This window comes from Sebastes umbrosus, chromosome 14 (genome assembly GCF_015220745.1).
Source record: "Sebastes umbrosus isolate fSebUmb1 chromosome 14, fSebUmb1.pri, whole genome shotgun sequence".
NCBI classification, from domain to species: domain Eukaryota; kingdom Metazoa; phylum Chordata; class Actinopteri; order Perciformes; family Sebastidae; genus Sebastes; species Sebastes umbrosus.
The window spans coordinates 29,365,113-29,436,696 of record NC_051282.1 but is presented as its reverse complement, the minus strand read 5'-3'; the positions used below and the strand labels follow the sequence as shown (position 1 = coordinate 29,436,696).

The following is a 71,584-nucleotide window of genomic DNA, read 5'->3' as shown; positions in this document are numbered from 1 at the left end:
GCACTTTTTTTTCTTTTTTGCAATCTAACCTGAAAAGGATGAAATGAATGTAATGTGATTTCCTTTTTTGGAAATGTTGGATATGTCTCATTCTTGCCTTTGTGACAAAATCTAAGAGTACAAATGGCACAAGAGCTGAGCCCCCGTCGACAATCAAAACTAAATGAAACTTGGCAGCTGATGAAGCAGCTCAGGGATTCATTGCATGACACCTTAACCCTCATCCTACCAACCTATTCAACACACAAGGACGACCGACTGGGATTCCTGGGGACACAACACTAAACTCCTGTGAGATACAACCAGAATGTTAACTAATAATGTTAAGTAATTAATGTCATCTGAAGAAAAAAATAACATTATTATTTTAGGAAAGTTACAGCTAATTTGCATATTGTGTAAAACGCAATGCAATTGAGTGCTTTTGACTGGGGTCCCACAGGATATTGGTCTACATTGGTGTTTTTATGAAGCACTAATTAAAACTGAAACAGAAAACAATGATATGAAGTCATCAGGAACAAATTGATTGACAAAGTCATGAAAAATTTCAATGATAAAATAAAGCACTATCTAGTCACTCGCTCACTAGACCCAGACTGTCGCTATTCTTGACCCAGTCGGTCGCTATACTCGACCCAGTCGGTCGCTCGCTTTATCCAGTTGGTCTCTTACTCCACCCAGTCAGTCGCGGTACTCGACCCAGTTGGACGCAATTCTTGTCCCAGTCGGTCGCTATACTCGACCCAGTTGGACGCTATTCTTGTCCCAGTCGGTCGCTGTACTCGACCCAGTTGGACGCTATTCTTGTCCCAGTTGGTCGCTATACTCGACCCAGTTGGTCGCTATACTCGAACCAGTCGGTCGCTATACTCTAACCAGTCGGTTGCCATTCTCGACTCAGTCGGTCACTATACTCGACCCAGTTGGACGCTATTCTTGTCCCAGTTGGTCGCTATACTCGAACCAGTCGGTCGCTATACTCTAACCAGTCGGTTGCCATTCTCGACTCAGTCGGTTGCCCGCAATCCGGTCAGTCGGGTTAAGTTCCGATTTCTGTCTTTCTTTGTACAGGTGGACTTAATTCCCACATACTAATTCTGGCTTATTCGCATGAGTTTCGTCATGGAAATACTCATACTCACTTTTTTCTCTTCCAGCATCATCTACTGAAACAGAAGTTAGAAAACTGGAGTGAAGTAAACAGTAAACTCCAAATTCAAAACCAAAATGAGACAGGACAGTCTTTGTTTTTCTCTGATGATGTAATTCATTTTAAACCCCGTGTTTGCTCAGTCACAACTTGTATCAGCAAACTAACATCAGGCTCCTGTTATTGTCAACTTTTTTTTAACTGATATTGCTTCAGAAGAAAGTAAATGACAACAGGTACAACAACAAAATTAAAGACAAAGAGACAAAGAAATGACTGTCACACTATTGCTGTTTGCTCCCAACAAACACTTTTCCGAAATAGCTTGTCGTCTCCGTGATTACCCGTTGCCGGCTTTGTCAGTGTGAGTACTATTCATTTCTTCTCTTCCTGTCTCCGCTCTTCTCTTACATAATGGAAAAACATGCGGCGGGGCTCAAATCTATTATTCCACGAGGGCCGGGCTGAATAACGCCTCCATGCTCATCATTCTTAACAATTGTTTCCTGTGCGTGTGTGTGTCTCTGTGTGTTTTGGGCAATTATTGCCTGACCTTTTCTTCCACCTCCCTATTGATTGTGAAAACAGACTTGGATTAATAATTCACAAAAAAAACACAGTGGGAGTTTTGACTACTCTTGTTGCCCATGGCAGCAGGACCAGAGCGTGTGTGTGTGTGTGTGTGTGTGTGTGTGTGTGCATATCCATCTGCTTGTGTGTGTTGTGGTGAGGGTTAGTGTGTACCTGTACACCTTCTTGTGTTTGAAATGGAAATTTGACACCAACTCAGACCCTCTGAACTCTAATAAGGCGACTGACATCACCACTTCCATCGCTGTTTGTGATGCTGTGAGAGGAGCGGTGTAATGTGGGTCAGTGTGAGTGTCGTCATCCCCACCTGTTGCCTAGATCTGTAGATCCTCTCTCCGTAATTATGTGCCATTAAAAGAATAGTTGGACATTTTGGGCTGCAGTATAACTCATAAAGCCTGCCTCCTCCATGTTAGTGGATGGAACTAAAAAGTCAAAGTACACGTCAAATACATTTTTCCCAAAGATGGTTTCTGTCATTTTAGGTAGTTCTTATCACGCCGATGTATGTTCAAGTGTTCATTTTTCTTATAAGTTTGGTTTTAATTAGTTATTTGATGCTATAAAAAGGTGGTGAGACGTCATGATTGACAGCTGCTCTGAGTGAAGTAGTCGCCAACCCGTTCTCATTCCCAGGATGTTAAATACCGAGGCTTTGTCACGGCTGTCGGCGTGTGTTACTGCCGCACAAGGCACCCTTTAGCACCCGTATTTAACGCATCGGGCGTTCCGTTAACTACAATATAAACCCATCCGCAGCAACAGTAAATGCCCCGAGAAAGTGCGCCAGGAGCGTGGTGAAGGGAGGTGGAATGGTCCAACAAACACAAGGCTTTCATCCAGGAGACCGCTGTTCGTGTCCCGTGCATCACGTTGCAATCAGCTGTTCGTTTGTGTCCCGTGTTCACAACGTTCAGTGACAGTTTCACTGTACAAACGTAGTAGTTTTAAACCCAACCACGTTGTTCTTTCCTAAACCTAACTATAGTGGTTTTGTTGCCTAAACCTAAAGTGACGCTAAGGGGTGTGACAAAGTGGCGGTATATAACAAGAACAAGAACGTGTTGTAAGGGAGTAACATTATCTTTCCATAACCGTCACGAGTCCGTGTAATAGAACAGAGATTAGAACATGTAGTTATAGAGATATAATGGTTAGTTGTTGTGTCTTTCTCGCCAAACAGCTAACATATCAGCTATAGGTGGTACACGCTAGTAAGCTGCGGCCGTGCTCGGCTCGTGATTGACTCGGGCCAAATGCGTGGGCGGGACCTCGATACCGCGGCTCCAGCCTCCTGATCACTACTGCGCAGATAGTTTGACTTCACTTTGGTGCAGTGGGAGGAAGTGGAGACGCGTCGTCCATCTATTTATATTCAGTTTATAATTCCCAGTAGGGTTCAGTTGATTTTAAATCTGACACACTTGCGTAATCCACCCTAAACCAGACTGGAGAAGTTCATTAATGAAATGTGTTGCTGCAAGATTTGGATAGAATTAAAACCTGCACATGGACCTTAAATCCATATAGCTGGAGACTACGGTCCAAGCTCACTAACATATTTTATATCCAATGAAACACTTCTTTATCTCCTTATGTTCCCCTCTTCAGAGTATTCATTTGTTGAAATACAATCCCCCCATTCCTTGCTAATATCATACCACTCGTCCTCCGCTTTTCTTCCCAGTAAACGGGTGTGATTTAGTCAAGCTCTCTCAACCCAGAAGACATTTCATCTCCATGCTCCGTCAGCTCCTCTGCCTCCGGGCCGAGGAGTGCAGTAGGCAGCGTACAGTATGTACAGATGAAGCGTTGGTAGCGCGTTGCACTTCGGCGCTGGGTTGGATTGCCTTATTACAGGTCTATCTCCTCTCAACAGTCACTACCAATCCAAGTCATTAGACAGCAGAGTGGCTGCTTGAGAGAGCACTGGAGCAGAAAGATAGAGAGGAGGGGAGGGAGGGAGGAGAAATGGAAAGGGGTGAGAAAAAGCTGATAAAAAAGAAGGTGGAGAAGAAATCACTGTCACTGCCTGCAGAGGAAAGCGTCAAAGAAGGGGAATAGAAACAGAGGAAAATGAGAGGAGGAGAAAAGAGGAGGTGATAGAAGCAGACTCAACAAAGAAACAGGGTGAATAATGAAGGAAAGAAGGAGGAGAAAAAGGGGGGAGCATCATCTGCTGCCAGGCAATAAAGAGATAAAAGATGAAGAACGTCGATAAAAAAGATCAGAAAACAAAAGATGTGACTAAGAAAGAAAAGGGCAGAAATGTGGTTGAAGAGAAAGAACTGGGGATGCAAAGTGAAGAGTGAAGAGTGTGGGCAGCAGAGAGAGAGATACAGGAACAGACTGAGTGACATGATGACGAGGAAACTGGCAGAGTATCAGCGGGAAAGAGAGGCAGGTATGACTGAAGGAGAGAGAAATACAGACGCAGAGAGGAGAAACAAGTACTTCAGGTTAACTTAAAGCTGAAGGAGAGAAAACTAGACTTCTGCTCCTCCTCCTCATGGCTCTGTTTTCAGGCTTTAAAAAAACAACCCTGTGACGGGAGACTTTGACCAATCACAGGTCATTTCAGAGAGAGAGAGCGTTCCTATTGGCTGTGCTCCGGCTGGTGGGCGGTGCTTGGTATTTCCTCAACTGATCTCAACATGGCTGCCGGGTCACAATTGTTCTGATTGAATAAAAAAGTAAACTCTTTTTATTCAGATTTTCTGCAATATGGTTCTTCAGTTCTTCTAGAATTAGATTTAAAAAAATTGCAGCATCGCCTTGCTTACAGTATCGTGACCTCTGTGTCATGATACCATGGATGTATTAAGAGAACTGGATACAGCGCTGGAGGCGGGGCCCCGTTCATTCTTATGAAAGTTGCTCAGTGGCGCATGAAGCCTAAATGAAGGCTCGACTTCCGCCTGGAAAAGTACCCGGATCTTGGGCCCATGGAACATGCGCAGTAGTGTCCTCTCTGTCACATGACTCGGTCACGGGGTCCCAACGTCAACACCGTCGTCACGGCTTGGCGCTCCAGCCTCGGTCTGAGTCTCATTCACATGAACGGAGGAAGGGAAATAACTCTGGATTCAGCTATTAGTGCGTTTTACAACTTTAAAAACTTAATGATTTAAATAAGGACTATTAGAGTGTTCGTACTGGGAAGTTGATTCACCTCAAAAGAAATTATCCGCTGAGTTACAGACGTCTCTTTCCCAATGTAAGTCTATGGGAAAAAGTCACGGCATCACGTGACGGACACGGAAGTTGCAGTACCGCCGTTTGGCCACTACGAAAGTTGGGATCAAAGACCGGCGCTCTTCCTGGGGGCTTGCATGATACGTATCGCCACAATTCTTGCCAATACACAGCTCTACTTGCAAGTACTGCAAATGTGGGTATTGGGATGGACCCATAAAGGAAACAGACGCATTCAGAGCAATCTTAGCTTTAATTTTGTGAAGTTTGAGCCTTAATTCATTAAAATATTGAGCACTTTGTCTGAAAGTGTTGTTTAGTGTCTCAGTACTTTCCTGTTCATTGTTTCCATCACCACGAGAGTTGAGTCCATCTGTGTGTCTCTCTGCTGCTGTCAACACACCAGGCCCTTCATTTCACTTTAATTTCATGTTCTTTTTCCTCTCCGTCCGCCAGACTCGCGAGAAATTAAACCCAGTGATTTGAAACCTCTTTGCGCCAGCTCGTGCACTCTGTGAGGGACGCGGCTGAATGGAGAATGTGTGTCCTGCTGTGTGTAGAGAATAGTAACAGCTTTGACAGCTCTCAGTCAGAGGTCAGGAACAGGGACTGACGGCTTTCATTGCAGCATAGTGACTCAAAGGACTGGACGACTGTAAGTCAGCTTCAACTTCTTCTTCTTCTTCTTCTTCTGCTATGTATTACAGACTGTTGCTATGTGTATAACAGACCGTTGCTATGTATAGTAGACCGTTGCTATCTACAACAGATTGTTGCTATGTATAACAGACTGTTGCTATGTATAACAGACTATTGCTATGTATAAGACTGTTGCTATGTATAGCAGACTGTTGCTATGTATAACAGACCGTTGCTATGTATGACAGACCGTTGCTATATATAACAGACCGTGGCTATGTATGACAGACTGTTGCTATGTATGACAGACTGTTGCTATGTATAACAGACCGTGGCTATGTATGACAGACCGTTGCTATGTATATAGGACCGTTGCTATGTATGTAGGACCGTTGCTATATATAACAGACCGTGGCTATGTATGACAGACCGTTGCTATGTATGATAGACCGTTGCTATGTATGTAGGACCGTTGCTATATATAACAGACCGTGGCTATGTATGACAGACCGTTGCTATGTATGATAGACCGTTGCTATGTATGACAGACTGTTGCTATGTATAGCAGACCGTTGCTATCTATAACAGACTGTTGCTATGTATAACAGACCGTTGCTATGTATAGCAGACCGTTCCTATGTATAACAAACCGTTGCTATGGACGCAGCTCTGATGTCGGACTCTGGAGGACCGTTTTTGTGTCAAATTATTGATTTCTTCAGTAAGTAGCCGTGTTATAAGCAGGATAATGTACAGCTAGTGGGTCATTGTCGTGAAATAAAACCATTCAGGGCGATGCGGCCCCCTGGTGCAGAGCGGGTTTATGGGTTTATTTCACAACAATGACCGGCTAAATTGAACCGTAACCTCTGCATCGTGATATGTATCATTACACCAGATCATTGCCAACACACAGCCCTAATGCTTAGACTAGCTAATGAAAATAAGGGACATTATTATTCTACACAAAGCCAACTCATTATACTCACATAGTCTATTTCCCTGCAGAGATCATTACGTGATGTGTAATGCAATCTATTGTTATCTAATATGATATATTATACATCACACATATTTCATTCAGTTTTATTATTTTGTTGTGTGAATAAGAAATGAGTGTGAGGGTGTAACACACATGGCTGCAGGGTTGTGTTTTCTCCATAATCTCTCACCAATTCCATATTTTCCTTCACCTTTTTCCACAAGAAAAACAATTACAGATCTAACAGCATTAAGTCTGATTTACGGATTCACAAAGATTAAATCTGGGCTCTCCGGGTTAAGCGTGTTTACAGTCAACCGTCACTCAAAATCACCTGCAAGCTTCCAGCTTTAATAAATGCATCCACTGCAAGACTTCATATATTCTACCAACTAATTTGTGCTACAGCCTTCGACTATGCACGCGTTATTAACAAATGTGTGATCCATAAGCACAACATTTTTGTGTGCTATTTTAATTGGCATAATATTTCTTTTCTCACATGTATGGAAACAGGGATTGTGTCGGAGCAAAAGCTATAAAACAAAACCACGAGGGAGTTCCAGGGATCAAAACCGATGTAGGCGGCAGACAGTAAATAGTGTGTGTACGCTCTGCCCCCCCGCTGCTCTCATTACTCTATAAGGTAAAAGGTCTCATGAATCATTTAGGGAGCATCGTGCATCAATTACAGATCCTGAAAAGAACCTGACCTGCAGTGTTTAAGGTCTCTGGAGCATTTCCAATGTCTCTCAGTTCAACCACATTTTCTGGTTGAGAGGTTCCTCCTAGACCAGGGGTCAGCTACCTGCGGCTCTTCAGCTCCGCTCCAGTGGCTCCCTGTGGAGTTTTAAAAATGGAAATGAATAACCGTTTTTTGCTTACATTTTCATTTTTATTTTTCATTGTTGTAGATCTATGGTACGACGGTACGATGAGGTATCAGGGCCACATTGAGGAAAAAAAATAAATCTGAGATTTCAAGAATAAAGTCATAATATTATAAAGTAGTAATTTTACGTATTGTTTTCTTTTTTTCTTGTAAAGTTATGACTTTATTCTCGTAATACTACGACTTTTTTTCTCGTAATATTCTGACTTTATTCTGGAAATCTCAGATGTTTTTTCCCTCAATGTGGCCCTAATACTCTGTAGTACATTGTCTCTTTGACCCTCACTGCATTAGACTTATATACTATATACTTAGACTATAAACTGTGTTACCTTCATCACAATGATCAAATGTTTTGCGGCTCAAGACAGATTTTTTTTTTGCCTAAAATGGCTCTTTTGATAGTAAAGGTTGCTGACCCCTGCTCTAGATGAAGAAGTGACTCTGTGAGGGCAACGACACAAGGATGGTTGAATCTCAGTAAAGAAAAACACATTTTTATTTCCTGAATAAATGTACATCCATTGATTCTCTATTTATAGGTACACATATAAAAAAACATAAGGAGGAAAGAATGCTTTATTCTATATATGTTAAAAAAGGAGAGGAACTAACATGATTATGCATCAATACACATCAAACAGCATTATTGACCTTTTTTATATTAGTTCATTAGAAGAAGAAAAAAAAGACAATCGTGGACATATCAGAACATTTATATTTTATAATAAATACAAATCAAGTGTATTGTTTGCAAGAAAAACTCCGACAGATTTGTTTTATATACTATACATCTGTCAACAGCTGCTTCCTGTTCGGGCTGCAACTAATGATTAGTTTCTGTATCTGTTGATTATTTTCTCGATTAATTGATGAGTTTTTCGGTCTATAAATTGTCAGAAAATTGTGAAAAATTACGTCCTCAAATGTCTTGTTTTGTCCACAACTCAAAGATATTCAGTTTACTGTCACAGAGGAGTAAAGAAACCAGAAAATATTCACATTTCTTAAAAAATTACTCAAACGGATTAATTTAATAGTTGACAATTAATCGATTGATTAATCGTTGCAGCTCTACACGTCCAGCTGAATGTGATGATTCATGTGATTTATGTGTAGAATATATAAAATAGTCAATAAAATGAAAAAAAAAACATAGATATATTTAGTTTTCTAAAAAAACAAACCTGCACAACGACCTCTAACGTTTGTGATTGCAGTAAGAAAAATGGAAATGTTCCTCATAGAAGGACCTCAGGGCTAAATGTAATCATTCCTTCTTGTGTTCCCCTGGTTGTGAAACAGCGTCGTTCAGGGAACTTTAATTTCACTGCACCTGCTCCGGCTGAATGACTTCGGGGGAGCGTAGGTGGCTGTTTTGCTAACAATGTGCGACCCTTTTCCAGCAGGAAATAGAGCCAAATAAAAATGACTGCTGTCAGGTGAAAATCTGATTTGTTTGTTTTTGTTGATTGTAGAATCACAAAAAGGTCATCTGTGATTTTGAACATATCAAAACGCTGTGCATCTGACAGCAATAAGAAAAATCTTCAAGCTTTAAGGTACCATTTTACAATCATAGGCTTAAATGGAAAAGCCATCTGTGTCACACTTATCCTAAATATTGTAGGCATATATTGCCCCCCCCTAACCCCAACAAAAAAAAAAACAATAATGTAATACCAATAGTAATATATATAATAAATATAAGTGCCACAAACATCTATATTCTCTAAGGATGTTTATGATATATTTTTATGTAGTCTATATGCTTCACAACCCACAGTTATGGCTAACCACTAAAAGTGGCACAGTTTCAATTGACGATGTGCTAAGCCACGCCCCCCTTAGTTACTGTTGCTATGCCTGTCAAGCTGTCCATACGGATGTTTACAATTAAAAGAATCTTATTGGATTTACATCAAAATTCTGAGTAATTTTTGCAACAATGGTTGATTTCAGACAAAAGCCAATTGATGCTGATTTTAACATCTTGTATTTGGCTATTTAATTAAACTAACGTTAGCGTCGTCAGCTGACTTAAAGGGACCAGTGTTTTAGTGACATCTGGCGGTGAGGATGCAGATTGCACTATTTGCGTCACTTTTAAAGGGACTGTTTGTACCTTTACTTTTTAAGCGTATAAATGTACCGGTGTCTCCCCTGTTCACTCCGGCTGCGGGCGGAGACGACAACGTTACTCGCTGCGGAGCCCCGCTGCCTCAGCCTGCGCTGAAGCAGGAAAAGCCAACACTAGGATCAGCAGTGATTCATGGAGAGACCTTCGTCTGGTCAGCTAACATTACTGCCAAGCAGCTGAAATATAGAGTGATATTGTGGTTTTAGCTGACGTCTGTCGCCTCACTGTTTTGAGCGATGCTCGTTCATGTCTATTTAAAGCGAGCAAGCGCAAGCCTGACGCTGACTTTAGTTGACTTAACGGCCACAGGTGTTGCTGTTAACGAGCATTTCTGAAAGTTAAAAATAGTCCCTTTAATGTTTCAAGTTAAAAGGCTGTTAGGAAGAGAACTAGCCAATGTGTGTTTGGAGGACATAACGCTATTTCTCGGCTGGGATTGCTGGAGTGTAAACTTTCCCAAACGCAAACATGCACAGAGACACTTTCACTTTGATAGTAAGCACAATGGATGTGCTAGAGGTGAACGGGGCTTTTAAAAAAATAAAATAAACCTGTAACGCCATAAAATCATGACATGGCTGGCTTTGTTAGTAACACTGGGTTAGGTTAGTGTTACTGTATTTAACTGGACACATGCGCTATATTAGAGCGGATAAATACACTGTTAAATAAATTTCTCTTAGCCTACTTTTGTGCTTGTATTGGTTTTGGAGAGGAGACACCACTTGCAAGTTATGATTGGACAAAGGCTGTTCAGGGTAAGGGTTCAGCGAGCGGTCAATTATTACACTACACTAAAAGCAGAGTACATTTATCAAGCACAACTCCGACGTTCAGCAAATAAGGACTAATAATATGGATTGGAGGTCGTGGACTTAAGTCACCAGGGGTCTTGGACATTGACCTGAAATAAATGACTGATGTCAACAAGGGAGTATCAGGCATACGGCTTCTCTCTAGACAATCAATGTCATGGATTGACTGTAGAAAGTCCTCGGAGAAAAGAAGAGGCTGCTGCAGTGACAGTAGCCCATTATAACAGCTCACTACTTCACTTTAAACAAAGCCTTGCAGTGCAATGGGTCACCATTTTTATCTGGTTTAGTGGTACATTTTTAGTCCAGCTTTTTTTCTTTTATCTTGCCATCTAATGTGATTTATTTAGTCTCAAGGTTTGATCATGTCTGGTGCTTGTCTAGTCCAGTATAAAACAGCATCTGAAAATGACTTTCATTAGAGTGGCAGACATAGAAGGATTACCTGCAGATGTTGTCAGATTAGACACTGATGACCATAAACAATCTGACATTATATTTTTGAACATGATTGTCGAACACTATGGCATTCTTTGTATCGTAAAATGTGTCAAAACCCTTAAATGTGGCACTTTATAGTCAAATACCCTGATGAAGGTCTAAAGGTACGTGTTCACAGGGGCGTTTTTTATCGCGAGGGAACGCGACGCTTCCCAGCATTGGCACTTGGTGTGCTGTCCCTAGAAAGAAGGCACACGCCTCCTGATTGGATGAACGCTTTCCCCGCCGTTGGCTGCTGCTCCCAGCTTTCAAACCGGAACCAGTATGGAGGCTCGTTTGGAAACTTTCTTCTCTTATTTCACGTAAATAGTTCACTGAAATGTGTTTCTGAAAACATTTGAGGCAAGAAATAATCCATGCAGTTGCTGAATCTGTCTTTATTTTGGATCGACAACGTTTATTTTAAAAGATCCTCGGGAGTTTCGAGACGCGGCGAGTCGCGTCAGACGCCCATGATTTGCATAAAGTACACAAGCCCTCAACTTTATGCAAATGAGGAGCGGGCGTCGTGACGCCTAGTCTCTCAAATCGCGAGCGCCACGCTACCAGAATGCATTGCGCGGCTGCTTACATAGACAATGAATGGGGGGCGTGGAAAGCACGGAGGCTGTGGACACGTAGCATAAGCCTTAAAGAGCGATACAGGTGCATGTTTTACCTCATTTACTGCAAACTCTTTCCAAAGTATACGTCTCTAGATCCTTTCTTCCATCCGACTGGTTGCAGCTGATTTTAGAACAGTATGAAACTCAATTAGCAAAAAAATTTCGATACTGTTTGCTTCAAACAGTATGGACATTTAGTTGGCTTGTTTTTCATTCGTTTTTTTGTCACGAGGTGATGCAGTTACAAGCAGAGCCCACTTGATGTGTGAGTGTGTTTAGGAGCTTCAACATCCTAAAACCGCTGCTGAAGAGCATTGATTTTATGAGATATGTTATTCCTCAAAATCAATTAATGACCTTGTAAAAAAAACAAACATAACGTGAGTTTGGTAAATTCTTGCTTTAAAAAAAAGGTGCTGCTCGGCAGGTGACTCTTAAGTCTCGGCTGTTACTTAATTATTCTTCAGCTCTTAAAAGGTACCAGTGTGTAGGATTTGATGGTATCTAGTGGTGTGGTTGCAGATTGCAACCAGCTGAGTACCCCTCCGCTCACTCCTCCCTTTCCAAGACTTCGGTAACGTGAGCCGCCGTGTGCAAAACCGTGGTAACGCCGTTCACCTCGCTCAGAGGTCATCCTTACCAAGACCACTTTAGGAGCAACGGAAGTCAGACGGCTGCTGGCGATACCACGGTTTTGCACTCTGCAGCTCACGTTACGGTGGCCTTCAGGGAACGTAAAAACGTGAAACGCTCTCTAGAGTCAGTGTTCGGTTTGTCCGTTCTGGGTAGAAACATGGTGGAGCAACATGGCGGATGTTGATAGATATAAACGGCTCATTCTAAGGTAACAAAAACACAACGATACTTAGCTTCAGGTGATTATACACTAATAAAAACATAGTTATGAATATTATATTCCATTTCTGCTAATAGATCCTCCAAAATGTTACTCACTGTTCCTTTAAACACACCAACAAGGAAGAGTTTTCAAAACATTCTTGCTTCAATTGCTTTACCCTGTGAAGATAACGTGAAATCCATTGTTTTTTGCTGTGGCTGGTTAACTATCACAAGTTAATATTTTACCAACATTATCTGAAATCAATGGCCACGGAAAGTGGGAAACACTTTGGGAAATAGCTTGCAGTAAGGATAAATATGTGGGATAAGATATGTCGTTAAAGGGCTAAAATATGCCAAACCACTTTTATTTTTTGTTTTGTTATTTTAAGCAGGCTTTCAGACGTTGCATCACCTGAGGCTACTCTAAGGTGTCGGGCTCAGCGTCCATGCAGGTCTCCCAGGGGTTACGAGGCATGTGGGGCATTGAGATGAGGAGCAGGGCGCCTCCACTGAGGATGAGCAGGGTGAAGGCGGCGCAGGCGCAGGTGAAGGACCAGGAGTAGTAGTATTCGATCCAGATGGTCTCATCGCTGTCGATCATACGCTTGACGGACTGGCGCATGACCTCGACGGAGATGATGATGCAAAGCCCTGTGACCAGAAAACAGAAAGAATGGGCTGCTGTTAAAAGCAGATTGTGTTGTATGGCAAGCCGTTTTAACATTGAATGGCGAAGCTTGACGGCTCTTTCTAATTGTAGTAACAAGCAACAACCTCAATTTAATCACAACGAGCCTTTAGTCCTTCGAGCTGGACACATAACATCGGTCTCTTTGAGCAGCCGGCTGTGAGACGAGTGGTTCAGGGACCGCTGTGGATCAGATAGATAGAAAATTACATGAAATAGAAAGAGCTTATCATCGAGGGATCTGTGGAGAACAAGAGCTTTGTTCACTAGAGAGTTGTGGTAGAAATTGACAACGTGTTGTAGATTTATTGTCTCCAGACACACTTTATAAACCAATTCGCCTGCAGCAATGCGTCATAGTATGTTTGAATAGCTTCCGCCCATGGATGTATAAAGAGAACTGGATACAGCGTTGGCCTCGTTCATTCCTATGAAACTTGCTCAGTGGCGCATGAAGACAAAATGGCTCGACTTCCGCCTGGAAAAGTACCCGGATCTTGGGCACATGGAACATGCGCAGTAGCGTCTGCTCAGTCACATGACTCGGTCACGGGGTCCCAACGACACGCCGTCGTCACGGCTTGGCGCTCCAGCCTCGGTCTGGGTCTCATTCACATGAACGGAGGAAGAGAAATAACTCTGGATTCAGCTATTAGTGCATTTCACAACTTTAAGGACATGATGATTTAAATAAGGGTTATTCAGGTGTTCGTACTAGGAAGTTGATTCACCTAAAAAAAGATTATCCGCTGAGTTACAGACGTCTCTTTCCCAATGTAAGTCTATGGGGAAAAGTATTTTTGGGCCCAATGCATAACGTGACGACACGGAAGTTGTAGTGCCGCCGTTTGGCCACTATGAAAGTTGGGATCAACGACCGGCGCTCTTCCTGGGGGCTTGCTTCGGCTTCCAACTTGCCGTAGCTGCTGACGTAGTTACAGATATCTGCAACGTCATTTCGCCTAGTCAAAACTCTAATTCAGGATATCCATAATTACATTTTGACTATCCCTTACTCCAGTTAAAGATATCTACAACGTCTTTCTGACTAGTCAAAGTTTTATTTTAGATATCTAAAAATGACAATGTAAATATCTACAATAGAGGAGAATTAAAGATATCTTGAACTGGAATTCTGACTAGTCAGAATTAAATTGTAGATATCAACAATTCCTTTGCGGATATTAGTATATACTAGTCTAAACGGATATCTAAAATTCAAGTTTTGCCCAGTCAAAATGACGTTGCAGATATCTCTAATGAATATCCTGTCTAGCTTTTAAATGTTAAAACGGTTTGCCATATGTTTAATCCAAAAGATTGTCAGTTTTAGTTGAATTTTGAAACAATAAATTTGATGCTAGATGGGAGTTTGCACCCATCAAAGTTAATTCAACACTCACTCACCACCTCCAAAAAAAATGTGATGAAAAAATGAGCTGTGTCAGCTCGGTTTAATGAGCTGCATAAGTAATATTCATCACCAAAAGAAAAAGGTGTGCACGACGATGACACCGACACACCTCGCTTCGAGTTGAGCTGCATAACACGAGAGAGACGAGACGAGAGTATACCAGACGAGAGCCTGATCTGTGATTCACATCATCTGACCTGCGAAGGCGAAGAACATCCCAGCGGGCCGGAGCAGGTAGTCCCGTCCCTTCCCGAAAGAGAAGATGACACAGAGGGTGCCCAGGGTCATGAAGAACAGGCTGAAGATGGCGATGGCTGCTGCTGAGATGTTGTACTCTGGGGAGAGATAGGAAAGAAGCGACAGTAAAAAAGAAAGAAAGAAGAGAGTGAGAGATGGAGGGAAGAGAGGCGGCAAAGTGGTAGCAATTAAACATTGAGAGAGTGCAGGAGCAGAAGGGGCGGCTGCAGTCTCGTTTCCATAATAATTATTTCAATATTGCACTCAGGCGAGTTATGACACAGATAATTAGCCTTTAAATTAGCCTCATTTTAAAAACAACACTCATTTATCCTAACTGGCAATATTGCCATTTGCATGACAGATACGATGCTGCCGGCTTCTAACAACATGATTACGACATCTCTCTCTCTCTCTCTCTCTCTCTCTCACTCTCTCTCTCTCTCTCTCTCTCTCTCTCTCTTCCCTCCCGTCTGTTGTCAGATAAAGATAATCTAGTCTTTCCTGCTCTCCAACACTCCAACTGTGATAGAAATGATCCTTGGAGCGTCCTATTCCATTTCAGCACCCCGACTGTGGAGAAACACCGAGTGTAAAATAACCCGACGCTACAGTCTGTTTGAGGACTGTTGGTCTGTGTGTAAAGATTTCTTCATGCATCTCACGTGTGCACGTTTTTGCTGTTGTCAGGTTATTAAATAGGCTTATAGCCCCATAGATGTGGGTCAGTAGGGGCCTACTACACCTACTAGTAGGTATATCATCTATTCACATGGTAGATCACTGAAAGAAGGTATAAAAGAACACGACAGCGACCTCTAGTGACCGTAGTCATTATGATAGACTGTGTGAAACTCCATATGGGGTGGAGGTCGGGGACGACGGGGTATGCATCCCGTGTGAAACCAACAATGTGTTAGTGGTTATTTACCACCTAGGAAAGCCATCCATCCTCTGAATGCTCTAGGTCTCTAGTTTGATCCATCCATCCTCTGAATGCTCTAGGTCTCTAGTTTGATCCATCCATCCTCTGAATGCTCTAGGTCTCTAGTTTGTGGCTGTAAAGTTTCATGAGGCTGTGATTATCCTAGAGGTCACCACAGGTCATTTTATACTGTGAGGTCAAATAAAAAAAAAAATGGTCTCACTACAATGAAATGTCTCCTATGGGGACTAACATCATCACACATGAATACAGTTGGGCTCATTGGATCCACAAGAGTCTCAGCTTTACAGTGATACCCAATTTATGTAATTTCAACACTGTTTAGGGACCCCAGTATGCAGAAATATTCAAACACACCATTTTAGAATAGGGGAAAATAACACATTTATACTGCATGATATATATCATAAAGTGGGCATGTCTGTAAAGGGGAGACCCGTGGGTACCCATAGAACCCATTTTCATTCACATATCTTGAGGTCAGAGGTCAAGGGACCCCTCCCCGACATGGTAGCATGACATGGTTGGTACCAATGGATTCCTTGGGTTTTTCTAGTTTCATATGATATCTGTGTCTTCACCTGCTAGAGCCTCTGAAAGACAGTAAAGTCAGTCGGGATTGTGAGTCTCAGGGGGTTAAAGCTTTTACTAAGTAGGCAAAGGTCAATACCAGGTAATCAGTCCAATCAGGCAAACAAATCCATGCTGGAAAGCTAGGTGGCAAGACACTAGACAATCTGGTAAGTGGGACTGGTGAACTAGGACTGGTATATATGGGCTGAGGAACTGGTTAGGGAACAAGCTGCAGGTGAGGAGGTGGCCAGGGAAACCCAGTTGAAGGGAATGAGGTGATCGCAGGCAGGAGGGAGGGGCAGGCTCTGAAAGGACACGAGAGGTTAATGATGAGGCATGAAAGTTTAACAGATGAATAAATAAACTAAGGGGGTCGCGACAGCGTTGAACTGATGTCAAGGAATATATTTCTTTGTCCATAATATTCTGTATCTGACACTATCCTGACGACCACCACATATGAAACGCTGTATAAATTCATCATTTTCAATATGTGTCTTCGCTGATTTCACCAAGACGTAACCGTGTGCTGCAATTGATCTAATAGTTTGATAATGATCTTTAATTGTCTCCGTTATGAGTAACCAGCTGTGTGTTCTTCTATGTGAAGCTGAACGGGTCCGCTGGCCAACGCAGAGCCAATGGAGGAGCTGCTGCTTCCTGGAAAAACATTTACTTTGAAAATAGCAAAGCAGGGATGATGAGAAGATGAGAATCAGAGAAACAGGTTTCCTTCTTATCTCATGTAAGGGACGGTGTGCATTTAACTGAGTTTGTGTTCAAATGTTTCCTCGTTATATTGAAAAGAAAAAGGCATATTGCACATTAGTTGTGTAAGAAAGGAAAGTGTAGGTTGTTGTGTCTGTGTATATTAGATTTCTTACATGTGACAGCATATCTGAGCATATATCCATGTAGAAAATGCTGTTTTTGCTGTTGGGTGTTATAGGATGTGTTGTAAAATGTAGCCTGGGTGGCAGCGGGGAGGCACGCACCTTTCTGGGTCTTGACTTCAAAAACTTCAGCTTCTTCCCCCGAGGTAAAGTGTTTGAAGTAGGAACAGTTTTTTGCTGTAGAGTAAAACAGGGAGGAGAGAGAGAGAGAGAAGAAAGAGGGAGATGAAACAAAAGGGGAAGACAGCAGGTGGTTCAGGTTATATCTGTGTGTCTGCAATACCAATCACTGTAAATGGATCCCATCAGAAAGCTAATAAACACACCGACATTAATGAAACACACAGCTATGAAAGAAGGTAATGTTGTATGACCATAGACTGTTTATAAGATGTGGACGTAGTGCGGTTTTGAAGCCTCGAGTTCGACATTTTGGCCGTCACCATCTTGTTTTTTTTGCAACCAGAAGTGCAGCTCTGTGGCTTCTAGAAACCGACAGCCACGTTAATATTGCCGTTGCTTAGCAGCGGTGTTCTCACAACTTTACCACTTGAACGCTAAGCATATCGTGTACACGACTTCTCATTCTTGTAAATACGAGCTCACGAGTTTCATTTAAAGGCACCATTAGTACAACCGATCATGAATAAGACATTTTCAGGCGACCAAGTAAGGGATAATGTACAGCGAGACGGTCACTGTTGTGAAAGAAACCCCGACAGGGCGATGCTGAAATGGTTTCTTTCACAACAATGACCGGCTCGCTGTACATTATCACGCTTATTACACGGCTACTTAATGAAGAAATCAATAATTTGACACAAAAACGGTCATCAGAACTGCGCCCATAGCAACGGTCTGCTCTAAAGAAATTACAGACCGCAGAACGCCGTGATTGACCAATCAGAATCAAGTATTCAACACAGCCGTGTAATAAAAGGTTAGAATTTTAACTTTCATGAACTGAAAACACACTGTGAAACGGTTAAAGATGTAAGACGAAAACAACTCCCTTACCGAACGATGCCCTGGTAGCGACCTGTCAATCACAAGGTAGCCCCGCCCTAAAGCATCCCCTGCTTTATGGTCTATCTGACTCTAAATGGGACCATCATTTACTAAATGAACATCATGCTGTATTGAAGAAGACTTGAATCTAGCGATTGAGATTATAAACTCATGTTTACAATGATTTTCTCATAGACTTCTAAACAATTAGACTTCTTTTAGCAACCAGAGGAGTCGCCCCCTGCTGGCTGTTAGAAAGAATGCAAGTTTAAGACACTTCAGCATTGGCTTCACTTAGTTATCTGCTGTTATCCTAAAATAACAACTCAAATCCTTCACTGTCCATCTCGTTGTTTACTTCTCAGAAACCAGTTGACACTTCTACACACAGGAATGATACATTTCTGCACTTTGCTTGTCCAAACTCATAGTCCAATCTTCAATAAAGCCTCATAAAGAAAAACGATTCCTGGGTGCAGTCATTGCCCACACATCCATCTTTCTATTTGTTGTCTCTAAGGGCAGCTGGGCTGAGAGAGTGGGGGGGTGGCGAGGACCTCTTTCCTCCACTCATCATCAACTCTCACCGAGATTAAATCCATAAAGCAGACAGGTGCTCTCTCTGTCCACACGGACACGGACGATGTTTGTGGACTGGTGTCTGCATGGGTGTGCACATACATGTGTGTTTGTATGTGTATACCAGGCAACGGAGGAGCTGTTTGTTACCCAGGATGAGAGAGAATCACTAAAGAGGTAACCTAGCAACAGGCTGCTGCAGGTCTTGGCTAGGCCTATCTATTTACAAAGGCATATCAAGAGGAGTGCGTGCATGCATGTGTGTGTGTGTGTGTGTGAGAGAGAGATTGAGAGGATGGACAGGCTGACGGTGGGGAGAATCGGAGGCGGGGTCACAGAGCAGCTTGGATCCGCAAATATATTATTTTCATTAGTCTTCTCTCATTAGCTGTCTCTACCTCTGGGGCTAAACTAATCTAAGCTAATGTGTGTTTGGGCGTAGCTATAAGATTTACTCCAGTTTCTATGAAGACTGTTATCTGCCAACCACACAAAGACAAGACAGAGAGACGTTTGGTTCATACAAAGGAAGCTTCAAAAGCCCGATCCTCTAGTTATATGAAGTTATCGATGAATTACAAAGGATAACTAGAGAGCAGGGAAAGAAACTGAGAGTTAAAGCTGTAGTAGGCAACACTTTTTGGCATCATTTGGCAAAAATTCCATAATAACCTTTCAGCATATGAGAGAAAACTAGACTTCTGCACCTCCTCATGGCTCTGTTTTCAGGCTTTAAAAAGATCTAGCCCGTGACGGGAGACTTTGGCCAATCACAGGTCATTTCAGAGAGAGAGAGCGTTCCTATTGGCTGTGCTATGGCTGGTGGGTGGTGCTTGGTATTTCCTCAAGAGATCTCAGCATGGCTGCCGGGTCACAATCGTTCTCATTTTAATAATAACGGCCGTCGGATTTACCTTGAATTTCTGAGTAATTATTGAGAAATCCAAAGCTTGACGGAGTCGCCATTCCTAGTTACGGCTGCTAAGATACGATTGGACAATCGCAGTTCAGAGGCGGAGTTTAGCAAATAGGTTTATTTTTGTTTTGTCCAAGGTCTGAGAAGTGAAGCCAATGCTGAAGTGTCATAAAACTTGCATTCTCTCTAACAGCCAGCAGGGGGCGACTCCTCTGGCTGCTAAAAGAAGTCTGATTGTATAGAAGTCTATGAGAAAATGAGCCTACTTCTCACTTGATTTATTACCTCAGTAAACATTGTAAACATGAGTTTATGGTCTCAATCTCTAGTTTCAAGTCTTCTTCAATACAGCATGATGTTCATTTAGTAAATTATGGTCCCATTTAGAGTCAAATAGACCATAAAGCAGGGTATGCTTTAGGGCGGGGCTACCTTGTGATTGACAGGTCGCTACCACGGCGTTGTCTGGTCTGGGAGTTGTCCGTGGTTTCATCTTACAACTTTAACCCTTTCACAGTGTGTTTTCAGTTCATGATAGTTAATTATAACATTTAAAAAATGTGTATTCAGTGTTCAGTTGTACCACTCTCTCATGTCACTTCTGGTTGCAAAAAACCAAGATGGCGACGGACAAAATGCCAAACTCGAGGCTTCAAAACGGCAGTCCACAAACCAATGGGTGACGTCAGAGGAAGACCTATCTCCACAGAGCTGTGTCTGCGCTAAGACAGGTCTGGCTCCACACGTAAGCATTCTGGTATTAAAGTATTTCTTTAAACCAATCACAATCATCTTTGAGCGGCGCTAAACGCACGATGCAGCGACGCAGCCCTTTCAAAACAGATAGTGCAGAAGAGGAGCTACGCAGCCAATGGCAGAATTATGCTCACAATCTACACCCGTTGAGTCAGACTCATTTTGTTGTGATGGTGACTTTGCTAATAGTCCATCCATTTCACATCATTGGTAGAATTAAATAGTTTGTTTTCAACATTTTGATTCATTCCAAAATGGAAAATAGCTGTTATAGTACCGATATCGGTGCCAATTCATGAGCCAAATCAACCCAAATGACAGGAATAGCGTCTCCAACATTGGTGCAGTCAGGAGAACAAATCTCTTCTGTCTTCAGTCCTTTACCTTGTTGCTACAACAGACAGAAGACAGGAAGAGCAGACGCACAGGAGTGATTCATCCAAATGATTTAATCACTTTGCTTTGTCACCGCCAAAAAGTTTTGTTGCCAAGTTCTGTTTTTATGACACATCATACTTTTGGAGTTTACTGTACTAAAAATAAAACAAGTGCAACTACTCACATTTTGTAATGAAAATAAAACTGCCCACAAAAGGTTAAAAAAAGAATCTGGCTTGTAACTTTAGATGATGAACATTGGGTGAGGAGGAGAACATCTGGGTGCGTATCATTGACCTTGCAGTCAGGCTAATGGGGAGATTTGGTTCCAGCGGGGGAGAGTGATTAGAGCGAGGTATCGCCTGTCATCTTAGTTTTACCTCTTTCTATTAAACTCTGCTACCACCTCCCTCTCTCTGACATGCAGCTTCTCCTTTACCCTTCTTCCACCTGTCATCTCTCTTTCTTCCATCTCAACTTTACGTTTAGTATTCTCGTGTTTTTTTCCTTCTACAGTTTCTAGTATGGTATTTACATGTTTTTACCTATAACCACAATTTAGGTCCTCGGAAATAGCTTAGCTGTTACAGAAGATGGTGTTTTTTTAGGCTGTTCTTTTTCGAGCCACGCAGAATGACCGACTAATTCTGGGTCAATGTGAATAGGATGGGTGGTGCTGGTGGTATTTGAATGGCTATTCCACTAGGAGATCTGATAACTGGGACACGGCAGCACAGGAGAGTCCTCACGGCCCTTGTGAATATGTGCATGTACGCGTGCGTGTGTGGCCTGACCTTTTATTGTGAAATTCAAAAGTTTGTCTGGTGGTTTGTCACCACAAAAAAACCCACATCGGAGTATCTCCTTCTGTAAGTGATGTTATCTCTGAATATGTATTTCCTTTTATATATTTTTAAATTAACATAATGGGGAGATATTCATTCAAATATTGACCCTTACGCTTGTTTTCTCAGTGCAAAATCGGCGCCACGCCTCCACGTTTTTTGGCTCTGCACCCAAAGCTGGCAGAGAAGAAAATTACAGGGCGTCTGGAAAAGTGAAAGCGGTGGCTCAAGGTGACATCGGTGCTTTTGAGAGTATGAATTGGGGTCACCGGCATTGTGTCACTGAAAAGAAGCAGAGGAAGAGGAGGATGTTTTATTTGAAGGTTTAAGTGCTCTGGTAGTAACCTCTTCCCACTGTAAGACGAGACAACTTGGCCCCTGTCCACACCTGGCATTAACATGTGTCCTGAGTGATCCGAACACAAGTGGACAGCTTTAAGTACGTCTGTTCACACCTGGCATTACAATGCGTCTCCACATGCGTCTCCAGTGACCACTTGTGATCCGATCTCACTTCCCCGCTCTATATGCAAATAAACACGTAGTAAGACATTGTGATGTAATATTACATGAATGTCAGTTGTAAGATCCGGGAATGAGAGCGAGCAAACGGGCGGGCGGGAGTCAGCTCCGTGCAAAGGAGCGGAACAAAAACACTGACACACCTCCGACAATATGATAATAATGCACATTGCGTGTCTGATAGTCTGTAGATTATGTAGTGTAGTGGCAGCTTGCTATAAACCGTCCTCGCCACTTCTAGCAGGATGTAAGTGTTTCTGACTCACGTAGAAACAAAAATAAACAAAAATATAACCATATGACCAATCTCGGACCAGTTCCGCTGGAAATAACTGAAATACAGTCTACAATCTGTGATCTGTGGTCTGCAATAGAAAAATTGTTGCTCCACATTCTGCTCCACTGAAGCCTAACCACACTTGAAGGAACACGCCCAAATTGTCCAATAGCACGACGACTAGAGGAGCACATCTTAACAAGGCAAAACACACATCATTGAGTCTAAATGGATCAAAACCCATTCTAATTCTAATGTATGTCCAGAGACCTGCGGCCAGTTGAGTAGGCGGTCCGTAATGTGGCCCAGGACACATCCGCGTACACACTGTTAGAAGAATGTGGTCATATGTGTCCAGGGCCACCTCTGAATGTGGTCTGAAAGATCCGATCTCAATGCGTCCTCAATGCGTCTCGAGTGCGTTCACACCTGTACTTAGATGTGATCCGATCACTGAGGACGTGTGTTAATACCGGGTCTGAACAGGCCCTTGGAAGCTCTAAAACATCTGATAATAAACTCCTCTCCTTCTTCTTTGTGCACATACGTGTAGGAACAAACACATGCACCCAAAAGCCCCATTTACGCTCTTAATTTCCCATCCGACCAGCATGAAGCCATCCATAAAGGGTTCGTTTGATTTTTTTTTACAGCACTCAAGCTGTCATGCTTCATTTGTGGGAAGCTCATTTCAAAAGTCACTTGGGTTCACCGCTTCGCTGCCGTTGTTATGCAAGCCCTTCACCAAAGCAGTGTAATTGTGCCTCTATGAGAAAGTGTTTGTGTGTGTACGCGCCTCTCAACGACTGACTCCCGCCTCTGTTTGGGGAAAATGCAAATGCGTGTTATTAAGTCCAATCACCGCTGCTTGCTTGGGTATACTGTTCATCAAGGATGTAATCTGTTAGGGTGCACTCTCGATCAGCTCAGGGTTTCAACTCATTGTGCTTTGTTTAAACACTCGAGCTACGACGCACATTCAATTGAGAAGCAGGTAAAGTAACGCTGGCGCCAGCCACTCCATTAGGCTCTAAACTCAGTGGCCGGTTATTATTAGAACCTCACAAGCGTATGCATCCTATAACACACCAGTAAGAGTACATGTTGAGTCTATCTTGCATCTGACTTGTTGCTAATTTAGTAAAAACAATCTAAATATTTGTTCCGAACTGTCCAGTAGTATTGTAGGTTGAATACTGGGATAAAATCTATGGAAACAGTCAAAATGACTCCATGTTGCAGACCTCATCATGAGGTGTTGCGATATTGCCAGAGGCTGGCTGACTTGTTACGTGCAAACACTGACAACCCTTAAAAAGCACCTGTGAATTTATCACATGTGAAACACTTTTATGCATGTGAAATTGCACTCAAAATGTGCAATCCAGTACTCAAGCTGCCAGTCCTGATGGCACTCTATCGTGAAGGAGAAAGCAAAGGGCTGAAGCCAGAGAGTGGCTGTATTTTCTCTGTGGTCCTCTCTGATGTCAAACTACATTAACCAAACTGGGTGCCAGTAGAGAAAACACCTGTTAGAGAAGAAACCTGTAGACACTTTTTCTTGGCCACTGGAAGCTGACCAATCACCATCTCACCCAAATACTGTGCATAAGAAGTGGACGTAGTCACCGTGATGTCACCCATTGGTTTGTGGACTGACGTTTTGAAGCCAAGAGTTCGGCCTTTTGGCTGTCGCCATCTTGTTTTTTTGCAACCAGAAGTGACACGAGAGGGTGGAGCTATCGAACGCTGAAAAATACGGACATTTTTAGGTGATCAAAAAGGTTATAATTAACTTTGATGAACAGAAAACACACTTTGAAAGGGTTAAAGTTGTAAGACGAAAACATGGACAACTCACGGACGACGCTGTAGTAGCGACCTGTCAGTCACAAGGTAGCCCCGCCCTAAAGCATCCTCTGCTTTATGGTCTGTTTAACTCTAAACGGAACCATAATTTACTAAATGAACATCATGCTGTATTGAAGAAGACTTGAAACTAGAGATTGAGACAATAAACTCATGTTTACAATGTTTACTGAGGTAATAAATCAAGTGAGAAGTAGGCTCATTTTCTCATAGACTTCTATACAATCAGACTTCTTTTAGCAACCAGAGGAGTCGCCCCCTGCTGGCTGTTAGAGAGAATGCAAGTTTAAGGCACTTCAGCATTGGCTTCACTTCTCAGACCCGAGGTAGCTCCACTGCTCTCCCCCTCCATGTCATCTTGACATTACATAAAAAGACAGCACAGAGGACTACAGGACACACCACCACCGTCACACTCATAGATCCACTCTTGTGCCCGGCGTGGGAGCAAATGGCAGAGCTGCGTAAAGCCACGCGCCAAACCCCCAGACCTTTACAGGTAATATGAGAGAGTGACTCACTTTCTCTCATGAGCCAAGTTTAGAAACGCCGCTGTGGTTGTATGAATGTAACCAAGGGGGGGAGTCTCTGTTAAAACAACTGGTATTAACTCTGACAGGTGGCAGCAGACGGAGGGCTGAACTCCCTCTGCTGCTGGAAGTGAGACAGGTGAGCCTCCAATGAGTTTAGTCCGTCAGACAGCTTCTCTCTCTCTCGTGTTGTTCCTGTCCACTCCGGATCGCGTCGAGTATCGCTGAAGCAGTTGTGATTCTGCACAGATATTCTGCCACCACTGCTGTCAGGTTGTAACTGGATCGTTCATGTCTTGTCCATGGGGAAAGATGTCCAACTTCTGGTCTTAACAGATAGAAATTTCTGTCTCCATTTGGTGTTTTGGAGGCAGGCAGCTGTCACAACTCTGCCCTCTCTTTCAGGTACAGTACAGTATTAAAAGCTCCCCTCCTCCTCCTATGCATACTTCCCCCGTTAACAGAGGGATCCCTTCCTCTCTATCCACCCACACAGACTTCTGTCTTCTTCCCCAATCCCCTTCATCCCCTCCCGAGTCTCCCAGGTGTACTTTAACTCACGAGCTGGAGCGGGAAGCCACACTTCATTAAGGCCTGTACTGATCCTGAGGTGCGGGAGCCGGAGGCTAAAGTCAATGATGGAGTCAGTGTGAGATCTCTCTGTTAGGCTGCAAGGCACGCACACACAGCCAGAGGCCAGCGAGACGCTGTTTATCCCGAGGCCGGCTTCTTTTCAAACAGGCTACATGGCTATTTTGGAGATGTTTGACTGCTAGACAGAGCGCTGTTGACTTGTTCTTTTTTTGGACTCAGTTACTGAATGTAATGTTATGCAAGGAAGGGAAATAACTTCCAAAATGGACCACCATTTTACCTTTTTGACACAGATTCTGCACCAATGAGCAGCCCACTTTTTAGTTTTATAGCTTGAATTTAAGCAAGAGTTTGCAAATTGGTGCATTTAAAGCAGGAGTGGGTAGAAATATGATTGTAAACCGGACACTACATCCTGACAGTAGTGCATGAGACAGGTAATCTGAATCCTCCGGTGTTCCTAATGACATCTGCGGGATTTCATAGACCGGAAGAAAACAACAAATCAGAGCTGATCTAGAGTCTGCAGTCTCTGAGCAGCTGTCAATCACTCACGAACTTCGACCAAACGGTCAAACTAGGCAGCGCTGATCAAATATGAATCAATATTCTGTTACTGTAATGTCTATTTCTCTCCTCAAATGTTCTCAGAAACATCTTGTAGTGTACTGTTTAGCTGTAAAATGAGAAAGTTTGTGACCCGGCAACCATGATGAGATCAAGTTGAGGAAATACCAAGCACCGCCCACCAGCCGGAGCACAGCCGATAGGAACGCACTCTCTCTATGAAATGACCTGTGATTGGTCAGAGTCTTCCGTCACGGGCTAGATTTTTTTAAAGCCTGAAAACAGAGCCATGAGGAGGAGCAGAAGTCTAGTTTTCTCTCGGAACACTTGAAGAATTTTTGCCCAATGATGCCAAAAAATTGTTGCCTACTGACGCTTTAAACTTTGCCCAAAGCGAGGTTTATCAGTAGCATCAGAAAACACTCCTTGAATTATAGTATATTCCTTAAAAACTGCAAAGAAAGTCTCGCATCTGGTTTGATCAAAGCCAACCTGAGATCAGTCCAGTCGCTCAGCAGTTCGTGAAATAGTCACAAAATATAATGTATTGATTCGTGTACATTGACACAAATTTCCTATTTTTTCGTGATGGCCAGCACAAAATCAATTCTTATGTAATCCACGTAATTGTGAAGCGGGAAGTATAAACAGTTGCGTAGAGAGGAGGTCGGGGTGGCTTGGTGGGTCTAAAAACACCAGACTTTTGCCCAGGAGACGGGTGTTTGTACCCCATGTGAAACCAGAAGTCAACTTTGATTTGTCATGTAACTTCTGTACTTAAGTTACGCCACTTCCGGTGTTATTAAATCAAACCACAATCTTTTCCTAAACACAACTAAGTAGTTTTAATTTGAAAAGACTGGAGTGGAAATTGACACGTGCGTCACGTGTTGCTAGACATTCGTTGGAAAACGCACCAAAAATACGTTGTTGAAAGTCGTGCTGAGCGTCACGAAAAAAAAGGGAAATTCGTCCATGTACACGAATCAAATAGATTTCACAAACTGCCGTGACACTGTGAGTCTGACAGAGCAAGAGCTGAATACGTTAAATAGCTTCTCTACATTTTTGTATATAGAGAGTTGAGTATGCTGACAAATTACGTAACACTTCCTGTGAGGTAAAATGGATTTCATTCCTCCTCGTCGAGAGTCCATCAGCCCAGATTCATGTTTTTGTCATGTAAACTGTGAAGCACAGCGGCGGCGACGCTCTTCCATTACGCACTTGACTTCAGCTGGTTTGACTGTGCTTAATTGGCGGCCTGTTCAGAGACTTCCTCTGTGGAACATAATGACAGTTTCAGTGAGAAGCTGCGTCGAAGATCTGTTACACAGGGTGGAAGAAAAGGTTGACCAAATGTAGCTCCAACCCTCTCTGTTCCTTCTTTACTGCCACTGAGGCTGTCCTTAAAATGATTTTTAGATGTCAAAGCAATGTTTGATGACCCAAGATTTATGGAAAAGTGAATGTTCCTTGATAAACAGAGATTATTGGAAATTGGGAAGAAAAACACCAGTTCTGCATAGCTGAAACTCATATATACGTCAAGCTCAATTCTAACTCTGATAAGTGTGAAAGCTAGCAGACAGACCCGCCGTATTCTGTTGTTTTTGTCTGCTTGACCTGCATGTTTACACAGATACATGAAGCAGAACTGTAGTATAAATATTTCTTTCAACAGGTTTTTTTCTTTCTCTGTTTCTAAATCTGGCAAAAGAAAAACTCCTCACCGCGACTATACATCCAGGAAGTCAGCAACCACACAACAAATTCACCTTGATATCAAATATAAAAGTCAGAATGTCACCTTGACATGAACTTTAACCCCGGAGCAGAACAACAACAACAACAACAACAGCACACAGATCATGAAGCAGCAGGTTTTCTTTCCCCAGCAGTGACAACAGAAGGCTCCGTACCTCCAGGTAAGCTGATGGGGCCGCAGCCTTTGCCCTGAGGGTCTTCCTCCACGATGAAGATGGTCTTCTTGCAGAGCCTCCAGAGGCCAAAGTGGGCCGCCTCGCAGGTGGCGTTGAGCTTCTCCACCCGGGGGCTGAGCACGGCCCAGTGGTCGGTCACCACCGCCGCCAGCATCGACGACATGCCCACCAAAATCACCACGGATGTGATCTTGACCTTGGTCGCCTGCTCCTCAAACATGTTGCCGCTCGACGTGTGTGTGTGTGTGTGTTCACGTGCCCGCGTTTGCACGTGTGTGTGATCGTAAAAGGCTGCGTAGGACAGTCAAGGTTGTCTTCGGTTGACTCCAGAGGTTCCCCCCCTGTCTCGTCTACACTTGTGATGTCCTCTCGTCTCTCCGGCTCTAGTTTCCACAGCTCTTTCTGTCTCTTTCTCTGCCTCACGCCTGGTGGTTGGTAAAAAAAGTCGGCCAGATAACAGTGCCCTAGTTTTCTACCTCTCTCCTCGCTTCCTCTCCCTCCCAAGTTGCCTTTGGTGAGCTGAGGCCATTCAGCTATACGAGACGAAGACGCACTGGGGAAGTGCTCGCACCTATTACGCCCATTACTGGACCATTCTGGTGTCGACAGGAGACGGGTCAAGATCAGACACTTTGATTTAAAGTTCAGCTCTCGGTCTATTGACTGTGTGAGCGTTCCAGTTGTGCACTTCTAATGAGAACTTGAAGTTTTGACAGTGCTATTGAATATTTAATCATCATGCCAATCATTTATCTGAAACACTCTCTGTCGCTCATTTTTCTTGTTGCCGTTTCCAGCTCAATTGTCTGAGGCGCTGAAGTGTGCCAGGGGACTCCTTTGGGGGGAGGGGGGGCTTCCTTTATTAGTTGTCATCTGAATGAGCTGATCTACTTACTCAGCCAATCAGCAGTTAAGGCTCGAGACAAGGGTCCCACCTGATGCCAGCAGCTGATCCAGATTCGGAAAGACAGAAAAAGGGCTTCAGCGTAGGACCTCTAGAATGTGAAGTATATTATACATGTTTAATGAATGTTCCTGAATATATGTTAACTTCAATGTGGAGCAAAATCCTACAAGTGGCTCAGTCATACTGTGTGCTGCACATATGTTTTCCTTTTAATTTCATCTTTAACAATATATTCATCAAATGCTGTGCTAAAAAAATGACTTGAGGATGGTTAAAAACAACCCAGTAATGACCTGATACATCTCAAAGGCATAATCAACCTTTTCCCTATGAAATACTTGAGTAAATGGGCGTGCTTTTTATAAACCACTGTGCCCCACTTTAGACAGGACTCTGGCCCATATTCAGCCCTGACAACGCTCACACAGCTCCGGGTTTTTAACACACTTAAATGACAAGACGTTTAAAGCGAGAGGCGTAAGGGGAAAGTCTTTGGAGAGTATTGTTTGTGTGTAAGAGATGTGTCTGGATTGTGCGCCAATTATACAAAAGAAATATGTGTCTGAGTCTGATGTCTCACACGTTTTAATGTAATGTGAGAGAGCCAAAGTGCTTTCTGTAAACACCATCAGTAGCTAACTGAACCAGGAAATTGATCATCAAAGATAAATCATCTCAGTTTTTAAAAAGAGAAAAAAAACACCCATCGTGTGGGCTGAGAGATGAGAGACAGTTGTGTTCATTATCATGTTCCACCTGGAAGCATTTGCAGCAAAACTGCCTTTTCTCCCAGAGGAGGAGGAGGAGGAGGCTGTGAGAGCGACCGCTTGTCTCTAAGTGTGTAATAATAGTGTCTTTTGGCGCAGCGTGACCCCCTGACCTGCTTCATTTCACTCGCGGTCCCCTGGTGACTGCGAGGAGACCCAACGCCTCACAGCTGCAGAGTCTCCAAGCAACAGACGGCAGTGTGGACGACCGCGGTGATGGCACATCACGGACGGTACAAGTGTCTCATGCTGGAGGGATCACCTCGTGTCAACCGAGCAGGAGATGAGAAACACTAAAAACTAGAGATGCACCGATCCGATGTGGCCGATACCGAGTACCGATACCGAGTACCGATACCAAGTACCGATCCGATACCGGTGTTTAATTAATAAGCTATATGCCTCACTGTGTGGAAGACACTGGGATCATTCTGTTATGTGGAAGGAAAAAAAAAGGTCTCAGGTTGGCAAGTGTGATGACGGCCCAATATCCGATATCAGCGTCGGTATCGGTGCATCCCTACTAAAAACAGATGACAGCGTCTGGCAGGAATCTCTCAGAGCTTTACCAGAAATATCACCGGCAAAGCATTTCAGTACACCGGAACTGTTAGAGCAATGACAGAAACATACAAGATCACTTCTGCTGGAATCAGGAGTGACACATCTAAACTCAGCAGTGATTAACTTCAATTACAGCTGCCAGCTTCCCCGTCACATTTTTTCATCCCAGGCTGAAAAACAACCTTAACTGGTGGCTAATTTTATCCACAATAACAGAATAGATTGCACAGCCTTCAGAGGGGAGCCGGCTGTATTCATTTGCTAACGACGGGTAACATTACTCAAGCTAAATTAGATTACCCATATGCCCCGAGGCCACTTCTGTGAGGGTCATGTTAATATTCCTCTCTTAAAAAAAAAACAACGGGATCATTTATCGTACGTGTAGACGCCGTCCTCGCTCACTGGACCTGTTCTGGCAAAAAGCTCCGACCATCAAATCAACAATATGCCGGTGATGTGGGACGGTGAATCGAGAGTTAATGAGCACAGATTGAAGAAAAATTAAATTAAGTGGAAATTACAAGAGGCTGATGTAGCGGCTGAAGTGCAACATCAGATACCACTATCAAGATAATTTCCCCAGCTAGATAAACAGACCCTTGTTTTACCAAATTGAAATCTCAGCAGCATAATTGCAGGTATCAGACAGGTTGATGTAGTTCTTATATGAGGCATACCTCACTTTAAATAGAGAGCGCTCTGTATCCAGGTATATGTTTCCTTACACGGCAGCATGTATGTGTTTTCTGTGCTGTCGTCCTTTTTCCCTCTCCAGTAGCTCTGCTCAGGTGTGATGCATTTGCTCAACGAGGTTGGGAGGGAAGTGCTTAGCAGCAGAAGGGAGAGAGGCCTCTGGTGTGGGGACTGCTGGTTTTTGCTGCCTCTAGGTTTATGATTTTTGTATTGTCTTGTTGTTAATAAATCTTATGGATATGAGTGTTTTAAAAGTGTCTTCTGTGGTTGATTTGGGTCATTTGTTGGAGTGTTGTTCGCCCCAATAGGGCTGCCCAAGGGTGGGGTGTAACAATCGCATAGCCGTCACACGAAAATCCATTTTATCAGGCTTCAAGTAATGCGTTTGTGTCCAGCCAGCCAGATCATGGACTACTGGATTAGATGTGTGTGATGACACGGAGAGGAGACCAAAAATAATTAAAAAATAATAATAAAAAATAAAAAATAATCAAAATGATAATGAAATTAAATAATAATTAAAAGAAATAATTTGAAAAATAATACAAATAAAAAAAAATTAAATAATACAAAAAAAGTAAATAAAATAATAAAATCCCCCCAAAAAATCTAAAAAGAATAATAAAAAATGAAAATAATGAAAAAAATAATAAAAATTCTAAAGAAATTAAATGATGATTTAAAAAATAATAAAAGTTAAAAAAAATAATAAAAAAAGTGAATTGAAGATGAAAAATAAACCAAAAAAAAAACAATAGCGGCTCCTGAAGAGGTTAGATGATGCCATAGCATCAGTTATTTCAGTTTTGAGAGTACTTCTTCATTGAAAGAAGAGCAAAGAACGGCACTGAAGGCTTTTCTTGATTTGAAATATCTTTTTTTGCTGCTTCAGCAAGAGTTTGATTGACAGATGGTTCATCCGATCACCTTCCAAGTATTTTTTTTTAAGTACCTGCCCACTTTTCCTTGCAGGTTCATAGCTGCATATGGCCAAATCATAAATAAAACCATTACTGTGAAGAAGCCTTCATTCTGCCTTGAGGAGTAAAAACAATTTGACCTGGAATAAAGGACTTAACCTCGGCTGAATAGCCCTATTCCTCTGCTCTTTTCTTCATTCGGCATATTTCTAGTATGTGCAGAAAAGGTTCAGTCTGCTCACTGATTGAATCAGCTATGGACGATAAAAAAATGTCTTGGTTTGGTCATCTCTCTGAGCGACAGTGACGTCCTTTTAACGTTTTGATCTAAGAGCGCTGCCATCAGCTGCCGACGCCGACTGATTTATTTCTTTGCCAAACAATGCGGAGACTCTGAGGCTGAAGTGGCTGATAGCTCATTCTGAGATGACAGCGATTCAGTCTTTATGCAGCAGAGCTGAAGAGGCATTCAGGACCCAGAGAAGGTCAGCCGCAGGATTCTGAAGGAAACTCTGCAATCAAAGGGCTGCAATCGAAATCAAGCTCCGCCGAGGTGAACGCTTATGGCCGTAGTTATTTGGCTTAAATCCCAGATATGTGGAGTATTATCCATGTTAGCAGCCTCTAGAGATGCCAATGTCAGTTTGTTGGTCGCATGGATGTATAAAGAGAACTGGATACAGCGTTGGAGGCGCATGAAGCCAAAATGGCTCGACTTCCGAGTGGAAAAGTACCCGGATCTTCCGGCGATCTTCCGCATCCATTGGGCCCAAGGAGCAGGCGCAGTAGCATCCGCTCGGCTGCATGGCTCGGTCACAGGGTCACAGCTGTCACGCTTTCGTCACTGCTCGCTAACTCCGCCTCCCAGCCCATTGGTCAAACCACCACTTCATGACGGAAACATCTAAACAACTATAGGATGAAATAAAATGAATGATTTTCTACAGACATTCATGTTCCCCAGAGGATGAATCATTCTGACTTAGGTGACTTTTCCTTCTAGCGCCACCATGTGGTTGACATTTTGTGGTTTTGAGTGAAATGTCTCAACAACTTCTGGGTGGATTGCCATGAAATAAAATGACCAAATCTATGGCCAAATACAGGCAAAACAAACAACACTCCCATCAGCCTCATTTTGGGCTACTTAGTGCTAATTAGCAAATGTTAGAATACTAACACGCTAAACGGAGACGGTGAGTAGGGCTGTCATGATCAGATTTTCCCAAGACGTGGCTAAAAGTACAATAAAGTATTATAGTTATCGATAGAAAAATTGGAGAAAAAAATAATAAAAATTCTATCAGTCAAATTCATCTTTAACTTTGTTTAATGTGTCTCTTTTTTGGCAAATAAATTACACTGAAAATACTAGTGTAGGGAGGCGGAGAGAGAGTCTGTAACCATAACTGTACAAAAAGGCACTTTAAGAGGCGCTGGATTATTTACACAATATTATATGTGTAATATTAACATGATATCAATATTTAATTTTTAAATATCCCGGTTATCGTTAATACCGGTATATGGTGAGCATTGTTATTGTGAATATGTTAGCATGTTGACGGAAGCGTTTAGCTCACAGCTTCACAGAGTTGCTAGAATGGCTGCAGTCTCAGTCTTGTTAAAAAAGAAATCACCACTAAAGCACAACAATATAACCCTGATTTAGTTTATTGGTCTATGTACAGTATGTTTTCAATTGTATGCATTATTATTATTGAGACATTGTTCAGTAAAATAATGCTTTGAATCCTCTGTTGCACATTAAAAGTTATTTTTTTGTATTTTTTTATTGTACTTTTATATACAACTTTACAGCTTTACATTACAAACAGACACATTTGGATTTTTTCCCCCCAAAAACCGTGATATAAAAGTGTAAGATCTACACTCAGAAGGGATCATACCGATGGCTTTCTTTTACATGAGCTATAAGCCTGAAGTGTTACCTCTAGTGGAATATCAAACACGCTAAATACAATCAAATACGACTCTGTGGTTGAGTGAGCTCGCTGCCAAACCAACTGAATAGCCCTAAAGACTGAAGAAAAAACCCACCCCAGCTGGTTTCTTGGAGCAAGCTCAAGCAAACACACTCACAGCATTTTACTAAATACAGTTATGGCATTTTCTTTTTTTCACCAGGTTCATCTTTATCACTGGTCCGTCTCCCAGTACTGCCACGAAGTAGGGAGAGGACCTCAAAAATGTCCGACCTGCCACAACAACACAGTATTTCCTGAGAGAACTAACAAAAAAAAAAAAAGGGCAGTGATGGACGTGCAGGACGACGGGAAAAACACACACATGTCTGGCTGTTAGAGCCAAATCCTTCAGGGACGCCGTCGCAGACAGCTCCCTCTGCTTCTGTCAGGGTCCTCTGTTCGACATGAGAGGGTGGGGGGGCAGCCAGATGGACTCACAGGCGGTGTGACAGACAGACGAGCATCCTCCGCCTGGCTCTCTGATCCTTATCCATTAAACACTCTGGATGTTTTCATTCAGAGCGAGGAGGAAGTCCTGACCTGTGCCGCTTCCACAGTTCCGGGCATCCCCCTTTTGGTCTTCTCTTGTGACAGGCACATCCACAATGTCACATCCATCGGGGAGGAGGGTGTGATGGACGGCAAGCGGACTGATATGGAAGTGAATAAAAAGTGGTTCAATTTCAAAGAGGAGCTCTTTGACAAAAACGGACATTTTGTTCCGACTGAAATGTCAGAGAAGAATAGGATTCAGGAAGAAGACGGCGAGGGAGACAAAACATTTCCTACTGCTTGGAGGATTGAATGGTCCACTTGTACAATCTGCTAAAATACTAAACATTCAATACAACTCCCAAACCTTACACGTTATAATATGAGTTTGTTTAAAAGGCCATATGTTATTCTTAAGGACAGTGCCAAGAGAGAGAGAGAAAGTCCCTGTTGTCTCCTTCAAACCTATGATTCAGCCCGTTCGCACGAAAAGGCGTATGAATGCCACGATAATGCACAAGGCGTTTAGCGTGCAATACGAATTTCTTGCTTTTGGCGTTTCATGTGTAGGCCTACTCCATGATGTCTGTTCTGAGTCTGATATAAACGCATCTGTGTAAATGTAAACGCTCAGAGATAGTGGCGTAGAATGAACAGCGAGAAAGACTGCGTATGGCGGGGAGGGGGCCAACAAACACGCAACGTTTAACGTTTAACCAGGAGACCGCTGTTTAGTTTTTCAGTGACGTATCTGGGATGTTTTAAGTGACGTTTGTGACGTGTTTTTATTGACGTATCTGGCATGTTTTTAGTGACGTTTGTGACGTGTTTTTAGTGACTTTTGTGACATGTTTTTAGTGACGTATCTGGCATGTTTTTAGTGACGTTTGTGACGTGTTTTTAGTGACTTTTGTGACGTGTTTTTAATGACGTATCTGGCATGTTTTTAGTGACGTTTGTGACGTGTTTTTAGTGACTTTTGTGACGTGTTTTTAATGACGTATCTGGCATGTTTTTAGTGACTTTTGTGACGTGTTTTTAATGACGTATCTGGCATGTTTTTAGTGACTTTTGTGACATGTTTTTAGTGACGTATCTGGCATGTTTTTAGTGACGTTTGTGACGTGTTTTTAGTGACTTTTGTGACGTGTTTTTAGTGACGTATCTGGCATGTTTTTAGTGACTTTTGTGACGTGTTTTTAGTGACTTTTATGACGTGTTTTTAGTGACGTATCTGGCATGTTTTTAATGACGTTTGTGACGTGTTTTTAGTGATGTTTCTGGCATGTTTTTAGTGACTTTTGCGACGTGTTTCCGTACATATGTTCCGTTGTTTATATAAGTATTTTGCTTAGTTTACCTATTTATTTTAAGCTCAACCATGATGTTTGTCCTGATCATTACTAAGTGGTTTTGTTGCCTAAACCTAACTGCGGACGTTACCGTAGTTTTGTTGCATGGCGTACAAATGATACGTGAAAAGCAACATACAAATAACACACAAAAAGGCTAAATTGGGTCCTCATGACACACGGAATGTCCTTGTAATGTTGTGCTATTTATACGCCTTTCCGTGATGATTAGAGTATAAGGCAAGACCAAACTGGTTATGAGGACACGGTATAAATGTTGGCGAAGGGTCCACACTTTATAGCAACTGCACACACAAATGGAACACTTTCAAGTTAAAGAAGTACATTTCATTTATAGCACCTTGTTGAATAATTTACAGGTAGAATACTGCTCATTTCGACGCGTCACACACCCATGATGTTTAGTAACCATTACACAAACAAGGGTTGTGATCCAGCTCGTTGAAGCATTTCGACAGTTGAAAGATAACACCGATTTCGAATCAGCTACAGGACAGACTATGTAACTCTACTCTGCTTTGATGATCTCTAAAAGCAGATAAATGGTTCTCAGGTTCTGTTCGTTGGCTCATCTTCCGTCCAGCTGCCTGTCCTCTCCTTCTCCTCAGGTCCTTTCGAAAAAGGACTGTCTCTCTGAAAACTGCGCCTCAGGCGATCACAAGCAGTCGGGCTCCAACAGATTAGCCCGTCATTTCCTGTTCATCCACTCCATAGGTGAACCTCGAGCCCAGCGACACGCCTCTCACACCGGCGTGGTCCTGCGATTCACCCCGTCCTTTAAATCGTTGGGGAAACAGTTATGGACCTGGAGGAACTCGGCAGCCCCCTCGTGCTCGGGGCTGTACGTGTTGTCCGTCACACTGTCCCTCGCCAGGGCGTACATGGACAGCTCGTCCAGGGGCCCGCTGGAAGATGGCACCCCCTTCAGGCCGGCCACGGGCGAGTTCTCCCGCGACCCCTCCGTCGAGTGAGAGCTGGCGCGTGACGTCCGCCGGCGGTAGCGAAAGCTAGGTATCCTCGAGTACGGCGAAGACGAGGAAAGCGAGCGAATGAACTCGCGCCGCGCCTTCCAGCGGACTTCCTTGTTTCTTTCAATGTAGATGTTGATGGCGAGGACGGCCACAGTTTCAGCCACGATGAAGGAGAGGGCGCCGAAGTAGAACGACCAGCCGTAGGAGTAAGTGTACTTCCTGTCATCGTCGCGTTTGTCACTGGGGTCTCCTGCGTTGCTGGAGATGTAGACGATGATGCCAATTATGTTGCTCAGACCTGAGAAACAAGAGATAGAAGGAAAAAGGGATGACGGCATGTGATGAAATAGTGGAGACAAACAAGGTAAAGCTCAATCATCCGTGACTTCAGCAGTAACAATGATGGAACTCCCACTGAGTAAAGTTGTTCATCAGCCAGTGATTACACCGATAATAACATGTGTCCTCATCACTTGTGTGTGATGAATGGAGATCCTGACCTCCTTCAGGGCTGAATGAACTTCATCTTTATGATTGCACCTTTTGACGAAGCACAATACGTGATCACAGGTGCCTTATTGAGCTGCCTTTCTTCATTATATAAACCCCACAGCCCTCACATGATTGCTCCTCGCTGGGAGCACGGCTGACAAGTGTAATCCTCCGGCTCACCTGCGGCTACAAAGAGAATGCCCGCACTGAGGAGGACGTTGTTTGTCTTGTTGTAGACTCGGCCCACCCCGACGCACAGCCCGCCGAGCATCAACAGGATGGTGCTGAGGATGGGGAACACGCTGGAGGCACGAACTATGCCTGCGGAGACAGAGGAGGAAGGACATGATTAAAGAGGACCTGTTATGCTCATTTTCAGGTGCATACCTTTTTTTCTACTAGAACATGTTTACATGCAAAAAACACTACTTTTTCCTCATTCCTTTGTTGAGGGCGTGCCAAACTAGCCGCCAGGCACGTATTATGCAAATATGTTACTTGGTGACATCACCACGTTACGGAAAAAAGGCGGGACTTCAAGTGAGGCGTTTCTGTAAATGGTTTTAACACAATTCATTAACTAATATTTGATTGGACAATAAAGATGATTACAAATTAACAAATCAATCAATCCATCACCTAATAGATCAAATTGTGAAGCTGTTTATAGACACCAAAAATACAACAATAAATAGATTAATAATTGTTGAAGTTGTGAATTTCTTTACACATTTTTTAAAGAAGAAAAGTCTCTTTTATATCATTTGAATTTTCATTTTGTGGAGTCCTCATCTATCCAGTCCCACCTCCTCTGAGAACTCCTTCATCATTTATACTATACTGGCTTTAAAGGTACAATGTGTAGGATTTAGCGGCATCTAGTGGTGTGGTTGCAGATTGCAACCAACTGAATACCCCTCCACTCACTCCTCCCTTTCCGAGACTCACATTACCGCAGTTTCACAAGCGCGTCGTAGAACTACGGTGGCCTTCAAGTAACGTATTTTTTTTTTAGGCTACTGTAGAAACATGGCGGAGCAACATGGAGGACATATTCCATTTCTGCTAATAGGTCCCCCGAAATCCTACGCACTGTTCCTTTAACTTGGGGACGAAGCTTTGCTAATCAGCTGTCGGATGTAGCAGAGAGCTCTCACTGACTCACACCTCCACAGAAATAAATCACTGTGCCGTTTTATTCCAAGGATGGATGAGCTTCTTCAGCTGTAAAGTCTTTTATTAAGAAGTCCTTTGAAGTTTGGCCTTTGTCTGATAAGTCCTCTTTGTTCTTCTGCAGATACTGAATTGAAGGTCCTTTGCTGATTGAATACGTCAACGTTGTATCAAACTAATCTATGTATGAGCCTTGTCATTGTCATTTTTACCCATCTTTCACAGAGAAATAACAACTTAATCTGGTTTTAACAAGTGTAGGGACCTCACGAGACAAAGAGCCTTGGCCTACATGGGAAACCAGAGACCTGATCACAGCAGGAGACCTAACGGCCCAGCTTTTAAAATGTCGCATCTACATGTGAAATTTCATTTTGAACCCAAACAAGGACCCCCATTGGATGAGGCTAACAGGAAATGTGGGGTCTTTCCGGTGAAACGCCCACTATTCTCACAGGAGATGTAGGCACGCTCACCTGAATCTCAGCCCTTTCCACTGCGACTCACGTTGCTCCAGGAGGTACCCAACGCTGCGGCGTTCACCTAAAGACCGAGCCACATTTTCTGACCTCGCTGGACGAGTTAAGATAATGTTGTGTCCATCAGACTTTGATCCACATCCCTGCAGAAGGAAGACTACAGCCCGGCTTCACCAAGGAAGCCGAGGACAACCGTTCTTCATCAAAGGAAACGAGCGCACCGCCTTTTCCTTCATTTCTGGCTGCTTTCCCCTCCGCTGCCACACGGAGGTCCAGCCCGCCGTTCATCAGACGTCCAGACCGCCATACCTATAGAAGGAAGACCCGGATCCGCGTCCTTCACCAAGGAAGAGACGATCGCCCCGCCGTCTTCACATCAGCTGCTTCCATCCGCTGCCACACGGAGAGCCAGCCCTGCCGTTCTTCCCCCGCTGACGAGCATCATAACGGCCCGTTATTGTCCGAGCCAGCGCGACGCCGCCGGACCAACTAACGACGATATACTCCACTATCGCTCCGAAGAAGCGATTCAAGTAAGAGGCTTGTGTCTGGGCAGAGACTAGTGAGATTGTATATTCCAATAAGTTAATAACTATTGTTGATTTATCCTGAACGTACGGACCGCCGAGTCCGTCTGTTGCTTTGTTTATTTAACTTGCTTTGCTTTGCTTTGCTTGTTTATGTTGCTTTGTTTACTGTTGCTGACTGTCTGATTACTGTGTGCTCCTTGTGTTAGCTCCTGCCAAACGTGAAGATCTGTAGCTGTAGTTTATTATTAACAGACCAGTGCACGGCTGACTAACGAGCATCTGAGTAATAATAACCCAGCTAGTACATCTCTCGCGCGGCAGTTAGGATTCCTGCTGCTGCGGTGTTTACTGTTTTGACTGTGATACTGTTTTCAGGCGCTCCCCGCCTTTCTTTCCTCCACTTCTAACACACACAAACAAACACTTTGCCGACACGCGGGATCCCCGTCCCGTTCGTTCGCAGTCGGTAATTTCCGTGGCGCTTCCGCCACCAGAGCACCTCCTCCCTCGTGACGTAACCGCTTCCGTGGTGACGCCGCCTCGGGGTTTCCCTTGCTCCTCCCACACACGCACACACGTAGATACGCCTCCTCACGTTCCCACCTTACTGATCACGCGGGACTTTCACATCCCGTTTGGGCGTGGTCTGTAACGTTCGAGCAACCCCCTCCCTCGCGTGACGTAACCGCTTACGTGGTGACGCCACCGTGAGCGTCCCCTCTTGCTCCTCCTACACTCACACACACATAGACACGCCTCCTCACATAGGCTCACGCCATTACCTTACAGGACACGTGGGGATTCACACCCCCGTTCGTGCGTGATCTGTAACGTTCGAGCAACTCCTCCCTCACGTGACGTAGCCACTTACGTGGTGACGTCCACTTAGGGCGTCCTTTGCTCCTCCCACACCACACACACACATAGACACTCTTCCTTCACACCTCAACACATACACATTTGCATTCACACACACATCTCTCTCTCTTACACACACATCTCTCTCTCTCCCGCACACACATTTTCTTTTGCTTTGTGTTTTGTTTAATTCTAGTTTAGTGCTTAGAGCTGCATTGTAGAATATCCATTTGTTTATTAAAAGTGTTGTTAATTAGTAATTACTGCTGTGATAAAATATTGATTTAGATTAATGTTGTTAGAGTGTTTATTGTTGATTAAGATTACTGTATGTAAATAAATGGTCTTATTTTAAATAGCAGTTGTCTGTGTTTATTGTGCATTCATATTGTAATAACGGCTGGTTATGAGAGTTAGTGCTCGGATTCACCCTTCGCTATTCACCTCCTAAGTGTAAAGTAGTGTTAAAATACTGGCCTTTGGAGGGAATATATCCCCTTATGAGACTGGATTAACGTTTTGGTTATTGGTCCCTGATTCCAGGGTGGTGCCCCGTTCATTATTAATGTTGATTAATAATTCTTATTAATAATAATAATTCTATGAATATTATTTATTAAATTAGCTAATAACCAAACCTGTTCCATTTGTAAATCCCCTACAAATGGTGCCCCGTGTGAGGCTCTCTGATACCAGTTATTGCAATATTCATGTACAATAATCCAGAATAGTCACTTTTGATTTATTAATTTTTCAAAAATTTTGAATTTTTCAAAAAAAATTTGATTTTTGAAAATTAATTTTCTTTTCAGGATTTGTCAAGCATATAATCAGTGTGGACTGATTAAGTGTGTATTAGTGGTTCGTTTTGTCTTATTTGTTTTTTTGTGGAATCCCTAAGCCATTAACATAAGCTGTTACTGACTAAAGGTGCTAAAGTGACTCATTAACATCCAAAGGATTTGAGTAACACTTGAGCCTGATAGCTTTAACAAATCTAACACAGTTTTGTAATCCACAGGTCAAATCCTCTTACCTGTGCATTTTTTCTTTCAGCAACATAGTATCAACTTTATATCTCAGGGTTATAGTTTACTAGCTCAGCCAAATGAGTAGTAACGACACCCGTGAGTTAGGAGCCGAGACTCCCCATGAGTCCAGCGATCCAGGCCTGCAGGATGCGGTCGCTGGCCTCCTCAAGCTCTCCCTCGAGGAGAAAGATTATCTTAATAGCTACAGTGCTAGCACTGTAGAAAGTAAGATAATAGAGCTGGTTGAGTTTATCAACCAGCCGACCGGGAAGCCACAGCGCACAGTCCCGGAGGTGCTTGGTCAATTAGTCTTGTTGTATGACCGCAAAGCGCAGCTGCAAGCTGCCGAGCACCAGGCGCAGCTCCAGGCTGCAGAGCGCGGTAATTCCAACCTACAAAGGTAGGTTCGGGATTACCGTTTCGAGGTCTCCCGAACACAGGAAGATCGTGCTCGGCTGCTGGAGGAGACTGACGCCGCGTATGCGCAGCTTCAGGCGGCCACGCAGGAAGCAGAGGCCAGAGTGAAGGAGGCACAAGCCAGACAGGTAAGTACCGCTGCTAACCTGTTCTCCTTAGAATCACCTGACTCAGATACGGAGAACGTTTCTGCTGTTAATCCATCCAGCCAAACCCTTGGCTGGACCCCATCTAACCCCATCACTCGTGATGGTCACCGTGCCCAAGTAGCGGCCCGTCCGATGGACACAGGTTCACTGCCCTCCAGAAGTGTACCCCAATCCATCCAGAGCCGTGCTACTTTGCGGTTTGACCTATCTCCACCTCTATTCCGGACAGGGGTAAGTTACTCACGAGAAGCGAGTGGTTTTAGATCCTCATACGCGGACGATTGCTCAACGTCACGTAGCTCGCGACCTAACCCCAACCGGATTCCGCCCCCTGCACGAAGGAGGAGCCATCGTCCTTCCCGCTTTGGTGACCCAAGCGACTACGGGTCTTCAGATGACTCGGACCGTGGTTACCCGCCCCGAAGTCATGGCCTGCGTACCCATCAGCTTGAGTCCCTGGCAAAGGACATTGAGCGCTTTGATCCCAGTAGTCGAGAGTCCAACATCGACGACTACCTCAGGGAGATCGAGCGCTGCCTTCTTGATCTACCTCACACTTCGTCACGTGAGGAGCTAAAGCTTGTGTGAAGACTACGGCTAGAAGCGTTCATGTCTTCATGGAATCCTTGGCACCACAAATCAGAGACCGCTATTCAGCCCTCTGTAATGCCCTACGAGAGGAGTATTCTCCATATACGGATCCAGCTTCTGCCACTCTCGGCGCTTTCGCAGTAATGCATAAAAAGCATGAGTCTCCGAGAGACTATTACAGACGCCTGAGAGCCGCTTACTTTCAGGGACGTAGCGCCCCGGGTCTGGAGGAAGAACAAACTTTCAAGTCCCTGTTCCTGCACAACCTCCACGAAAGTGTGCGTTATGATGTCACGATGTCCAGCAGGTCAAACAACCTCAGCATGCATGAGATCAGGAGGTATGCGCAGATGGCCTGGGAGACACAGACACGCCCTGTTAAGTGGCAAGAAGACGACGCCGCCCGTGTCCTGGGGATTCAGTCCTCTGAGAGCAATGACCTGGCACTCGAAGGCAACGAAATGCCTCGTGCTTGGGAAAATGCCAGGGTGACTTACCAGGGACGCCAACCACCTCACCAGCATGGTAACCAACAGAACCAAGGGGGTGGTAACCAAGGCTACTTCCACAATCAGGCCAGGCCAAGGCAACCTGATACCTTCCAACCGAAGAGGTTTCAGTACGACCAAAACCCCAAGCAAAGAGGTAAGTATAATGATGCAGTCCCAAACCCCCCCAGAGGGGAGGGTTGGCAAGAAATGGAAAACATGATTCGAAAGTGTTTCAAGGAAGCGATGAGACAGTTTGGGACAGCCAGTCAACAACCAGCGCTGCCGGACACTCCAAAGAAGTCCGACGACAGCCCCCCACCAGTATGACATGGCCGGATCCCATTCTCTTCTACCACCAAAGTTTACGTCGTAAGCTGGAGAAGGGAACCAAAGGAGCCCACGTTGCTCCCTGGGACCACCACACCGAACGTACCGCAACCTCCATTCTTGACCTCCTTGGCAACCTCGTCCGCAAGGATAATGCCACACACATATACACCTCAGTATTCATAAGGAGCTGTATCAGCACCCTTGATCCGCTTGACTCCGGTTTTGAACTAAACCTTATGTGTTCCAACACTTGGGTTCCATCACTCTTCCGGGGATGACTCTCGTGCATCCCATTTGCATCTGCACTCATGATGCAGAGCCCATGCTCATCGGTCAGACGGACAAGCCGCCGTCATCCAGGAGTCCAGAGGACCCCCACCGATGCTCATGCCTTTTCCAGAACCTGATCCAGGTTCTGATCTTTCCTTCTGGATCCACACGGACCAGATAACCTTAAGCCTTTTGCACTTCCAGGAGAGAGGGCAGCCTCCACACCCGAAAGGGGGGGGGGCAGTCCCCACTCTCAGAGGAAGAGAACACACCCATGTACACCTTAGAACACCACCAACCATTGCCTACCACGATGACGACCCGTCTCTCTACCTCATTCCCAACCTGAACATGTGTGCCAAACAAAGGACATACACTGGGTTTGCCCGAGCAACCCCTTTGTTCAAGATGTAACAGGCTACCTCCGCGGCCGGAGAGTGACACTCCCGGACAAAAGCGCCACGGTAGTATGACCATCAGGGATGAGACCACGGAGACACGGGTGGAACGGGCTGGCAATCGCTGGCTTGTGAGTACATCGGCCACCAAAGCCTATTGTGTCATGACCGCCATGATACAGCCACTAAACTAACACTACCTAACCAGACAGTGTTTTTAACAATTCCATTGAGAGCTACAATATACATCGATGACATTGTCCTCCATCATCTCAACCCCGACAGACATGACGTGGAGATTGAGATCATGGACGCGTTCAGAGGTCACGACCTCACAATAGGCGACACCCTTCAACAGCAGCTTCTGGCTGAAGGGACTAAATTGGTTCAGTTCAGTCTCAAACCGACTGGACTTACCACCACATTTTCGTCACATATGAATGGGTTATCGTCCTATCAAGATCATCCGATGAATTGGATAGCCCTGGTGCTTTTGCTTGGTGGTTGGATCATCACGGCCATCGCTGCACACAGCATGTACAAGTACATCCAGACACTACAGGCCAAACTAGATTAACTTCTGTTTGTGTCACCAAGCGTCATACATCAGCCATCAACCACACCTCTAACTGGCTCCACCCCTCTCAAGGAGTAAGTTGGTTAACCCTAACCCTAATTCTTTCCTCCCTCTCTGAGCAGCAAAGAATGTGATAAAATTGGTGTTTCCCTCAGGTTGAATGATGTATAAATGTAAAACAATGCAACAAGCTATAGATAAGTCATCTGCCCAGATACTAGAGCCTCTGTAAAACGTCATGCGCTGAACGGCATGGACTACTCCAACCCTTTCCCACTCAGGAATATGGACTGTAACCCTCAGGTTACCATCACCTACATGGACTGTTCGGCCCATTCATGCTCTAAAGACCGGGACCTGCGTCCCACTCTTCAGAACAAAGGGGGACTGTAGGGACCTCACGAGACAAAGAGCCTTGGCCTACATGGGAAACCAGAGACCTGATCACAGCAGGAGACCTAACGGCCCAGCTTTTAAAATGTCGCATCTACATGTGAAATTTCATTTTGAACCCAAACAAGGACCCCCATTGGATGAGGCTAACAGGAAATGTGGGGTCTTTCCGGTGAAACGCCCACTATTCTCACAGGAGATGTAGGCACGCTCACCTGAATCTCAGCCCTTTCCACTGCGACTCACGTTGCTCCAGGAGGTACCCAACGCTGCGGCGTTCACCTAAAGACCGAGCCACATTTTCTGACCTCGCTGGACGAGTTAAGATAATGTTGTGTCCATCAGACTTTGATCCACATCCCTGCAGAAGGAAGACTACAGCCCGGCTTCACCAAGGAAGCCGAGGACAACCGTTCTTCATCAAAGGAAACGAGCGCACCGCCTTTTCCTTCATTTCTGGCTGCTTTCCCCTCCGCTGCCACACGGAGGTCCAGCCCGCCGTTCATCAGACGTCCAGACCGCCATACCTATAGAAGGAAGACCCGGATCCGCGTCCTTCACCAAGGAAGAGACGATCGCCCCGCCGTCTTCACATCAGCTGCTTCCATCCGCTGCCACACGGAGAGCCAGCCCTGCCGTTCTTCCCCCGCTGACGAGCATCATAACGGCCCGTTATTGTCCGAGCCAGCGCGACGCCGCCGGACCAACTAACGACGATCTACTCCACTATCGCTCCGAAGAAGCGATTCAAGTAAGAGGCTTGTGTCTGGGCAGAGACTAGTGAGATTGTATATTCCAATAAGTTAATAACTATTGTTGATGTATCCTGAACGTACGGACCGCCGAGTCCGTCTGTTGCTTTGTTTATTTAACTTGCTTTGCTTGTTTATGTTGCTTTGTTTACTGTTGCTGACTGTCTGATTACTGTGTGCTCCTTGTGTTAGCTCCTGCCAAACGTGAAGATCTGTAGCTGTAGTTTATTATTAAAAGACCAGTGCACGGCTGACTAACGAGCATCTGAGTAATAATAACCCAGCTAGTACATCTCTCGCGCGGCAGTTAGGATTCCTGCTGCTGCGGTGTTTACTGTTTTGACTGTGATACTGTTTTCAGGCGCTCCCCGCCTTTCTTTCCTCCACTTCTAACACACACAAACAAACACTTTGCCGACACGCGGGATCCCCGTCCCGTTCGTTCGCAGTCGGTAATTTCCGTGGCGCTTCCGCCACCAGAGCACCTCCTCCCTCGTGACGTAACCGCTTCCGTGGTGACGCCGCCTCGGGGTTTCCCTTGCTCCTCCCACACACGCACACACGTAGATACGCCTCCTCACGTTCCCACCTTACTGATCACGCGGGACTTTCACATCCCGTTTGGGCGTGGTCTGTAACGTTCGAGCAACCCCCTCCCTCGCGTGACGTAACCGCTTACGTGGTGACGCCACCGTGAGCGTCCCCTCTTGCTCCTCCTACACTCACACACACATAGACACGCCTCCTCACATAGGCTCACGCCATTACCTTACAGGACACGTGGGGATTCACACCCCCGTTCGTGCGTGATCTGTAACGTTCGAGCAACTCCTCCCTCACGTGACGTAGCCACTTACGTGGTGACGTCCACTTAGGGCGTCCTTTGCTCCTCCCACACCACACACACACATAGACACTCTTCCTTCACACCTCAACACATACACATTTGCATTCACACACACATCTCTCTCTCTTACACACACATCTCTCTCTCTCCCGCACACACATTTTCTTTTGCTTTGTGTTTTGTTTAATTCTAGTTTAGTGCTTAGAGCTGCATTGTAGAATATCCATTTGTTTATTAAAAGTGTTGTTAATTAGTAATTACTGCTGTGATAAATATTGATTTAGATTAATGTTGTTAGAGTGTTTATTGTTGATTAAGATTACTGTATGTAAATAAATGGTCTTATTTTAAATAGCAGTTGTCTGTGTTTATTGTGCATTCATATTGTAATAACGGCTGGTTATGAGAGTTAGTGCTCGGATTCACCCTTCGCTATTCACCTCCTAAGTGTAAAGTAGTGTTAAAATACTGGCCTTTGGAGGGAATATATCCCCTTATGAGACTGGATTAACGTTTTGGTTATTGGTCCCTGATTCCAGGGTGGTGCCCCGTTCATTATTAATGTTGATTAATAATTCTTATTAATAATAATAATTCTATGAATATTATTTATTAAATTAGCTAATAACCAAACCTGTTCCATTTGTAAATCCCCTACACAAGGGTTTTACGTCCCTGTGTCACCACTGTTCAGGGTAAACACGTTTCTCAAGCGGCGAGCACAGCTCACAATATGCTTCTTCATGTAACAGAAAAAAAAGAAACAAAATGAGGAGGAAATGCAAATAATCTGCTGAACCTGCAACAGCATCACTCAAATTAATTAAGAATAAAAAAAAATAATAAGCTATGGGTGCTTGCACTGCAAATGGTAAAATGGTAAAATAATGTTTTCAATTCTTAATAAGAAAATAATAATGAGCTTCTTTTATGTCTGAACCCACATTGTGCGGTTGGAACGAACTGATTAGCAAGCGAGGAACATTTCATGAGAGAGTTTTTATTATTGCTTTAAAAGTCAGACATCCAAACAGACAAAATAAATACGGGTTGTGGTCTGATACGGCAGCCCTGAACACATTTAAAGCCTGTCATACTGAACGCTGTCACATTTTTGAATGCATTTTATCAGTCTCTGTATGAAAGAGTGCTGCGTGTTTGGAGACTGCTCTGAGAACCAAATAATAAGATGCTGCTGAAGGTCAGAGGACTTCCTGCGTGCCGTTACAGATTAAGGAAAGATGAAGGCCAGACCGAGAGGACGAGTGGGAAACACTTACGCAGCAGGTATTCAGAGCTGTCTGTGTCGTAGTCGTTGTCGTCGGGGAAATGGTTGATTCGGAAACAGCTGCCTTGATTGATGCCTGCAGGACAAAGAGAGAAAGAGTCTCCACGTTAATGATGAATTATAGTCCACCAGGTGCTATAACGGTGTGATTCTGACAGTATGGGATGTTTAGGAGAACTCTTCAACCAACAGAGAGGATCAAGGATATATGCATTAATCTTCTTTTTGAGGCCAGCTTAAGTTAAAGCGGATTTATTTGATGCTTGGGGGGTTAGACTTTTGATGTGAATCCATCAAACTCCAGTTGGTTTCGGCTGGTTAAAGGATGTGTGGGTGCTGGAGTCAGAGCCACTCAGCAACCTGTTCTTGTTAGCGTGTCACTGTTTCCACTGGAGTAAGACGCTCCCATGCTCTCGTCTCTGATAAATATCACCGCTCGGATGATAATAAACTTTATTTATAAATACAGAGTGATTCACAGAGAGAGAAATTTAATTGAAAATCCCAACATGAATGATAAAATACGTAAAGGCAAAATAAAATGTTAAAGGTCCCATATTGTGCACATTTTCAGGTTCATACTTGTGTTTTATGTTTCTACTAGAACATGTTTACATGCTGTGATGTTAAAAAAAAAAAACTTTGTTTCTCATATAGTCTGCCTAAATATACCTGTATTCACCTCTCAGTCTGAAACGCTCTGTTTTAGTGCATTTCAACGGAATTGCATTGCCAGGCAACAGCTTGGGTCCATGTTTACTTCCTGTCAGCTGATGTTATTCACATACACTGCAATGGAAAATAAACTGGGACACATTTAAAATGCTTATGTGTAAAACCGTGCAATGGTCTAAATATTGTATATTTGTGACATCACAAATGGATAGAAATCCTAACGACTTGTATCAAACGCACAATTTCTGCATACGGGCTGTGTGTGTTTCTCCGTATATTGAGCGTTTTGATATTTTATTTACTCTCTGCCTGAAACGCTCCGTTTTAGTGCATTTCAACGGAATTGCGTTGCTAGGCAACAGCTTGGGTCCATGTGACATAGGAAGGGGAGCCACATCTGATTGGCTCGTTGAATCACATGTTTCCTGATCTAAGCAGCCCACAAAAAACTGACTGGGTTGTCTTATTTCACAGTTTGTGGGTTGGTAGGAACTCCAGATACACAGATGTAAAGTGTTTTTTTTTCTTCATGATACGTTCCCTTTAAAAGAAGACACTGATTCAGACAGCCTTATTTCTTTGGGGAGGTCGTTCCAGAGCCTCTGGGCTCTGATCGCCAAAGCTCTGTCCGCTCTGGTTATTTCTCATGTCTCAACAGTGCTGCTTCTTGAGAAAGAAGAGACAACAGGAGGTTCAGGCAATAGTCAGACATTGTTTACACTTTTCATGTTCTTTAATAAGCACTTCATTTTAAAACCACTGTTTTTACATTGTGTACTGTATATGGACTCTTCCTTATAGCTTCTTTTGGATGGAATAAGCTGGATCCTACATGTAGCACACAAAAGCAACACATTCTCTCTTAACTCATTACCCTCTCCATGGATTTCACCTCCAACATAGGCTGTATATAAGAAGTGGACGTAGTCACCGTGACGTCACACATTGGTTTGTGGACTGACGATTTGAAGCCTCGAGTTCGGCATTTTGGCCGTCGCCATCTTAGTTATTTGCAACCAGAAGTGACACGAGAGAGTGGAGCTAAGTACAACCGAATAACAACTGAATAAACATTTTTAGGCAACCAAAAAGGTTATAATTAATTTTCTTGAGCTGAAAACACACTGTGAAAGGGTTAAAGTTATAAGACGAAAACACGGACAACTCCCAGATTAGACAACGTCGTGGTAGCGACCTGTCAATCACCAAGGTAGCCCCGCCCTAAAGCATCCCCTGCTTTATGGTCTATTAGACTCTAAATGGGACCATAATTTACTAAATGAACATCATGCTGTATTGAAGAAGACTTGAAACTAGAGATTGAGACCATAAACTCATGTTTACAATGTTTACTGAGGTAATAAATCAAGTGAGAAGTAGGCTCATTTTCTCATAGACTTCTATACAATCAGACTTCTTTTAGCAACCAGAGGAGTCGCCCCCTGCTGGCTGTTAGAGAGAATGCAAGTTTAAGACACTTTAGCATTGGCTTCACTTCTCAGACCCGGAGGTTACCCACTGACCTCCAACCATAAATGAGACTTTGACCTTTTTGAAAGTACACTGGGGGTCAGACAAGGATTGTTCATAGCTCCCTGAGTCTATCATGGATCCCGCAAACTAAAGACCACAGCTCAGTGAACACATGTTGGAGGAGGAAAGCCGACGTGAGGAGGTGTGTGCGTCTGTGTGTTTCAGGGATCAGTGCGTACGCTACACGGTGGCGGGATTACGATTGTGTTGCCCGGAGGGATTTGGCGGCTCTAGGCGCGTGTCCAAATCCAGTTCAGGTGAATGGTTGAGTGCCGGGAGGAACAAGAAGCCTATTTGAACAACAAAAGACCGCGTGTTGGAAGCTTTTAATGCCGAGAACGGGAGGATGGAGTGGAGGGTGAGAGACGGAGAGAGAGAGAGAGAGAGGTTAAAGCTGAGAGAAGCCTGTAGCTGTAATTGTGCAGGATTATAAACAACACCTTGTCTAGAGAGAAAGGATTGGGGGTGGGGTTAATGGATGCTCTCAGTGCCGTGGAGGTAATGCTGGAAGCTCTTTCACCATTTTGGGCCGTGAATAACCCTCACCACTTCAGTCATGCTGCTACACCCACAGAATCAAATGTGCTGGGCTCTGGCTTAATTTGCATATTTTTACATGAGCATATGATTTTGTATGCATTATGTGTTCACATCTTTGCATTTGTCTGCATCCCAGAGTACCGAGTCACTACGCCCAAACCAGCCTTAGTTACTGTTGCTACGCCTGTCAAGCATTCGGTTCTCATCACAGCACATAATGCACTTTACAATGATAACTCAGGCACATTTACCACATGAAATATTAGTCATTTTTGAAGCAATGAGACTTTGATTTCATACAAAGTTGGACAAAAGCAGGTTTCTCATTTCTAGCTGGTGACGGATGATTTAGCTAAAATGACACCTGTCGCTCTGACTCTATAACAAGGGTCTGTAATATTCGCTATATATGATATTGTGCTAAAAGACTGAGGTGAGAGCTGCATGTGCCAGGCACGTAAATACAGAAACAGTATTGCTTTTGTATTGCAATGTAGAGCTAGTCTTTCATAGTATTATAAGTTTATTATAAGTATGAGAAGGAAACATGTAAGATTATTTAATATTAACATAACCCTGGCTGCTTAACTTACTTGTTCATATTTTCAAAGTAGATGTGTTAGTTGCAATCCGGTATCACGCCAAAGCATGTAATAGACCTGCCTGTCCACTAGAGGACAGCGTGTCGGTGTCACGTTTTGCCACGTCGAGGCGGGAATATTAAACACGTCTATGATGGTGCAGTACCAGCAGGGAGCAACAAAACCACTCACGTAGGTTTAGGCAACAAAACACTTAAGTTAAGTATTGGATAAACATGATGGTTAGCCTTAAAAGAAGCAGGTAAACTAAGTACAATATGGAAAACGTCACTTACATCACTTACAAAACAAAGCACCGGTCTCCTGGTTGAAAGCCGCACTGAACTTTGTCTGCCGTTCAAGCAACTCACTTCATTTTAAGGCCTGTGTTTGTTGGACCCATCTACCTGCCTTCCCTCCCACCATAAGCAGTCTTTCTCACTTTTTATTCTACGTCACTAGCTCTGAGCGTAGCATATTTACGCAGATACATTTAGTACGGACATGGCGTACAAATGACACGCCAAAAGCAAGAACGGCATTCTTATCGTGCACTTTTGCTTTATTATGCATTATCGTGTCATTCATATGCCTTTTAGTGCGACTGAGCTGCTAGTTGTGAACAGGCCATTCATTTGTTAATGAGCTTGCAGCAGAGATTAGAGCTGACCTACAGCACCGTATAAATGTCAACCTCCCAATCAACTGACTACACCGGCGACAGACACACACCTGTCAACTCCATTTCCCGGGTGCCGTAAGGGTCAACCGCCATCATCGTCTGTGCAACAGCTTTTTTTTTTTTTTTTTTAAGGGCACGCTTGCTTCCATTAACTAGGTCTGCTGCTTAATAAGGGACATCAAATTAATTAGCGTCAAATCAGTCTGTGGAAATGGAGCACAATGTTTCTGTGTCTAGTCACTGATGGAAAAAAAAGCTTGTGGACTATTTTAAGCAGCAGCAGCAGCAGCAATGTGAGACTTTGTGCCCTGTGAAAAAAAACACATGGTAAGATCAAGAACCGTGAAGATAACAAAAATACAGACACCTTTGCTGTCCTGTTAATTGCCTTGTAAACACTAAATCAGCTGCAGCACCTGCTGCAGGGCTCGTAGCTTATTTTATACGTGCACACACCAAAAAATACACCTTTTACTGTGTGAAACCAAAACGGCACTATTAATCTAGACCTTCCTCTCTGCTCTGAATCCGGCTACTCCAGCCAGTCTGACGCCTCTGTCTTGTCTCCAGTGTGTGTGTGTGTGTGTGTGTGAGTGAGTGATGGATGGATGGAGAATGGAAGAAATAGAAGACAATACTGAGACTGATTGGGAATCTGATTATCAGCAGAGACCTCGAGGTTCGTGATTTATGAGTGACAGTTATCAGCTCAACGTCTACATTTAGATTGTTTGTGTGTGTGTGTGTGTGTGTGTGCGTGTGTGCGTGTGTGTGTGTGTGTGTGTGTGTGTGTGTGGGCACGCTTCATGAAATGAAATAAAGTCTGAATACTGACTAGCTGTGAGGGAAGGAGGAGGAGGAGGGAGGAAACGGAGATTAAACGAGGGGAGAAGGAACAAGGAAATAAAACAACAGAGCGCAGGGAGCAGAGGAATGATGGGGATGAAAAAGAGAAGATATGAGGTCACATTAAGGAAGGACTCAGTCAGAGGAGGAGAGTCAGCGAGAGAGATAAGGTAGAGGGAGCGATAAAAGGGCAACGTGTAGTGATGTTACGTGCTGTGCCGAGGCTTCGGAGCGTGTGTCGAGTTATCCAGGAAGTTTTCTGTGAAGCGTGTATCGAGGCTTGTATCGTCTTAGAACAATGACGTCATTGATGACGCCCGAAATACAGTTGAGAACTTATTATCCCTGAATAAAAACAAATATTGTTTCCTATCCATCATTCTCTCCGCCAAGGCCAAGGATATGTTTTCACCGGCGTTGGTTTGTTTGTTTGTTTGTCTGTCTGTTAGCAGAATTACTCATAAAAGTTTGCGACGGATTTGAATTAAATTTTTTTCATTTTGTGGAGGGGTGGGTTGTAGCACAATGAACAATCCATTAGATTTTGGTGGCGATCCGGATCATGATCAGGCTGAGCATTAAGACCACAGGGTATAACACATGCGCAGTGTAGCTGATAACGCATTGATGATGCATGACCCCGCCTTCTCCTGAGAGCAGAGAGATACATGTGTGGATGTGTGGCGAGACATCAAGCTGCTGGCCGTCCGCAGTGAGAAAGAACAAAGCGGTAGATGACGGGATGAGAGACAACGTAGTGTAACGTCAAACAGACATAACAAGGCTGCTGAATGAGAGAGGCATCCGCCAATACGTTACACGGAAACACAACGTGTTAATAATAAGCCGACCACCTCATGGTACCGCCAGCTGTGAGCTGTGATCTGTTTTTAAAGTCACGCACCTTGGCGGAGGTCTGCGCTCTTCGAGTGCCATTCTAGTTTTCCTACAGTTACATGAGCACATTCACTGGCAAAATATGTTCAAAAATGTGGTGCATTAAAGGTCGGAGGGCAGTTGTGCCGTGTAAAAAGCTGTGAAACTGAAAGTAGACACCTGAGTTATACAAAAAAGTGCTTGTCCACAGATTTGGGAGATGCTGCAAGGTGATTATGTTGTGACAAATTGAGAATTAATCCAACACAGTCGACACATTACATGGGCAATAATGGGCTCCCTGGGCCCGACTGGAGTTGAAAAGCCCCATGCTGAGCATCTCCTCCTCCTCTCCGTGGCAACCCCGTTAGCCTCTAATAAGCTCATTTACATAAACAATCTCCGAGGACGCTTCTGACGTCTTCATTGTATTTTTGATTCCCATCAAATAAGAGAAGACACTTCTTCTGGCAAAACACACACACACACACACACATCACAGTGACTGCCAACACAAACACACACAAACAATCGTACTGGGAGCAGCTGTGGTGCCGCTGGCAACAGGATGATGTACGTTGTCATTAGTTTGAATTAACGCTGCTCGGCCAATAAGGGGGCGGCCTCGGTGGAATACACCAATAGCACTGTCTCCTCGAGTCCAACGATTGACTCTGGTGTCTCCAGTGTATCATAACAACGAGCTCCACGCCCCCCACCACTTCCTAGTTTTCACACTTCCATAGCTCTGCAAATAGATTGAAGAACAAGCCAATCAAAAGGGACTTTAATATTGCATTTCACTAGAACTGCGTGGCCTCCAGTGGGTGATACTCTTTCAGTAACAGATCTACAGCAATACGAGTAGCATGAACCATGTTCTGCTCTATGGCAAGCCGTTTTAACATTTAATAGCTAGACAGGATATTCATTAGAGATATCTGCAACTTCAGTTAAAACTCTAATTCAATATATCTCTAATTCTATTTTGACTAGACAAAACTTGAATTTTAGATATTCAAAAGGGGTCGTGTTTATGCTCACGAGTTTCATTTGAAGGCACCACTAGCAGCAAAAGCACAGGTGATATTGATCACATTAACGATTGGCTCAGTTCTGTTAATTGTCCCAGTGAGCCGGTGAACCAGCACGTACAATACCAGGACCTGTGGGATGCAGCCATCATTAATGTGATTAAATACACCTGTGCTTTTCCTGACACGTCAAAAAGTCTGCTGTGAAAAAGGTCTACAGCACGACTCGACACAGAGTTTAAAAGTAAAAGCAGCTCCGGCTCGCTTGAGTGGAGGAGTTGTAGTTCAACCAATATCTGTTGTGCTCCTGCAGCTGGAGCACCGTCGCATGCGACAAATCTTGTCGGTTAACGGTTAATAATCGGTTAACGAGGGTCGGTTATTGGTTAAGAACATTTTTCAAAATGAGCATCCCTAGTTTCTAGGCAAGGTTTGAGTCCAAGAAAGTGAAGAATGATCTAATAAACACTATAACTCAAGGAACGTATACGACTGGACCGCTCACTTAAACAGAGAAGACAAACTGGCACACAGACTGATGAGAGGAGGGTGATGATGAAGGACAGGTGTCAGCAGGGCTAACGAGGGACAGGTGAAATCAATCAGGGCGGAGCAGACAATAACACAGGCGGGGAACACACAAACACACACACAAATGCAGAATCTGAAAAGAGAGATAAAGGTGAGTCTACACCAAAATAAAACAGGAAATAATAACTGAAAACTGGAAACAAAGAAAACATAACAATAGAGGAGAGCGGGACATGACAGCCTGGAGTAGACGTGCATGTGTATCCACGTTGTTGGAAGATCTATCGACCCATGTAGTGTGTTGTAGGCCTACATATAGAACTCTGTGATTCTCAACACAATGCTCAAGATGTTATTGTTTGAGTGCGGATTAAGACAGAAGATCTAAAGCGCTGCAGCCCATAGGTTCTCTCTCTCTCTCACATATTTGATATTGTACTGTATATTTCCCATGTGATTGAAACCTAATATTGTCTCAAAACAACAAGGGCGGTGTCACTAAAGAATACAGTATATGATGTATAAAATAGATTCTTGTAGTTTCTCATTTCCAATCTCATTCTAGTATAGTACAAGGAAAAAAATTGCTGTCACATATAAATGATTAAAAGGGGATTCTTTCCTTTATTCCTGTCAGACTTTATGTCGACCGGACTGGGCGGTTTTCTGTGTTTTGGGTTTTCTGTACTGGCTTTCCCTCATCTACACACCTGCTCTGAATCAACCTTGTTAGTTCTTCCCAACCAATCAGCTCCCCGCCCGTTCCTCGGACCTAATCACCTCATTCTCCTCACCTGAGCTTCTCCGCTCATCTCTCCACCTGCACTTCATCCTCTCGTCAGATCAGTTCATATTTAAGTCCCTGTTTTCAGTTCAGTCTTTGTTGGCTCCTTGATTTTGTTATGAGAGTTTCTGTTTTGCCTCGCCTGCATTGGCTATTGAATTCAAATGATTTCGCCATGTTCCTGTTACCTGTAATCTCCTGCATTTGGGTCCACCTCGTCCACTCTCCCTGATACATTTGCAATTCAACATGGCACTTTTTTTGCAGCATAAAGTCACTTGTTTGCCATTTCAAAACATTCAAAATGCCACACCCATGGACCAACTGGCCGATACACGCACCACCTGGCCGAACACCTAATTGCTTGATTGTCGGCCCATCAGTCAGGATGTAAGCACTATAAAAAGACCACAGGCGAGTCCCCGTTTACAACAGCAATGGAAGCCAACATCGCAGCGAGACATATTATACAATTACGAAGAATTATGATATATACGACTAAAATTACAATATATTTACTTATTATGCACCGAAAAATTAACTTCTATGGCCTCTGCCATTTCTGACAACGTCAACAAACACATCACAACTCGTGAACTCTGAGCTTTCAGAAACTTTCCACTTCCGAGGTCGTGAATACCACAAGAGGGGGGCGTTCATATGGACTGGTCTTCTCGTGAACACGACCCCATTTGAAGGCACCATATGACCCATGTTTGCGCCATATGGTGACAAAATGTATAAATTATTGTATAGTTTTGAATGATGTTTCATTTTGCAAACATGTTCTGCTATTTGTGTGTGTAGTGTTATAACAAAATAAGCCCTGTTTTCAAATTCATGCTTAAGCAATCATAAGGTTGCCTATTTGCACACATCTATCAACATAGCTGCTTGCATATGACACAAAGGAACTTAAATGCCTCCAAAATTAAAATGGGAAGGGGATTTGTGGGTATGAAGGAGGTGAGAGAGGTTTCATTAAAAAAGTAGGATGAAGCCGATAAAAGAATGATGAGAATGGAGGAGTTCAACCTCTAAAGAGATGAGAAGAAAGAGTGCACAGCCAGCAGAGAGGAGGACGGGGACGGAGGGACGAGGTGGACGTCGTCGGGGCCTGCTGGCTAATTAGTGCCCCCGCATGGCTTCTCAGTTGTCGCGCTTTAATTACAGACTTGTGGAGCATGTTGGGAATGACAAAGTGATCCTCCTCCTCCTCTCCCCCAACCCAACTAAACAAAACCCTCCTCTCAAACACACACTTCCACTTTCCCCCCCTCACCCCAATGCTTCGCCACTCACACCAACCCACCGCAAGCTGTTTACTGTACCTGCTAATTGGATTATTTCTCATTCTCAGAGTTGGTTTTATTCACTCGGGTCACACGTAACGGGACAGCCTCTGATGCAAATTGCAGTGCTACCCCGGCCTCGCAACATTCATGTGGGAAAACAAACACAGCGGGAAACAAACAGCTGTTGAGAAGTGCATAAATGAGAGACCTCACTGTAAAGTCATGAGATATTATATTCCTGCCTGCTCCTTAAAATGTCAGGAGAGGTGATGCCTGTTGAGCAGGGCGACTAAGAAACACTCCAACACATTCATTATTACAGAAGAAAAGCTGCTATGTGTTACAGCAATGTGATGTCGAGAACGACGTGTTGTCGCTGCAGTCTGTTCAACCAAACGTGGTGATGTTTTTCCCCCCAGTAGCTGTGATACACACACAGAGGCCCCGTCAATAACCCTTTGTCATTATGACCGGAGGGTGTGTGTGTGTGTGTGTGTGTGTGTGTGTGTGTGTGTGCGTGCGTGTGTGTGTGTGTGTGTGTGTGTGTGTGTGGAGGGAGGGGGGGTTTGACTCTTCCTTCCTTGTCTTCTCCTCTATACTTATGAGTCTCCATGACAACAGAGCCACCGTCCAGCAGCTTGTAGTTTTAAGCAGAGGCACAGAGGTGAAGCTATTAGCTCTGGAGAGAATGATATGATACGCTGCTGGCCTTTTTTGTTTGTGCAAATTACGCATTCAAAAAGAAAAGTCTCATCACACAGAGCCTCAACCTCATCAACCTCAATCTATTCAGCCTCTCTAATCCACTTTCACTATTTACTTCAAAAAACTGATGGGAAATTATGCTTGACATAATAATCGCCAGCTGGCATTTGAAAATGTATTTTTTCATTTTCTTGGGGTTTTAGTCAGAGGATAATATTGCACACTGTGAGTCTGTCCACATCACAGACAGGCGCCCAGCTAAGCATGACTCTCAGCAAATTGCAAGTGTCATAACGCACCGGGATGTGCTTCACATGTGTCCAAAGCGCCCGTCTTCACCACGGGATAAAAGCCCAGAAATGGTTTAATCATTGATGACTACTCTCTGTATATGTGGGCTCTGATGACGAGGCAATCCACAGAATATAACTGCAAATATTGAAACGCATCTGATCTGACAATAAAACAGACGTTACAAAGGCAATAAAAGTATTCAGGAAAATTGTTTTGATTTGCTTTATGTAGGATAAAGTGTCAAATATTCAGCTGCTTTTGGGGGAGAAGAAACAAAACACATTCAGATACTTTTTTTAAAATGAATAATTTCTTACTATAGACACACAAAAGACAATAAAGTCAAAAGAAAATGCATAAAAGACAAACATTTCTGTTTCCTTCTGTTGTGAGGTGTTAACTGCAATAATGCTCCAGAAATGACAATCAGGCTGTGTGTCACGTTTCAGAGCAGCTTCACATAGTACACAATGTGCTGTGTTTAGGGTGGATATATACATTTCTCTGTTCTCTGCCTGTAGCTATGGCCAAAGTCCTTCTTAATTCTGTAAATTACTAAAGATGAAATCATGTTTTTAGATAGAAAGTATCAAATTAAAGTCCTTTATTGGCACACTCTATATTACGACAAAGCAAAATTGTGTTTGGGTCTGTACTTTACACTATACATCCTATATACCACTTTATAGACTGCACATATGTACATACTACATTTATTTATTGACTGCACACACTATGTTCACCCATTCACTCTGTATCTTTTATATCTCTATTATTGTTTTTATAGTTTTTGTATACCTTTACCTCTCCTGTGTTTCACTCTGTTTGATGATGTTGCTGCTTTGACACCTGAATTTCCCTCCGGGGATTAATAAAGGTTCATCTTATCTTATCTTATCTTATCTTATTGTATATACATGATTCCAGCAGTGCATTTGAGTATCAGTTTTGGTGTATTTTCCAAAACGTCTCTTCTGAAGATAATGTGAGTTTTATTTATTTTTCGCTCTCATTTATTTGCAAAATCTGTCTCCATCAATCTCTGCGTCATGACATGAACAAATCCATCCAGTCACTTGGACTCACTCATTGATAGCTGAGGGGAGAAAGTGAAGGGGTGGCCGGAAGGAGGATCTGTCAATGAACGAGAGTCTGTGTGCCTCTGAAGTTAAGACGTCACTGTACCAGTAAATGCGTAAAAACACTTCAAGTTCTATAACAAAAAAGTTGTTTTTAATATTTTGCTTGGACATGACGTGAACTCTGAGTCATCTATTTTTAAATCACCGGGCATGTTTCCATAGCAATTTCAGGGATGTTGTTGCCAAGCAACAGCATCCGATACAATGAAGACATGAATGAAAGTAGACTAACTGTGGCTGCACATCTCCTGGCAACCACCTTTAAAGTGAATGGGCTTAGTCAGACGAGCCGGTTTGGCATCGCATTGTGTTAGCAGAGTTATAACAAAGCCATCTTTATTTATTTATTGTGTGGGCAAATGCGTGAACAGCGCGATGGAACAGTTGGCACTCGTTAATCTGCTACTTCAGCTGCTGTTAAAATCTGTTAAGTGCGTTTATCGACGCTTTTCTTCATCTGACCTATAACCTCTAAAAGTTGCTCCACCTTTATGGTCATTTTCTTCTTGTGTCCCTGTAATGGAAAATTACATAGTATGTAATGATGTCTCTTTATGCATCAGCTGGAAGTTACTGTCTGTGTGCTCTTTGTCTCATGTAGTGGGAAAGCACTGAGTATTTACTTTTACTGAGACACTGTCTGAGTAAAACAACTCCTTATCTGTGTTAAACAACTCCTTTTCTCTCAGTCCCTGTTGTAGATTTCCATATAATCACATTGTAATAATCTCCTGCAGCACACTCTTCTGCAGACTTTGAGTGTCTCTTCTTGCAAGAATAAAATACAACAAAGACATTTCATCTGTTTGAGATCTTCATTTCAACGTTCATTAGGACTCATCTTAGAATATTGACAGCATTTCCATTACAGTCCCCATCTCCAGATTGAGACATTTGGCGTGCGTAAAGGGAGTGCGTCCTTTTGCGCGCACTGATGAATAAAAGACTCCTCGGAAACAAGAGAAAAGTCAAACTGTTTGTTGTAGGTAAAGAATAGGAGACCGTGTAGTCTGTGTTAAATCATGCAGAGCCCTCCATATCCTCCTGAGACCCAGCACATTGACATGTGTCCTCTTTAGTGGACATTTTGTCCACATGCATATCCTCTTACTCTTTTGACTTACTCTAGCAACCCCTGGTGTATTGTAAAGAGGACATCCTGGGCTTTCCAGTGATATGGCATGTGTTTTTTTAATCAAGTTGAATGTATTCTTGGTTTAATATCACTCTACAGCCATAATCTGTTCATTTGTTTAGTCTTTTCACACTGAAATGGTCCTGTGGTCCACTACCACAGTGGACATGTTGTAAAATAAAGAATAAAGTTCAAAAAGCTTAAATTTTAAGATTTTCTTTTAACCCTAAATAGGAAGGAAATCACACAAAAAAAGTAATTGGAAGACTCTTTTTTTACTCGGTTCCCAGGAGGATATGTTAACGGTGTCCGTGTGTAAAGTGGGAATAAACTTGGAGCAGGTTTTACCTTCAATACAGCAGATGCTCTTGTTTAAAGGCAGATAGTGCATGTTTAAAGGCAGATAGTGCATGCTAAAAGGTAGATAGTGCATGTTTGAAGGTAGAAAGTGCATGTTTAAAGGCAGATAGTGCATGTTTAAAGGCAGATAGTGCACGTTTAAATGTAGATAGTGCATGTTTAAAGGCTGATAGTGCATGTTTAAAGGCAGATAGTGCATGTTTAAAGGCTGATAGTGCATGTTTAAAGGCAGATAGTGCATGTTTAAAGGCTGATAGTGCATGTTTAAAGCCAGATAGTGCATGTTTAAAGGCAGATAGTGCATGTTTAAAGGCAGATAGTGCATGTTTAAGGGCTGATAGTGCATGTTTAAAGCCAGATAGTGCATGTTTAAAGGCAGATAGTGCATGTTTAAAGGCAGATAGTGCATGTTTAAAGGCAGATAGTGCATGTTTAAAGGCAGATAGTGCATGTTTAAAGGCTGATAGTGCATGTTTAAAGGCAGATAGTGCATGTTTAAAGGCTGATAGTGCATGTTTAAAGGCTGATAGTGCATGTTTAAAGCCAGATAGTGCATGTTTAAAGGCAGATAGTGCATGTTTAAAGGTAGATAGTGCATGTTTAAAGGCGGATAGTGCATGTTTAAAGTTCTTAAACAAATACATTTTTAAATAAGAGAAAAGTCAAACTAATTATTATAGGAAAAGAACAGGAGACGTGTAGTCTAGATGTTAAATCGCCATGCAGAGCCCTCCAGATGTTAACAGCGTCCGTGCGTAAAGTGAGAATAAACTTGGAGCAGGTTTTACCTTCAATACAGCAGATTCTCCATAGACCGGAGTGAGTGAGATCTCCCTTCTTGGTTCTAGGCTGGGTGTCGTCCGTCGATGCATTGGTGATGTTGCAGATGTACGCCCGAGAATAGAGCCAGTAGTCCGTGCCGATGGCGATGGTCATGAGGCTGAAGGCTGCAAAAGCCCCCACAGTGGCCAGCAGCGTCTGAACCCCACGGTCACACCAACCCATGATGGAGCTTCATACTAGTCCAACAGGCTCACCGGTCCAACATGCGCTCAGAGGAGCTCAGAGGAGCGCGTCAGGGCGCGGATGATCTGCTCATAAGGTCTAGGTGCGTCTCTCTGCTCCTAGGCTAAAAAAAAGTGTAGTCCAGGAAAAAAAAGAAGAAGAAGCAGTAATATTGTCTGAAAGGCTCACCTGATGCTCAAAGCAACTGGTTGCAGCTGTGAATATGAGAGGACACCACTTGTGTCCACTCCAGAGGCTCCACACAGGTGTGATGCGCGCACATCGTGTACCAATTCCCAACACTTCCAACCTCCTCACCACTCCTGTCTTTATCTTTGTCTCAAAACTCTTTTCTCTGTTCCTACACAGACTGCGCCTCTGTTAAACCCCATTGCCAAAGAAGACTATACGTCAATGGCTCTAAAGTGAGACCCCACCCTCACCAAATCTAACCAATGGAGGTGCTGTTGATTAAAGAAAGAAAAAAACTCTCTCTGTGACATTACAATTTACTCCATGATGAGCTATAGTGTAAAAGAAAAAGGGGTTTTTACAGATTTTTTTCAAGACATTTTACATCTTTTGTCTGTATTTCAAAATGACAGAAAACAATGTAAAAATGACATGTTTCATTTGTGATTTATATGTAAATGGTCTTAGATTTACAGTATTTTTTGTAATCACAATCGTAATTATCTGTATTTAAGCTTTAATCATTTTTAAAGATTATTATTCTGTTTTTTAGAGGATTATGACTCGATTTTAACAATTAATTTATGCTAGAAGAAAAGTATTTCTAAAAATATTTCTTGTAAAAAAACTGATTTTTTTGCAATACTTCTGAGTTAATGTAAATTTGGGCTTTTGCAACGTAAAATGACATGTTTCATTTGTGATTTACATGTAAATGGTCTTAGATTTATGGTTTATGACTATCCTAACAATAAATATATGTTAAAAGTAAAATATTTCTTGTAAAATTACAGTAATAAAGGCTAATTATATAAAGATTAAGAAAGAAAGAAAGAAAAAAACTCTCTCCGTGACATTACTCATGCATTTTAAAGGTCCCATATCATGCTCATTTTCAGGTTCATACTTGTATTTTGTGTTTTACTAGAACATATTTACATGCTGTAATGTTAAAAAAAACCTGTATTTTCCTCATACTGTCTGCCTGAATATACCTGTATACACCCTCTGTCTGAAACGCTCCGTTTTAGTGCATTTCAACGGAATTGCGTTGCTAGGCAACAGCTTGGGTCCATGTTTACTTCCTGTCAGCTGAAGTTATTCACATACACTGCAATGGGAAATAAACTGGGACACATTTAGAATGTTTATGTTTAAAACAGTCTAACAGTATTTATAAAGCACTTAAACCTGCTTTATAATATTAAAGACATGAAAATCTCACTTTTTACAATATGGGACCTTTAAAGCATGTGGAATCTTTGGTGGAAATATTAATTAACCAAACAAATAAAACATTTGGACACTCTCCACTGAATCCAGAAGCTATGAATATTACCAAACTCTCAGTCAGCTGTCACAAGGATGAGGATGAGGGGATGGGGGAGAGAAATAATGAGGTTTTTGACACAACAGTTCTCCTCTGTGGTGCACTAACGCCAAACAACCAATCCCCCGTGGAACAGAGCATTAAAAAAGCAATTAGATGCTTGGTGAGCGTGTTATCACACAGCAGTGCACAGCAGATATCCAGATAGATAGATAGATAGATAGATAGATAGATAGATAGACCCACTTGTTGCTCAGCAGTAAATGAACGATCACATGGTTAATGAGGAATATATATTGTAAAATCTCCATTCCTCAGATCAGACATACTCATACAAACTCCCCCTGCTTCTGACTTTGATCATGCAGCTGACAAATTGGTTTATTAAACATGTAAAAAACCTGCCATTCATGCCCAATGTGAACACCAGATTAAAGACATGCTTAACTCTGAGCCAGATGGAAGGTTTTCAAAACTAGCCGGGAAACACTTTAGCTCCGACTGGCAAGGTGCCTCTGGCTAGATAGAAAACATCTCTTGGTGGTACTGCCAGCCTGGTTTCTGCAGAAATACAGCCAGCAGGCTGGTTAATTCCACCCTGCAGTTCATGTTAGAATGATAATTGGTTATTGTTTTTGTTTGTCAAATATAAGTATACCTGAGAGACCCTAATGCTAATACAATCATACGACATAAAACTGATACAACAATGCATGCATAGTCTGAGCAGGAATAAAGAGAGGTATGAGGTTAGGACAATGTCTGGTTGTGTGTGGAGCTGTTTCTGCTATTTCTCAGTAGATCTGTCACTCTGGCTTTAATTGCTATGAGTAAGTTAGAGCCTTTTTAGAGCCAAGATCCCACATGCTGTCAGATGAATGAAAGAGCATCACAAGTATGTCAACTGTTATCTTTAAAGACCCCCTCCGGACATATTTTAAAAAATACTCTGAATAATAGTTTGTGTCTGACATGGTTTTTACACTTAAAAGTTGAATTACCTTGTTAAAGGGACAGTGTGTAGGATTGGGCGGCATCTAGTTGTGTGGTTGCAGATTGCAACCAACTGAGTACCCCTCCACTCACTCCTCCCTTTCCAAGACTGCGGTAACTTGAGCTGCGAGTGCAAAACCAGGCCTCAAGTTTCCACATCACACATGTGTAAGTTACATACCGGAAGCCCCCAAACTAGCTGTGATGTCAAAAAAATCATGTTCATATGTCCACATGTTAAACTCAGATTTAAGGTGAGCGCAGAAAAACTTTCCCCCTTCAGCAGATGAATGTGAAAACATCATTATAGTGTTGAACTCTGCACATACACCATTATGCATAGTGAATATCAAGCATCCAAGTGAAGCTGCAATCAGAGTAACACAGATTTGAGTGGAGGGGGACTTTAAATGCAAATATTTTGACAGTTTGACAAGATGCACTGCGATGTTTTCGATTGGTGAAAGAATAAGCCTATAAAACCAGCCCAAAACAATGTTCAGTTTTTAGCTTGTTTATGCATTTAAAATATACATGTGTGATATATTATGAAACGTAATGGTAATTTGATACTTCTTTCTTTGTTTCTGTCTAATAATATTTTCCTTGTATGGCTATTTTGCACTGTTTTTTATGTCTGTGAAGCACTTTGATCTTATTTATTTTTATTTTATTTTATCTTATTTATCTTAATTATTTCTTTTATTACGTTTTTTTAATTTATTTTTTTTATTTATTTTTTCATGTTTTTATCTTTATTTTTTTAATTTGTTTTCTTATTTCTTATTTAGACCGTGACGTTATTTTTTTATATTTTATTTAAAAAAAAATTATGTTTAAAAAAAAAATTTATTATTATTTTTTTTATTATTATTTCTTATTTTATTAATTTTTTATTTATTTTTATATTATTTATTTCATTTTATCATTTTATCATTTTTTAAATTATTTTATTTAATTTAATTAATTTGTTTTACTTCCGTAGCCCTGACGGTGGCGCCAACTAGCAGCAGCACCATAGAAAAAGGAAACGCTGGTAAAAGTACTACCAGTAAATGTGAGTAAAAACCACAAGGAGAAGATCGTTACGTTATTTTTTAATATTTTATTTTAAAAATATATATCTATATTAAAAATAGATTTTGTTTTATTTTTATTTTTTTATTTATTTTTTTTGTTTTTAATTTCTCATTTTTCATTTTTTTATCTTTTATTTTTTATTTTTTTATTTTATATATTTTTTTATTATTTTATTTTATTTATTTATTTTTTTTACTTCCGTAGCCCTGACGTTGGCGCCAACTAGCAGCAGCACCAGAGAAAAAGGAAACGCTGGTAAAAGTACTACCAGTAAATGTGAGTAAAAACCACAAGAAGACCGTGACGTTATTTTTTAATATTTTATTTTAAAAATATATATCTATATTAAAAATAGATTTTGTTTTATGTTTTATTTTTTTATTATTTTTTTTATTATTATTCATTTCTCATTTTTCTTTTTTTTTTATCTTTTCTTTTTTTTTTTTTTTTTTACTTCCGTAGCCCTGACGGTGGCGCCAACTAGCAGCAGCACCAGAGAAAAAGGAAACGCTGGTAAAAGTACTACCAGTAAATGTGAGTAAAAACCACAAGGAGAAGATCGTTACGTTATTTTTTAATATTTTATTTTAAAAATATATATCTATATTAAAAATAGATTTTGTTTTATTTTTATTTTTTTATTTATTTTTTTTTGTTTTTAATTTCTCATTTTTCATTTTTTTATCTTTTATTTTTTATTTTTTTATTTTATATATTTTTTTATTATTTTATTTTATTTATTTATTTTTTTTACTTCCGTAGCCCTGACGGTGGCGCCAACTAGCAGCAGCACCAGAGAAAAAGGAAACGCTGGTAAAAGTACTACCAGTAAATGTGAATAAAAACCAAAAGGAGAAGACCGTGACGTTATTTTTTTATATTTTTTAATATATATATATATATATATATATTTTATTTTTTTTTAATTTTATTTTTAATTTTTTTAATTATTATTATTTATTTATTTTTATTTCTCAATTATTATTTTTTTAATCTTTTATTTTATTTATTTTATTTTATTTATTTGTTTACTTCCGTAGCCCTGACGGTGGCGCCAACTCGCAGCAGCACCAGAGAAAAAGGAAACGCTGGTAAAAGTACTACCAGTAAATGTGAGTAAAAACCACAAGGAGAAGACCGTGACATCACCGTGGCATTACTGCATAACGTAACACGCATGCGCACTGCTCCACTCTGCCTATTCTCTCAATGATTTTCCAGACTCCCAGTGCGCATGCGCCACACACATCAATGACTCCAGTGTCCGCTCCTTGATAGTTTTCTGCTCAACATCTGAACAAAGGCCTGCCCCCTTTTTCGTGAGGATTTCTCCACCGCCGTCGTTACTTTACGTGTAATCACGATTACTAAATCGGATTACTGTACTTTTATTATATTTAAAGGCGTCGATAAACAGTGGAGATAATGTCCGAAATGGATGTTGATCACCACGAAAGCAGCGGCGAGACCAAGTCGGCCATGCACACTTGGCGTTATCGCCACCATTTCACGTACAAGGCAGATCAGGGGAAAAATATCATCGTCCAGTGTAATCTGTGTCTGCCGAGGGTCAACCTGCTCTCCACGTCTAAGACCTCCACATCTAACCTAAAGAAGCATTTAGACGTAAGTTAACCTGAGTTAATGTCCCTGTGATGACTCCATGCAGCAGTCAGGTTAATGTTTGAAAGAGTCAATGAATGAAACACCTCGTGATTAATAACGTTACACTGGAGCTGCATGTTGATTACACCAACTCGTGGCGCTGCAGCCTCTATTATGTGCAACTTTAAACCATTTTGCATGTGGCATTTTGTAGTTTTTTCAATGCATGTGGAGTTTATAACTTAAAGGTCCACTATTGTGCTCTTTTTTAGGTTCATGCTTGTATTTTGTGTTTCTACTAGAACATGTTTACATGCTGTTATGTTAAAAAAAACACATTATTTTTCTCACACTGTCAGTCTGAATATACCTGTATTCACGCTCTGTCTGAAACGCTCCGTTTTAGTGCATTTCAATGGAATTGCAACGGAATTGCGTTGCTGGGAAACAGTTTGGGTCCATGTTTACATCCTGTCAGCTGATGTTATTTACATACACTGCAACAGGAAATAAACTGGGACACATTTAGTATGTTTACGTTTAAAAACTGTGAAATGGTCTAAATATTGTAGATTTGTGACATCACAAAGAGGCAGAAATCCTAACGGCTTGTTTCAAACGCTCAGTTTCTGAATACGGGCTGTGTGTATTTCTCCATGGATTGAGTGTTTTGATATTTTCACAGTATTTATACATCATTTAAACCTGCTTTATTATATAAAAGACATGAAAATCTCACTTTTTACATTATAATATGGGACCTTTAATGCAAACTCAGAACATATAAATGGCACACCTCCAACTCCAACTCCAACTAATTAACCCTTGTTGGTGTTTTTGTGTCTGCAGAGAACACACCTGGGCTGTGAGGCCAGGCCAGATGTGAAGAGAGGGAGGAAGAAAGAGGAGCACAACGGAGAGGAGAGCAGGCACTGCCAGCTCAAAAAACTTAAAGCGGAGATCATCTCCAAGTGCATGACCCAGTCGAAGATCGACGAGCTGATTTTCAACTTCATCGTGGAGGATTGCCATTCGTTTTACGTGCTGGAGCAGCCCGGCTTCAGGAAGCTGGTTTCAGGCTTAACTGAGGGGTTAAAGTCCATGGACAGGGTGACGTTGTTCACTAAGGTGGACCAGGGTTTCTCCAGGATGCGAGAGGAGCTGATGACGAAGCTCAGCAGCATCCAGTACGTGTGCACCACGGCTGACATCTGGACAGCCAACAACAGGAGCTTCTTCGGGATGACCTGTCACTGGATCGACAGGCACTCCCTGGAGAGGAAATCCGCCGCTCTGGGGTTTGCGCGGCTGCAGGGCAGAATCACGCACGACACCATCGCCGGGCGGATACACGACATCCACGTGGCGTTCAACATCGAGAGCAAAGTTCAGACCACGATCACCGACAACGGCAGCCCCTTCATGAGCGTGTTCAAAGAGTTCGCGGTGGACAGCCAGGAGAGCGACGACGACATCGGGTTCTACGAGAACGTGAGCGCCGTCCTGGAGGGCGAGCCGGAGCAGGACATGCTGCTGTTTCTACCCACGGTGCAGCGCTGTGCGTCACACACCCTGGAGCTGATCGTCACTGAGGACTTCTGGCAGGCCGTGTCGCAGGGGCCAATGTGCCAGCTACATTACAGCACCATGGCCAAAGTGTACGCCTTGTGGAGCAAGTGCCACCACCTCCAGGTCGGCATGGACGCGGCGGAGGAGATCGGGAAGATGGCCCTCGTGGTGCCCGCCGTCATACGCTGGAACGTGGAGTACTGCGCCGTGCAGAAGATCGTCTCCCTCACTGAGCGGGAGCTGACGGAGCTGTGCGCCCGCTTGGAGGTCCCACGCATGCAGCCGGAGGAGATGGCGTTCCTGAAGGAGTACGTGACCGTGTTCCACCCGCTCGCTTTTGCACTTGAACTTTTCCAAGCGGAGCAGAAGTGCTACCTGGGTCTGGTCATCCCGACCGTGCTCAGCCTCAAGAACAAGCTGAACGAGCAGAAAGACGCGGCGACTTACTTCGCCGACGTCATCGGCGCCATCGTGGTGGCCATCGACGTGCGGTTCCAGGAGCTGTTCGCCAGCACGGAGGCGAAGATCGCCACGGCGACGACACCTCAGTTTCGCTTGTGGTGGATGGCGGCCTCCGACAGGGAGGAGATGTGCACCCTGCTGGCTACGGAGGCGTCCCAGATGGATCCCGTCAACGTGACCGAAGCCAACACCAGCCGGAATCTGTCGACGATTGAATCCGAAGACGACTTCTTCAGCTACGGCTCGGTGAAGCCCACCATTCAGATCCAGCAACGGGGAGTGATGGAGGAGATCCGTAAGTACGTGGAAGGAACGGGGAAGAGCCTAGAGTGCCTTCAGGACTTCCCCAGAATGAAGCAGCTTTTCCTCAAATACAACACTACGCTGCCGTCCACGGCGCCCGTCCAGCGTCTCTTCAGTCAGAAGGGCAACCTGGTCACCTCGCAGAGAAACTTTCTGACTGACGACTACTTCGAACGCATTCAGCTTTTGAGATACAACATCAACGTGTGTACTTTGATCACAGAGTGAGAGCGTCGCCGGTGACTCTCTCGCTCTCTCTTTCAGCCTTTTAATCGATACAGATCACATTGTGCTCAAATCATCACAGAGAAAACCCTCAGACACTTTAGCCCAGATGTGTTTTCTAATATTCCTCTTTTTCTTTTTTGATAGGCATAACATATATTATCTCCCACCCCTGAATGAAAAGAATTGACAATCATGAACGATGACATTCAAGGACTGAGTATACTAACAAAAGCATCTTTCTATCCGTGCTCTTGTTGTGATTAGACGTAGCCACAGGGTTCAACTGAAGTGATTTTGTCTTTCAGTTCCGTTAGTTTTTTCTACGGGTGCTCCATGAGAACGCATCTCCTGTCTGTATGTTTTATATCATATATAAAGAGACAAGGAAACAACCTTGTTTTGTGTGTCTTGCCTTTTTGTTTTGAAATGAAAACAGAAGTAATTGGATTAGTGGCGGGTTGGGATCGGCTGCCTTATTTGCATGAAGCCCAAAGTGCATCAACAGATACTGATATTACTGTTTCAAAGGAGCCTGTGTTTGTGTGTGTGAGGAAGACGCAGAGAACTCCAGCGCTGCAGAGTCCCGAGTGGATTGCTTCCTCACCGCGCGCCCAGATGTCAGTTAAGAGCTTTTGTCTCGTCAGACAGCTGCCTGGAGACCAACAGGAGGCTCCACGTGGACCCGAGCTGTCAAACACATGACACTGACACTTCTGAAGACGGGAACCCCGAGAGAGTAGGAAACGCCCTGGGATTTGCTTTTCCTTCTTTTCAACATCATTGCATGTATGAATCTATATGTATTTATTCCAGTTATCTGTTTTTCTTTGACTTTGCCTGCAGAAACCAGAGAGATTTAGACGGAGATATTAAACTCCCCAGCAGCAGTGGACTGCTGTAAAACTGCCCTCACTGATCCACAGTCTATTCTGCTGGAGAGAGACGGCGTATTGGGATTCTATTCAACATCACATCAGCTGATAAGATGAGGGAAAAGCAGCTTGAACAACTGGTGGCAGAGAAAGGACACGGTGAGTGTGTGTAGCTAAAGGACTGCTGCAGGAATACAATACAATACGATACAGACATGCAACCAGTTCTGAACTCAGAGCTGATTTTAGAGGAAGATTGCACAATGCTAATTTAATGAGAATAAAGTCATAACTTTATGAGGAAAAAAAGTAATTTCCTCCACAAAAGAGGCCGTTTCCCCATCAGGTCCGTGTGGTTCTTTCTTTGGAATAAACACAGTTTCTTGCACAATCTCTTCATGGTCCTGATGCTGATGATAATGTGCTGCTGATGTGGCAAAAGATGAAGTATTTTGTTATTTGTGAAACCTAAACTAAAGTATAACTTCACAAGATGCTCTACGTTCCTCATTTTCTCTCCGGCATGGCTCCGGTCCCAAACAAACTGAAATATGATACAGCGTGCGTATACGGGCGTTACGTCGGAAAGCATCGATAAGACGAATCAGTAGTCAGAGTTATACGACTCCAAGGAATCAGACAACTAGAAACCAATTATCAATTCCCATCCTTAGTGGTTTCCCCGGCCGTCAAAGTGGCAGACGGCCTGACGATTTTACCCGCCACTGCCAACAATTTACCCGCATTTGGCGGATGCCAAATTCAGACCCTACTCAACATTTATTGGCTGACAGATATGCCGATCGTCTCTGCACTGATTTAACATGGGCTGATATATCGATCGGGCTCAAATATTAAAGTTTATTTTAAAACTGCAAGTTTAATTTTCTACATTTTCAGTCATACAACTTCACTTGATGTTTTAGTGATTAGCCCATAATAATTCCCAAACCTTAGTGTGTGCTTGTTGCTGTGGAGACGTGGAAGCCAGGTGGAGTAGATGTGATTTCTAGTGTTAGTCGTAGCTAAACCACCTATTAAGTGTTTCCTACCTTCCACTTCTCCTATAGTGGGATGAGGTGCAGCTCTGTGTGACTCTGGATAGAATCAGCACGTGAATGACAACATTATCTTCAAATTATAAATGACAATGCTGCCACCTGTTGGACACAGAGGTGCACTTCAGTAAAAGTTGTTCAGTTACTTGAGGAAACTAGTTTTTTTAAAGTGATCAAACAGTGGAATAAAACAAAGCCCAGGTCTCAGTTCAAAGTTTGATCCAAAGTGGAAGTTTTAA

General features: G+C 43.0%; 4 protein-coding genes and 1 long non-coding RNA gene across 6 annotated transcripts in view; 1 reads left to right on the top strand and 4 right to left on the bottom strand.

Moving 5' to 3' along the window:
- Positions 1–5,053: 5,053 nt before the first annotated feature.
- On the bottom strand, positions 5,054–9,677 carry LOC119501309. Its single transcript, XR_005209795.1, has 3 exons — positions 8,640–9,677; positions 7,253–7,257; positions 5,054–5,064 (listed from the first exon to the last, which is right to left on the bottom strand). It is a non-coding gene; the product is annotated as an uncharacterized LOC119501309 (long non-coding RNA).
- Positions 9,678–12,563: 2,886 nt separating this feature from the next.
- Positions 12,564–28,653, bottom strand: LOC119501304 (voltage-dependent calcium channel gamma-1 subunit-like). Its single transcript, XM_037791599.1, has 4 exons — positions 27,871–28,653; positions 17,210–17,284; positions 14,656–14,793; positions 12,564–13,007 (listed from the first exon to the last, which is right to left on the bottom strand). Exons 1-4 carry the CDS (start codon positions 28,109–28,111, stop codon positions 12,775–12,777), a joined length of 687 nt encoding a protein of 228 aa, XP_037647527.1. The 5' UTR covers positions 28,112–28,653; the 3' UTR covers positions 12,564–12,774.
- Positions 28,654–33,403: 4,750 nt separating this feature from the next.
- LOC119502547 (voltage-dependent calcium channel gamma-4 subunit-like) lies at positions 33,404–62,056 on the bottom strand. Its single transcript, XM_037793603.1, has 4 exons — positions 61,437–62,056; positions 47,628–47,711; positions 37,242–37,382; positions 33,404–36,867 (listed from the first exon to the last, which is right to left on the bottom strand). Exons 1-4 carry the CDS (start codon positions 61,651–61,653, stop codon positions 36,341–36,343), a joined length of 969 nt encoding a protein of 322 aa, XP_037649531.1. The 5' UTR covers positions 61,654–62,056; the 3' UTR covers positions 33,404–36,340.
- Positions 62,057–66,517: 4,461 nt separating this feature from the next.
- LOC119502446 lies at positions 66,518–69,812 on the top strand. The gene is made up of 2 exons (XM_037793429.1): positions 66,518–66,874; positions 67,703–69,812. Exons 1-2 carry the CDS (start codon positions 66,674–66,676, stop codon positions 69,413–69,415), a joined length of 1,914 nt encoding a protein of 637 aa, XP_037649357.1. The 5' UTR covers positions 66,518–66,673; the 3' UTR covers positions 69,416–69,812.
- Positions 69,813–71,549: 1,737 nt separating this feature from the next.
- Positions 71,550–71,584, bottom strand: part of aimp2 (aminoacyl tRNA synthetase complex interacting multifunctional protein 2) — a 4,499-nt gene continuing 4,464 nt past the window's right edge. For both annotated transcript variants that reach the window (XM_037792900.1, XM_037792899.1), the window contains exon 4: positions 71,550–71,584. This exon is cut by the window's right edge and continues 827 nt beyond it. The gene's annotated coding sequence lies outside the window, so the exon portion shown is untranslated.

What these genes read in the sequence shown, in the direction of transcription:
- LOC119501304 (XM_037791599.1), bottom strand. Translation starts at nt 28,111, where the DNA reads ATGTTTGAGGAGCAGGCGACCAAGGTCAAGATCACATCCGTGGTGATT. An exon ending in CCCCATCAGCTTACCTGGAG is followed by an intron (nt 17,285 to 27,870) that starts GTACGGAGCCTT and finishes TTTACTCTACAG; the next exon opens with CAAAAAACTGTTCCTACTTC. An exon ending in GATGTTCTTCGCCTTCGCAG is followed by an intron (nt 13,008 to 14,655) that starts GTCAGATGATGT and finishes TTCTGGTCACAG; the next exon opens with GGCTTTGCATCATCATCTCC.
- LOC119502547 (XM_037793603.1), bottom strand. Translation starts at nt 61,653, where the DNA reads ATGGGTTGGTGTGACCGTGGGGTTCAGACGCTGCTGGCCACTGTGGGG. An exon ending in CAGCTCTGAATACCTGCTGC is followed by an intron (nt 37,383 to 47,627) that starts GTAAGTGTTTCC and finishes CTGTCTCCGCAG; the next exon opens with GCATAGTTCGTGCCTCCAGC. An exon ending in CATTCTCTTTGTAGCCGCAG is followed by an intron (nt 36,868 to 37,241) that starts GTGAGCCGGAGG and finishes CTTGTTTCTCAG; the next exon opens with GTCTGAGCAACATAATTGGC.
- LOC119502446 (XM_037793429.1), top strand. Translation starts at nt 66,674, where the DNA reads ATGTCCGAAATGGATGTTGATCACCACGAAAGCAGCGGCGAGACCAAG. An exon ending in ACCTAAAGAAGCATTTAGAC is followed by an intron (nt 66,875 to 67,702) that starts GTAAGTTAACCT and finishes TTGTGTCTGCAG; the next exon opens with AGAACACACCTGGGCTGTGA.